The sequence below is a fragment of the Adiantum capillus-veneris genome, chromosome 6 (assembly GCF_014529385.1).
Source record: "Adiantum capillus-veneris isolate H3 chromosome 6, ASM1452938v2, whole genome shotgun sequence".
Lineage (NCBI taxonomy): Eukaryota > Viridiplantae > Streptophyta > Polypodiopsida > Polypodiales > Pteridaceae > Adiantum > Adiantum capillus-veneris.
Window position 1 is genome coordinate 79,771,401 of NC_140936.1, and position 72,089 is coordinate 79,843,489.

Consider the following 72,089-nt stretch of genomic DNA (forward strand, 5'->3'; position numbering starts at 1 on the left):
TAAGGTTCCAAATTCAAAGGTTGTGTCCAAAGGTCAACCCTAGGGAAAATTGGATGCTTTGTGTGTGCCCTAAAAGTCTTTGCACATCCCTACATGGGAGGGGGCGAGCCCTAAAGGTAGGGGATGAGAGAGAAAGCCACACACACACACACACACACACACACACACACACACACACACACACACACACACACACACACACACAGGCTCCCTTTACACAAAGGGAATGAGGGACACATGTCAGCTCCGTAGGCCAGATGCCCACAAGGTGTGCCCAATTTCTATTGGATGACCCTTGAAGTGGACCAATGAAAATTAAGCTAGAGTAAATCTAGTTTAATTAATTTAAAAACATTTAATAAAAGAAACCAATGACAATTAAGTCTCCTAGAAGACTATTGGGCAGTCTCCCAAGGGGTCCAATGAGCATTCAGGAGCCCCATGGCTTGACTGATTCCTATTGGCCAGGAGGCAAAGGGGTCCAATGAGAGTTTAGTTTAATTATTTAATTACCTAAAGCTCTCACAAAAGGGGAAAGGGGGACACATGTCAGAAGGCTATCACTTATGCTGCTTAATTGTAATTGGCTTGACTTGGGGAGGGCCAATGAGGCTTGAGGAAGAACATTTAGCAAGAGGGCTCGCCCAAGAGAGAGACAGGGGGCTGATTTTTTCAAGGCATTATCACACACACACACACACACACTCACACAAGCTCATGTGTGAAGAAAGAAAAGACTATCTCTTCCCAAGCTTTAATGGAGAACTCATCACCTACTCCAAGCTTGTGAGATAGAAGCCTACATCAACACTCTCTTGGCATGTGGATGCAAATCCAACCAAGAGCCAAGCTTCAATGCATGCTCATCTCCTCTACCAAGCTAATTACTAAGCTAAGCTATGCTACATATGAGTGATTATGTGAGGAGATGTACATCTTTCTCGTAAGATACTCCTTCTTCCTCTCAATCTACTCTCATACCCTGCTAGCTCTCACCATCTTCGAAGGTGTGTGAGGTCTTGGGTCTGAGAACGGGGATAATTCAAGTTGTGTTTGTTAAGTGTTTTGCTTAGTGCATGAAGTTTCCATCTTCATTGCACTAGCTAGTCTTGAAGGAACACAAAGAATTGTATTGTACAATGTCTCTCTTGATGGGAGAAACCATAATACAAAGCCTTTTGGAGGGGGGACCGGCTCCATGAAAATCTGGTCCTCAACTGTTGTCAATAGCTTAATTTCTCTCTCTTTTGAAAGTATTGTCGATGCTATCTAACTAGGTGTTATGCTTTTTGTTGCTCTCTCCACCCAAGCACTCTTGTAATTCTCATTAGGAATCTATTCTAATGAAATGCCCACTATGTTCATGCTAATTTCCGCTACACATAAGTTATTAGGCCATTAAATGTTACATTGGTATCAGAGCTCAATGTTTCTCTTTTCTTGCTCAAGAAGGGAGGTCCTCAAGCTAGCTACAAATGGTTGGTATTATTAATTGCCTGTGAGTAAGTAGAATAGGGATTTTTCAGCCTTGCAGTGCGCCTGCCTTCGTGCAGTTAACGGGGCATCACCGTCGAGAGCTATGGTCTTAATAGTGGAGTCCTACGGGGCTTGCCTATGGCTTAACCACTATTGAGCTATTAGAAGCTTGACAGGAGCCGGTGCTGTTTTGGTGTCGAAAGACCCTCTCTTCTATTCCTTGCAATTAATGGTATTCGAGCCGCGGGTACAGTAGCTTGAGTGCTTTTTCTAAAGGGGTAAAGAGGAGTAGCAACTAGGGCTTGAAGTGCCAAAGTACACCTAAAAAGTTTACACCTAAAAGTTGTTAGAATGGCTGACAATAGTAAAGAGAGTGAAATTAATGTTGATAACTTTGATTTTGCTCATGAGCAAGCTACTAATGATGCTTCAATGCTTGTTAACTATCTTGTTTCTAGGCTTCAACAAGCCATGGGCAATCCATCTCTCCAAAGTGAAGTGCAACGGCAGCTCCGTGCTCACGGGATTCTCCAAGCTCATCACCATGACGAGAGAACACCTAGGAAGCCTCCTTGTGAGACTACCAAAAGAGGTCTCTCTCCGATTCGGGAAGAAGAAGAGAATCCATATGAAGGGCTCAAGAATTTACTTCTTGATGATGCATCTCCTTCCCAAAGGAGAACTCAAGAGCTTCCACCGAAGGAACGAGAAAGAAGCGAGTCTCCCGCCACCTCGGAGGAGATGGCTCCATGAAGACGGCGGGCTAAACGCTCTCCATCACCACCAAAGCGGAGAAGACCATCACACTCTTCTCCACGCCATAATTCAAAGAGGGATGATAAAAAGAAAGAGAAGAAAAAGGCGAGAAAGAGGACACCCTCTTCTCCATCTTCTTCATCCTCTTCCTCTTATGAAAGCTATGGTGAAGACGACAAAGATCAAGACAAGAAAAAGGCGAGAAAGAGGTCACCCTCTTCTCCACCTTCTTCAAATTCTTCACCTTCTGAAGAAAGTGATGGTGCAACCTTTGAACCATAAAAAAGAAGAGGTCATAGGAAATCCTATGCCGCATGGAAGAGGTCGTCCAAGTTGAAGAAATTCAAAGAGGGAGGGAAGAGCATCTCTTTCCTTACCTATGATGGTACCTTTGGTGCTACGGACAAAGTCTTGGCCTTTATCCAACAATTCGATGCGGCGTTTGGAGATGAGGGCTTCACGGAGTCCTCTAAGCTACTCCATGTAGCTATGCACTTTCAAAAGTCCACCAGACAATGGTGGTCTAGCCTACGAGCCAACGGTGAAGCTCCACGAACATGGAAAGCTTTAAGAGCTTCCATTATGAAGCAGTTTTTGGCCACCGATTCCAAAGACAAAGTACTCACCGAATGGCGAAGCTTAAAGCTCTCTCCCAATGAATCTATCCACAAATATGTAGACAAGTTTTGGGACTTACAACTCAAAGCCACTGTCTTCAAAAAGTTGGATTTTGGAGAGCAAAAGCAATAATTTTGTGCGGGCTTAACCGAAGAAATGGCGGAGTATGTCAACTCCCAAAGACCACGTACCATATCGGCGGTAATACACCACACTATGGTCGCCTCTTGAATCAATTTCCAAACGGGGGCAAAAAGAAATAATAAGCCCCCGGAAAATAAGGGTTCCAATGAGCCTAAGAAGTCTCATAAGGGCAACTCCAACAAAGCTAAAGAGAAGGGAGTTTACAAAGGTAAGAATAAACTCTCTCCTGAAGAGCTTGAGCGTTATCGTAAGGATAACCGGTGTTTCAAGTGCGGCGAACAAGGGCATGCGTACCGCGCTTGTCCCCAAAAGAAAAACCGCCAAGATCCTCCTAGAGCTTCCTTGGTTGAAATCCAAGAGGAGGAGACTCACCAAAGTCACCACAAAGGATCTCCTCTATGCCATGCTTGGGGAAAGGTAAGAGAACATGATGCTTTTATTCTCTTTGACCCTAGTTCTACTCACAATTTTATATCTATAGAGTTGGCCACCAAGCTAGAAATACAATCCTACGAGATGGGAGATGTCCTACCCGCAGACAGTGCCTTCAAGGGGCAAGAAGCTTCAGCCACTCCCTTAATCGGGAAATTGAGGCTTCATGTCCAAGGCTATGTGGACAAAGAGGAATTATTTATCTCTCCTCTCAAGCATGAGGATGTAATCCTAGGGGCACCATGGTTTGACCGCCTGGCTGCCGATGTTAAATTTCCTGAAAGGAGAATCTCCTTTAAGTTCAGGGAAAAAGACATGTATATAGATGCTAAGGAAATGGGTAACACCATCCCCATTGTACATACACCAGCTTTCAACAAGTCAATAAAGAGCTCTATTTCCGTGTACATGATTTTTGTTAAAGACTCTCAAAATGAACCTAATGCTTTAGCAAAAGAAAATAAAAGCAACCAAAAGGAATTAGAGTTATCCAATTTTCTCAAGGGGTTTCAAGATGTTTTTATTGATGACATCCCTTGTGAGCTACCTCCTAAACGAGGTAATGATGACCATGCAATTGAACTTCTTCTAGGAAGTTAACCGCCTAATAAACCTCCTTAAAGAGTTTCTCAAGCTCAACAAGAGGAGATTATGCGGCAAGTGCATGAGTTAGTTGAGAAGGGTATTGTTAGGCCAAGCTCATCTCCATTTTGCTCACCTGTGCTATTAGTGCAAAAGAAATACGGCACATATCGTATGTGTGTCGACTATAGAGCACTAAATAGGATCACTATCAAGAATAGGTTTCCCGTTCCACGGGTAGAAGACCTATTTGATAAGCTACAAGGATTGACCTAAAAAGTGGCTATCATCAAATAAGGATAGTTGATCAAGACATTGTAAAGACCGCATTTCGTACTACATTTGGTCTTTACGAATACATTGTCATGCCTTTTGGCTTGACCAATGCACCAGCCACATTCAACCGCTTGATGGAGAAGCTGTTCAGGCCTCATCAAACCTTCACTGGAGTGTTCTTTGATGATATTATCATCTACTCTAATTCATTGGAGGAACACAAGCAACACCTCCAGGTAATATTTCAAGTTTTAAAAGAGAATAAACTTTATGTTAATCAAAAGAAAAGTGAATTTTTCTTGCAAGAGATTCAGTATTTAGGTCACATTATCTCTCAAGATGGCATCCAAATGGATCCATCCAAGTTAGAGGTAATAAAAGGATGGCCTAAACCAAGGAATCTGCATGAACTAAGAAGCTTCATAGGTATGTGTGCATACTATAGATGCTTCATAGAAAAGTTCTCACAAATTGCGGGACCATTACATGACCTAACAAATAAAAGCGTTAGGTATACATGGTCTGCTAAGGAGAACAATGCTTTCGAAAAGCTTAAAGAAAAGCTTATCTCTCAACCCGTGCTTACACTACCGGATCTCTCAAAACCATTTGAGGTCCAATGCGATGCTTGTGGTGATTGCCTTGGAGCTGTTTTGCTCCAAGAAGGGCACGCCATAGGCTATGAGAGTCGAAGGCTCGACCCTGTTGAGCAAGCTCTAGGCATATACGAAAAGGAACTCCTTGCAGTTCTACATGCCTTAGACTCATGGAAGCACTATTTATTGGGGACTCCTTTCATTCTGCGAATGGATCACCAAAGTCTTAAGTACTTCATGACGCAGACCAAGATCTCCGACAAACAAATGAGGTGGGCAAATTTCCTTTCGCAATTTCATTTTCATATTGCTCACATTGCTGGCAAGCATAATCAAGTAGCTGATGCACTCTCAAGACGGCCGAGAGTGAATGCGGTTTCCATAGCAACTCACAATGATCTATCTTCAATGATAGATGAGTATGCTATTGATCCCGATTTTAGAGATGTGATTTCAGCCCTTGCATTAGGGAAGAAAGAAGAACCATTTACTTTACAAGATGGTTATCTTCTCTATGGCAATAGACTATGCGTTACTAACTCACTACGTGAGAAAGTAATGTATGAATCTCATGCTCCACCTTATGCGGGGCATAGAGGGATTCAGTCTACCTTAAAGGGAATTGAAACATATTTCTATTGGCCTACCATGAAAGTGAGCATACATGAGTATGTTTCCAAATGTGTGGTATGCCAAAAGAAAAAATTTGATAGAGGGAAGCAACTTGGATTGCTTCAACCCTTGCCAATCCCTAATTCACCATGGGAGAGCATATCCATGGATTTTATCTTTGGATTGCCTAAGTCTATCCATGGGAATACGGGAATATGGACGATAGTAGACAGGTTTAGTAAACAAGCTGATTTTATACCTGTCAAAAAGACTATCAAAGCCCATCAAATGGCAACCCTCTTTATTTCACAAATTTTCAAGTACCATGGCTTGCCCATGTCCATAGTGGCGGATAGAGATCCTAGAATGACCAGTAATTTCTGGAAGGGTCTCTTTGAGAATTTAGGAACAAGGCTAAACTTCTCTTCGGCCTATCATCCACAAACTGATGGCCAAAGTGAAATAGCTAACCTAACCATTCTCGATCTACTAAAAGCCTATGTAACGGAAGTAGATCACAGATCCCAATGGGAGAAGTACTTACCCTTAGTAGAGTATGCTTACAATAACACTGTACATACTTCCACAGGAAAAGCACCTTTCGAGGTAATTGAGGGAAGATCAAAAAGTCCCTTGCTACTTAAAGTACATGGAAAGATCTTCACTGCAGATGAGTATAGCCGAGACCTACAAGAATCTTTCCAAAAGATTAAGGATGCCATCAAGGCAAAAGGCTGCTGCTGACAAGCACAGAAGAGCCCAAGCCTTTAAAGAAAATGATTGGGTCTTGTTAAAGTTTCCCAAGGCTCGATTAAGGCACCCAACGAGCAAGAATCCTACGGGTCACCAAAAGTACTATGCTAAACTAGCAAAAAGGTACTATGGTCCAGTTCAGATTCTTAGGCCAATCAATGAGATGGCCTATCAACTCAAGTTGCCCAATCATTGGCTCATACACAATCCTTTTCATGTGAGCCTATTAAAGCCTTACAAAGGAGAGCCACCTCAAGAACCAACTATTGAAGACCCACCGGAGATCGAGGACCAAGAAGAGGTGCTGCAGCCTGAGTCCATTCTCCGACATGAAGACAAGGTACTAAGAGGCGGTAAGACTATCCGACGATATCTTATTAAGTTTAAGAATTATCCTTTTGAAGATGCTAGATGGATGCAAGGCATACAATTAAAGGATAACCTAAACCTTGTCAATGCTTACAATGCTTTATCTTCTCTACACCATAGTCTAGGACGACTATGATTTCAAGAGAGAGGTAATGTCATAATAATCAATATCTAATTCTCCTAAATGATTTTCTCATATTAAACTAATCATTTAATGTGGGGAAGGCCAGGGGAGAAAAAGCTAGAATATTGGTTAAGCTAGCAGACCGGCCACAGTAGGGATCCAAAGGAGGGAAAATAGGGATCCAAAGGGGGGGCCATGTGCAAAAGAGCCATGTGCAACAATGGGCTAAAAAGACCCGAAGGTTCAGCCCATTAAGACTTCCAAAATGCTAAGGTTCCAAAATTCAAAGGTTGTGTCCAAAGGTCAACCCTAGGGAAAATTGGATGCTTTGTGTGTGCCCTAAAGGTCTTTGCACATCCCTACATGGGAGGGGGCGAGCCCTAAAGGTAGGGGATGAGAGAGAAAGCCACACACACACACAGGCTCCCTTTACACAAAGGGAATGAGGGACACATGTCAGCTCCCTAGGCCAGATGCCCACAAGGTGTGCCCAATTTCTATTGGATGACCCTTGAAGTGGACCAATGAAAATTAAGCTAGAGTAAATCTAGTTTAATTAATTTAAAAACATTTAATAAAAGAAACCAATGAGAATTAAGTCTCCTAGAAGACTATTGGGCAGTCTCCCAAGGGGTCCAATGAGCATTCAGGAGCCCCATGGCTTGCCTGATTCCTATTGGCCAGGAGGCAAAGGGGTCCAATGAGAGTTTAGTTTAATTATTTAATTACCTAAAGCTCTCACAAAAGGGGAAAGGGGGACACATGTCAGAAGGCTATCACTTATGCTGCTTAATTGTAATTGGATTGACTTGGGGAGGGCCAATGAGGCTTCAGGCAGAGCATTTAGCAAGAGGGCTCGCCCAAGAGAGAGACAGGGGGATGATTTTTGCAAGGCATTATCACACACACACTCACACAAGCTCATGTGTGAAGAAAGAGAAGACTATCTCTTCCCAAGCTTTAATGGAGAACTCATCACCTACTCCAAGCTTGTGAGATAGAAGCCTACATCAACACTCTCTTGGCATGTGGATGCAAATCCAACCAAGAGCCAAGCTTCAATGCATGCTCATCTCCTCTACCAAGCTAATTACTAAGCTAAGCTATGCTACATATGAGTGATTATGTGAGGATATGTACATCTTTCTCGTAAGATACTCCTTCTTCCTCTCAATCTACTCTCATACCCTGCTAGCTCTCACCATCTTCGAAGGTGTGTGAGGTCTTGGGTCTGAGAACGGGGATAATTCAAGTTGTGTTTGTTAAGTGTTTTGCTTAGTGCATGAAGTTTCCATCTTCATTGCACTAGCTAGTCTTGAAGGAACACAAAGAATTGTATTGTACAATGTCTCTCTTGATGGGAGAAACCATAATACAAAGCCTTTTGGAGGGGGAACCGGCTCCATGAAAATCCGGTCCTCAACTGTTGTCAATAGCTTAATTGCTCTCTCTTTTGAAAGTATTGTCGATGCTATCTAACTAGGTGTTATGCTTTTTGTTGCTCTCTCCACCCAAGCACTCTTGTAATTCTCATTAGGAATCTATTCTAATGAAATGCCCACTATGTTCATGCTAATTTCCGCTACACATAAGTTATTAGGCCATTAAATGTTACAGGCCAATGCAAGCTTTTTTTTCGATTCCCATCGGGAAAAAGGAACTATTGCAAGCCCAAAACCCAAAATAGAAAGATTTGTTGGAGAGAATGCATCATCTAAGGGGCATACTCCAACTGGAAGTCCCTCCTCGGGACGAGCCCCTAAACCTTTGACTACCTTGGATCACTCCTTTTTAAACCATACATCAATGGAAACTAGACAAAGCCTCAAGCATGAGATTCTAAATCCAAGCCCACCAACAAGGCAGCTTGCAATATCCACTCTAGCTAGTGGAATACATCAATGCAAGGACATAAGCACGGACATTCCGTCACATTCAGGCATATATGTGCACATGCACACGTACACACATATCTTACCTACAATTTCCTCATATTGGAGCCATCCTTGTTTAAATATAGCTCCTTGGCCACAGTCCATGTCTGCACATGATGGTTTCGTTTGGAAGCCCAGTTGTAAAGATGAGAGACTATCAAATTTTTTATAAGTGTCTCATTGCTTAAAAGTACAATCTGATCAAAAAATTATGGTAAAATTGTTGAGAAGAACAGAGAGATGATACGCAAAGAGTGCAACCCCAAAGTGTGTAGAATACGTACACAAGATAGTATATATATAGAGGGAACCCAAGGCTATATTTAGGGTAGCTTCACATATAACCTTAACAACCCCGCTCAAACAAGGGTCCCTAACTGTGGATGAAAAAAGCCTTGGGGACTGAAGTGAAAAACCCACATCCCTATATATATCCATTGTTATATTGATATACTCTTAAATTTAGAAAAATAGGTTATAAAGAGTTACATCACTCTTGTTACATACAACAATAGCCTCAAAGGAGTAATGAAAGAATGCTTTGGATCATCTTCAACTTTGATAAACATATACAATCTCTGCGATACTTCACTTTGTCTTTGAGTTATGTACAATCTGTCAATATCACAACATCAAAGAGCACAAGATGGAAATCATATCAATGCTAGAGAAATACATTGACAAAATGTCTTTGGAGATGGTTTTTGACACTTCAATCAAGATTAAACCCATGTATATATTATAAAATCTGCTTAACATGAAATACCGTAAAATATAGCACACATATATAAACCCGATAAATCAAATTTTATTATATTGGGAATATCTTGTATGGAGTCTATTTAAAGTAAGCTTTCTTGATCATAAATTAATCACCATGGAATGACATCATAGAGAAAATCTATGCAGAAACAAACATCTCAATCATAAAAAAATCTCAAGCATGACATCATGAAACAATCATCTCGATCATTACAAATCAACATGAGACAATATCATGGCATAATAAATCAAAGCCATAAAATAATAATCATTTCAATCATAATACATTATCATGGAATCACTCTTTCAATCATAATATCTTATCATGGAATCACTCTTTCAATCATAAAAACAATCATCATGGATTAACACCATTGTATCATGGAATAGGACCATGGTAGAATCATTGAAATTATAAGAAATTATTATTAAATAATTATATGGAATAAAACTATCTAGACCATAAGGAATGGTTATAAATAACTTCATGGCATCATAAAATAAATCCATAGAATAATAAACATAATAAAATATCATGAAACAATATTATGAAATCACAAAACGGTCATCTTAATCAATACAAATGAACGTAAAACAACAACCTGGTAAAATGAATTGACTTCATGGAATAATAATTCTTTCAATTATAATAAATCATCATGGAGAAAAAATCGACGTATTAAAATGAGTCTATCAAACAAAAACTATCTCAATTATACTAAGTCATCCATGAAACAATGCTATGGAACAAAAAACCATCTCAATAAGAAACGATCAGTATTGTCATGAAAACACATCATCGTATCATGGAACAACTCCAAGGAATAATAAACTTCTTACTAAACAAACAATCAATACGAACAAATTCTAATTATTATGAAAACATAGCATGTCTCATGGAACAACTCTATGAAATAATAACTATCTCAATAAAGCACAATAAAACACATCATGACATAATTTAACAACTTTTATAAATGAATAGCTATCTTAGTATTAAATGATTAGTATGAAAGACTTCTGATTACCATGAAAACACATCATGACATTATGGACTAGCTTTATGAAAGAATAATCATCTCAATGAGAAATGATGTGTACGAACGGTTTGTAATCACCACCACAAAAATGCATCATAACCTCATGAAACAATTTCATGGAATAATAGTCATCTTAATGATAAACGATCAGTACAAATGACTTTCAATCATAAAAATATATCATGAAATCATGAAACAACTCTATAAAAAAGTAATCGTCTTAGTAATGAATAATCATTACAAACAACTTCTAATCATCATGGAATCATGCAAAAACTCTATGGAAGAATAATCATCTCAATAAAAAATGATCAATATGAATGATATTTAATCATCAAGAAAATGTAACATGGCGTCATGGAACAACTCTATAAAGAAATAATGAACAACTAGTATGAACAAGTTCTAATCACCATGGAAACGTATCATGGTATCACAAAAGAACTCCATGGAAAAATAACCATATCAATAAGATGATCGATCAATATGAACGATTTCGAATTATCATGGAAACACATCATGAAATCATGAAATAACATGGAATAATAACTTTATCAGTAAAATGAACGATCAGTACGAAGGATTTCTAATCATCATGGAAACACACCATGGTACCATGAAACAACTCCAAAAAGTAATAATCATATCAATCATAGAAAGGTCAATATGAATGACTTGTGATCATCATGGAAACACATCATGGAAAAATCGTACGGACGAATAACCATCTCAATAACAAACAATCAGTAAGAACAGCTTTTATCATGGCATTATGAAACAAGTTTATGAAAGAATAATCATATCAATAAAATAAACGATCAGTACGAATGACTTTTCATCATCATGAAATTGCATCATGGCATTATGGAACAACTCCATGGAATAATAATCATATGAATAACAAATGATCAATAGGAATGACTTGGAATCATCATGAAAATGCATCATGGCATCATGGAATAACATGGAATATAACCATCTTAATAAAATAAACGATAAATATGAACGACTTGTGGCCATCATGGAAACGCATCATGAATTCATGGAACAACTCCATGGAATAATAACTATATCAATAACAGAATGATCAATATGAATAACTTGTGATTATCATGGAAACTCGTCATGACATCATGGAATAACTCCATGTAACAATATCAATAACAAATGATCAGTACGAACGATTTGTGATCATCATGGAAACACATAATGACATCATGTAATAACTCCATAGAATAATAATCATCTCAATAAAAAATGATCGATACAATGACTTGTAATCATCATGAAAACGCATCATGGTATCATGGAATAACTCCATGGAATCACAACCATTTCAAAAAAAAATTGAACACACAATACGAACCACTTCTAATTATCATGAAAATGCATCATCGAAAAACTCCATGGAGTAATAACTATCTCAACAATGAATAATTAGTAGGAATGACTCCTAATCATCACATAAAAATATAAATCTCAATAATAAACGTTTATATTAACTGCGGACGAGAAAAAACCATAATTTATTTATATTTTAGCTAAAAATAAATTGTTAAAATGTATCTCTTTGACAAATCATCAAAATTATAACTCTTTAACATATATATGTAAAGAATTAATATGAGTCAATAAATTATAACAATTTGACATGAGTTATCCATGATATCAAATCATTAAATTTGTAACTCTTTGATTCTTTCAATCAACAGAGAAAATAAGTCATCAAAATATAACTCTTTGATAAATCATCAAAAACATAACCATTGACATTCACAAAGAAGATAAATAATGTGAATTGTCAAAGCATAATATCAACATTGGCTGAAGATATAAAATAAATCATCAAAATCATAAGTATTTGAGATGTAACTACATAAATCATTGATTTGATCTTTATCATAAATCATACACAATCAAAACAAAAAGTAAAATTAAAAGATTTCAATTGATATAACTTTGATGTAACTCGATGCCCATGCATCAAAATATATGTGTTATATAAAAAGAGTAAGTATATAAACCAATCAATTTATCTATTTCTTTCAATATATAAATCTAATTGAAAACGATGTAAATTTAACATGCTTAACTTTTCATCTATTTTTTTTACATAAATTGAATTGCATATAATCCATAAAAACAAATTTAAAAATTATGTAGCAAGAAGAATTAAAAACATTGTATTTTCTATATGCCTAACTTTTACTCTAAATTTTTTTACACAAATCGAATTGCATATGATCCATGAAAAGGAAATCCAAGAATCATGCAACAAAGATCCCAACATGTATCAATATAGAAATAGAATACAACATAATTAACTCTTGATCTAAGTTCTTTTATGTAAATCAAATTGAATATGATGCATGAAAGATTCATTACAAGAAACTTAACACAAATAGATTTGAAATTATAAAAGCTCATACTTTTTGATGATTTCAATTAAAACATATTAAAAATAGTTACCAATTTCTTGTGAGTTAATTTTGATGCAGAATTTGACAAATCTATGATAACCAGCAGCTTTGAAACGTCCCAAAACCTTAAGAATGACTCTTCAAACACTGAAGTTTGAGTTTTGAGCAGAAAGTTATGATTATTTTATGTTTTGCTGAATTGCATATTTTTACTGTGCGCGTGCTGTGAGAAGCTGCACAAGGCAAAAAACCCTCTATTTTTGTGAAGAAAAAGCAACCACGCTCTGATACCGCAGAGAAAGAGATAGAGAGATGATACACGGAGAATGCAACCCCAAAATGTGTAGAATATGCGTGACACAAGATGGTATATATATAGAGGGGATCGAGGGCTATGTTTAGAGTAGCTTCACATATAAGCACAACGAGAGAGAGAGAGAGAGAGAGAGAGAGAGAGAGAGAGAGAGAGAGAGAGAGAGAAATAAAGAGAGAGAGAGAGAGAGATTTCACCTCGTTTGATACCCTCGCCTAACCATTGAGTACAATCGATAGTGTGGGAGACAAGGAGGATTGGAAGCCACATAATATTGACATGGTTTGGTGCTGGGAGCCTTGAGGAGCAAAGATGTAATGCATGTCTCTATAGAGGCAATGTTGCTACAAGAGGTAGATGTGCTATGCACTCATAGGGCTTCTTTGATAGCCTCAATATAGCCTCTATGTTGCTGTATCCTCTTCTTCTTGAAGGTCTCTCCATGGCCAAGATGCACCAGCAAGAAGAGGCTCTAGAAGCGGAGATCTGACAAACAAGAGAGGGAAGTTCTTGGCAAGAAGAGGACTCGACTAAGCAATCTTCTTGACTACAAAAGGGCAAGCAAAGCATAAGGCAAGTAAGGAGAGAATTTTGGCAGTTAAGAAAGAGAAGATTTGAGAAGTAAGAGGTGAAGGGTAAGGAGCTCAGACAAGGAAAGGAAGGTTCTCAAGGCTCTCAAAGAGTTGAAGGCAGTCGAAGTCGACGACCAAATCATGCTTGGTAAGAGAAAGTAATGAAAACATACAAACTTCAAAAACAAAATAGGGAAACCCAACACCTGTCAGCTGCCACATCATAGGCATGGGTCCCATGCCACATCACCGAGGTGCCGTCGTTGTTAAAAAAGGAAGGAAAGTTTAGGGTTACTGCATAAGGGGAATAAACGAGAGATGAGGGGGGGAGAGAAGGGATTGTGGGGGTTAGCGTGAGGAAGAAGGGGAGGCAAATCAGGAGGATGCTCTCTTTATCTCGAACATAAAGAAAATCTCTCTCTCTCTATCTCTCTCTCTCTCTCTCTCTCTCTCTCTCTCTCTCTCTCTCTCTCTCTCTCTCTCTCTCTCAACCAAGGCTCTCAGCAAGGGAGATCTTGGACAACCGAGAAACGCTACCTTTTTCTTGTGCATAAGCAAGAAGAGGCCCTTGAAGTGGAGCTCTGACGATCGAGCGAGGGAAGCTCTCGGCAAGAAGAGGACTCGACTAAGAAATCCTCTCAACTAAAAAAGGGCAAGCAAAGCATAAGGCAAGTAAGGAGAGAGTTTTGGCGGTTAAGCAAGAGAAGAGTTGAGAAGTAAGAGGTGAAGGGTAAGGACCCCGAACAACGAAAGGAAGGTGCTCAAGACTCTCAACGAGTTGAAGGTACTGGAAGTCAACGACAAAAGCATGCTCTTTTTCTCATGTATAAGCAAGGAAGGGACTCGACCAAGGGAAGGTAATTTGACTAGGACCAGAGATAGCAAGCTGAAATTTTAAAACTCTTTCTCTCTCTCTCGCTCGGTAGGAGAAAGCATTGAAAATATACAAAGTTCAACAACATTCAAAGCAGGGAGATCCAACATGGAGGAAATTTTTGATCATCGGTGACATGTTAGATTTAGTTAATACTTTTGTTAAATCATGGAGCCGTTAAGGGCATGAGTAATTATAAATGAAGTGTCGATGTTGCTAACAGCCCGCCTTGGCTAAGGATTATGTTGTACTCAAGATTTGACTCAATGAATTAAAGTTTACGGTGATTGCTATGGCCTTTTGCACCCGTGGTTCTTATTCTTTGATGTAACACCTCTCACAGCCAGAGACCTCGTGCCTTCTTGGCTCATGTTTCAAACACATATCCCCCGACAACGTGGCGACCAACAGGAGCACTTATTATGGGGAAAGGACTAGGGTCCTTTCCCGACCATCAACGGTCCATAAGAGGGGGGTCAAGTAGTGTGAAAGAAATTCACACCTAAGTGAGCGTGCTATGCATGGAAGGGTAAGTTTTCCTTGGCGTGAAGCTCCTAGCAAGGCACGGGAAGGGGTGTCTTTTTTAGGTTGTGCACGAGGGAGTGGTTCTCCTCCATACCGAGAAGAGGTGGTTTCCTTCGTGTTGAAGCTAGATCAGGTAAGCTTTTTGAACTGTTCCCATGTTTTAGAGAATGCAGGCGACCAGCACGTACACACATCTCTCTCTCTCTCTCTCTCTCTCTCTTTGTGTGTGTGTGTGTGTGTATGTGCTGATGGCGGGAAACGATCGGAGTGATGTGTGCCTCTAGATTTTGGTTCTAGCAGGTTTTTTTTATTCAAAGGATGAAAGGAAAGGGTACATGTAGGAGTTCATTTCAAGTGCTTTCAAGCATGTCAGAAGAGTACAAATAAATAATGGCCAATGGTAGTGTATATACACTTCATCCAAAACATTAAACTAACAGGAAGGCGTTTTCTACCTAGTCTTGCTCTTGCAAGAATTGTGTCAAATGCTATTTGAGGTGATCTAGTATTGATTTAGCCGTGAAGAACTTCCATATCGATGTCATCTTCTTGGCTCCATTCTGTTATTTTAAGTTTTTTACAAGTAATACAAGGGTCGGCTTATTGATGTCATCTTCTTTGCTTGCATACTATTTGTTTTTTTAAGTTATATTTTAAGTCTTACATACATTTTTTTTGTTGTAGATCTTACTGTTTAAGATTCAGATTTGTGGTACTCACAATTTGTTGTTGTTGCTCGCTTTTGGTTGTTGTGTGCAGGGTGTGCTATGTGTGGAGCACCTTCATTTTGCCTTCTGTCCCTGATTTAGTAGATTTTGCAGGTAGTGGGGAAGGGTTAATTTCTGATATGGGCTCTTTAGGATGTGGAAAAAATGATGTGCATGCTACCTTTCATGAGCCAATGTTCAGGTTCAAGGGGAAAGTATGTGTGAAAAGGGTTTTATGAGTGTTCATGCTACTATTGAGAAGAAAATGTTGAATTTTGCAGAGAATTCCATGAAACAAAAATAGAACTGGGCACGCAAAAAGTTCGACAACTGCTCAAGACGGTCACTGCGTATAGATTGTGTATACCGCATGCGTTCAAAAACTATTTCTAAGAATCCTTATTTGTGAAATTTTGATATAAAATGCACCTTTCTCCTATTCAATATGTATTTTTTTTCAATTCAATTTTATGATATCCTGATGTAAAATTAAAATTTAATAACCCCTTGTGTTGCACTCACATGATAGTCACATAACTATTAGGTGACCCCTCCAAGAATAATTGACAAACGATTTCTGGCCTAGATTGTGACGTGCCTCTAGAAAAGATTGAGCTTTGATAGTTAAATGAAATTCTAACTAAGTTTTTTCTTGTAGTGTGCAAGCAGGGTGGGGAATTATTTCCTTTTCATACTTTAATGGGGATTCTACGATGTTGGATAGGATGATTAGAAAAGATCAAGATCTGAGAATGGCAGAAACAGGTGTTTGTGAAGTAGATTTTGATAATGCACAGAACCCAATCTTCGAAAATATGTAGAATTTTGTTGTGGATGTTATGCGAAAGGGTGTTGGTGGGGGAGTGTGTAAGGACAGAAAGAAGGCTCCTGTAATTGGCATTAACATGGAGGAAGAAATATTGAATGATGTTGATTTTAGTATTCAACATGGTCATGGCTATCAAATGCGGTGTACTTTCTTTTGTATACTTCATTTTTTTGTTAGGGGTGGTTGGTGGTTCTTGTAGTGGTAATAAAATTGGTCTAGCAGGTTTTGGGACTGATTATGTTGATGGTTCTGGTAGTGGGATTGCCAATGGTCTATGTGCTAGAGACATGGAAGCTTGAGAAATTTTTGCAGGGCCTTGTCTCAAACGTCTTGTTGGGTGGAGGTGTCAAAGATATGCATGTTCAAAAACAGTCTATAGGATGTGAAACAAGAGGATGTGGTGGACATGGCAAGTCTCAGCCTTCTGTTGGTGGCAAAGAGGGTGCAATAAAACATGTTGGAGTGCAATCTTCTCATGGAATGTGGTTTTTTCCATACATAATTGGCGATGACATCCCTTTTGAAGAAGATATTCTTCAGGATCTTCCAATTGAATCCACTCATGCTCTTGAGATTCATCTCTATGAAGTGGCCCAAGTGACAAAATGTCTTTCTTTTTTGGTTGTAGCATTACTAATTATGTTGTGAACATGTATGTGGGCAAGGAGAACATGCCAGTTGGTGACTCTGGAAAGTAGTGGGTCCATGCACATAAGACTTCTTTTTATTATTTTTGGCTCCGCTAGAAGTTTTTCTGAGCTGATGTACCAGCTGTTGATTGAATTTCCCTCTTCTGAGATGTCAATAGTTGGTTTAATTTCTTGGTGCTGAGTTGTCACTAGTTGGTTTAATTTCCCTCTGCTGAGTTGTGAAGATCTGGTTTAATTTCCTCATGCTGAGTTGTCTAGAGCTAGTTAAAATTACCTGTGCTGAGTTGTCAAGAGCTGGTTAAAATTCCCTATCTTGAATTGTTAGCTTCTGATTCAATTTTTCTCTATTTTAGTGTGTCTAACATAATGTATGATGAGCTATCATGTTTATATAGCAAGATGATCCACTATCTTTGTAGTCAGAGACGATGCTATGTATGTTGAGTTATCATCTTATATATGCTAATGTTGCAAGCTGACCAATGTCTTCGTAGTCAAAGACCAGCAATTTTTTGAGTGTTGATGTGGCAATCAATCAACGATGGCTAGTTTAGATTCTTGTGTATAATGATTGTGAATTTAATGGTCCAGATGTATTGTCCCTTGACCCTGGACCTTGACAGTGAGGATTCAGACTACGCATGGCAAGGGAATTGGGAGGGCAGTGCCACATACATGTATAATGGCTCCCTACTATTCATTGAGCAGAGAGACTTCCTCGTCCGGACCCACCAAGAAGACAGGTGGAAACCCCCCTCAAAAATCTGCAAGCTCCATTAACTTTTCATCATAGAAGGTGGAGACTGTCGAGTCCTCACATATCAAGAGAAAGAGAAAATTGCAGTCGTTGGATTGCAAAGTCATTATCTCTTGCCTACGTTGGTTGTGTGCAATGTGAATGGACGAGGAAGGAAAATCTTCATGGCTCATTTTCTCTTTTGTCTAAAGCCGGCCACAACTATGTGATTGCAAGGAGAAAGACTAGGTGAATGCTGATTGGGTGGCAACACTGGCCTTGTCGTATTGCTAAGCATGGAAAACTAGGCAGTGAAGGCAGCATGGGAGCAATTGTGGTGATATAAAGTGATAGCCTTACTCTTATCTTTTGGTTGGATAGAGTGTGCAACTCTCTTTCATCGTCAACACGTGTGGCAGAGACTGGCATCAAAGATCAAGGACTTTCTCTTTTTCTCTTTCCTTCTTTTTCTTTCACCATCAACACGGGGAAGGTTGTAGGGAGAAACTATGCACATATCATGTATTTAAAGTTGTACATTGTTGTACATTACACCCTTGAGGGAAACCTTGGGAACCACCCCCCCAATACGGGAGGAAAATACACCCAAGAGAACACAACCCGTGAGCATCGAATCCTCAACCTTGGGGTTACATCACAAAGATCTCACCAACTGAGCTACACTTCTTGGGTCTTCCCTTCTTTCTCATTTGCAGTCATCTTCTTCATGCTTTCACCTGTAAGCTAGTAGCTCAAATGGGTTGCGATAGCATCAAATCAAATCGAGGCTTCATACAACACGTTTTAAAGTCAATTCTTAAAGAAGTAGTGGGTTGTGCACATACAAACCCACCCAGAGGATGCAAGGGTCAGAGGCATTGTACACTTTCCTTCAATGTCCATTGGCTTTCCCAAAAATCAAGAACCTGAGAGGCACAAGGAAATGGTGAAGCATAAGGTGATGGCGTTGAAGTTCGTGGAGAGAACTTTGAAAACAAATGACTTGTAATCTTGTCAGTGAGTTTCTGGAATACATTAATCAGATCAGAGAGGAGTATGACACATAGCTTGCCTCTTGCCAAGTTGATGAAAAGCTTGCCTACCAACTCCACATGCCCCACCGTTATTACATTGTCATCCACTCGGGAATTACCCTTCTTCCTCCACAAACACTAGCTAGGTTTCATACCACAACCACCCACGAAAGACAAAACTCTAGCCAAATTTAAGATTTACAAGTGAAGAGCTCAATAAAATTAGAAACAATTATCAAAATATCTTTGTAATTAATCAAAATTCCCAAAATACCCCTAAAATTTCAAAAATTCCCAATGTACCTCTCATATTTTGCCAAAATTCCCTTCAATTTTGTCAAAGACTACCCCTAATTAACCTCACAAACATCTCGATTTTATTATTTTTTTTGCAACTTTTCATAGGATATTCGTTCTTTCGAATATAAGACGATAGAACTAGAATTTTAGATGGTACTGAGGGCTCTTCATATGAAATCGTTCATCATTTTTGAACACAAATGTCTCTATTTGTGTTGTCATTGGTGAATAAGTTTAGAGAGAGAGAGAGAGAGAGAGAGAGAGAGAGAGAGAGAGAGAGAGAGAGAGAGATAGAGATAGATAGATAGATAGATAGTTCTAGCATCGTCATCGGAGGTCAAATATGACCTATGGGACCAAATGAACATGTCACGTGGTGTGAGTGGAGGTCATAAGTGCCTCTCGATGCTCAAAAATGGTTGAAATGAGCGTCGCAATAGAGAGTCCACATCGTGGTTGGGAGAGGAAGGTATGCAGGGAGAGCTCATGGCTGAATATATGGGGAAAATAGGACCTAATGTGGTCAAAAGCTGAGCACTCAAGTAATGTGTGGTACTCACTCTCTCGCACTTGACGAGGGCATAAGGTGAAAAGTCGATGACACTCCTCACCAGTGCCCCAACATCTTGTCTCGCAGCGTAGAGAATGGGAGCTAAGACGAATGGAGGCAATGGTGCGGATCGCACTCAACGGGATGGGCTCAAGGATGTAGGAATGGGTTCGGTTGCCTCGTTCAGAGAAGAAAAGAGATTTGTAGTTTGGGGCAACGTGTGTGGTGTAATGGCTGAAGCGAGAACCTCCGGATTTCTCCCAAGCCATGATACATTGGCATTGTAAGAAGGCCTCATTAACTTGGGAGTCGATCGACGCATCCTTGACCAAGTAACATGCATCCCATCTTCGAAACCATTTCTTGATGTCAAGCATTCACCCCGAATTTAGTATTTTGCTCTTGCATGTCTTTTGAAACTTTTGACTTGCTTCATATGCGATTCTAGGAAGTCGATGCAAAGGGCTATGTTGTGTCTTACGCATGTACTCCACAACCCTTTGCATGCCCAAGGCCTCAATGGGAAGCGATCCGGACTCAAGAAGTAAGAGCATGTAGGGTGTTTATGTCTTGACTTGGAGAAAGTTGGAGAAAGTTGGTGAGAAAACGCTTTTGGACATTCTCAAACTCTTTCCAAGTAGACTTCCCTATGCTTCCACCCCACACCTCCACTCCATAAAGAAGCACCGGTGTCACCAATGTGTCAAAGAGGTACTTTTTGAGAGCCCAACACTTGATCTCTCCTGCATTGCACATGTTCTCAAATGCATAATAAGCCCTCTTTCCGGCTTCCAAGTGACGCATTGCACAATCCTTCCAGTTATGATTGGATGGAACCTCAAGGCCAAGGTACTTGAAGTGATCTACCACTTCAAGTTTCTCATTGTTGTATACAATGCATGGATTTTCGTCATTGAGGGTCTTTACAAGCATAACCTTGGTTTTGGATCCATTCACGATCAGCCCGCTATGTAGGCAAAAGCGTTCCAAGACACTCATAAGCTTTTGTGCATCTTCTAAGGTATGTGCGAGGAGCACTATATCATCGGCATAAAGTAAAAGGATGATCACCGCATTTTTGATCTTAACCTCTTCTATGCCTTCTTGCTACATAAAATCAAGAACCATGCATTCCAATTCATCAATGAGTAGCCCAAAGAGGGTTGGGGAAAGTGGGCATCCTTGTTTGACACCAATAGTGCTTGCAAAAAATTTTTAAATTCCATCTCCCATACGTAATCGACATATCACTTTTTGGTAGATACAAAAGACTGCATGCATAAATTCTCTTAGCACTTGAAGGCTTTGCATACGTCTCCAAAGATTTCCTCGCGGTACCATGTCAAAAGCTTTCTTGAAATCCACAAAGCAACAATAGAACTTTTTTTCTTTCAATCGAGACGCTTCCATAAGAACTCGAAGAGTGACAAGGTGATCAATAGTGCTATGTCATAATAATCAATATCTAATTCTCCTAAATGATTTTCTCATATTAAACTGATCATTTAATGTGGGGAAGTGCCAAGGGAGAAAAAGCTAGAATATTGGTTAAGCTAGCAGACCGGCCACAGTAGGGATCCAAAGGAGGGAAAATAGGGATCCAAAGGAGGGAAAATAGGGATCCAAAGGGGGGGCCATCTGCAAAAAGAGCCATGTTAAACAATGGGCCAAAAAGACCCTAAGGTTCAGCCCATTAAGACTTCCAAAATGCTAAGGTTCCAAAATTCAAAGGTTGTGTCCAAAGGTCAACCCTAGGGAAAAATTGGATGCTTAGTGTGTGCCCAAAAAGTCTTTCCACATCCCTACATGGGAGGGGGAGAGCCCCAAAGCTAGGGGATGAGAGAGAAAGCCACACACACACACACAGGCTCCCTTTACACAAAGGGAATGAGGGACACATGTCAGCTCCCTAGGCCAGATGCCCACAAGGTGTGCCCAATTCCTATTGGAAGACCCTTGAAGTGGACCAATGAGAATTAAGCTAGAGTAAATCTAGTTTAATTAATTTAAAAACATTTAATAAAAGAAACCAATGAGAATTAAGTCTCCTAGAAGACTATTGGGCAGTCTCCCAAGGGGTCCAATGAGCATTCAGGAGCCCCATGGCTTGCCTGATTCCTATTGGCCAGGAGGCAAAGGGGTCCAATGAGAGTTTAGTTTAATTATTTAATTACCTAAAGCTCTCACAAAAGGGGAAAGGGGGACACATGTCAGAAGGCTATCACATATGCTACTTAATTCCTATTGGCTTGACCTGGGGAGGTCCAATGAGGCAAAAGCCAGACCTATTTAGCAGCTAGGGCTCGCCCAAGAGAGAGGGGGGGCTGATTTTTGCTTGGCATTGTCACACACACACTCACACTTGACCATGTGTGAAGGAAGAATACTCTATCTCCTCCCAAGCTTTAATGGAGAGCTCATCACCTACTCCAAGCTTGTGAGATAGAAGCCTACATCAACACTCTCTTGGCATGTGGATGCAAATCCAACCAAGAGCCAAGCTTCAATGCATGCTCATCTTCTCTACCAAGCTAATTACTAAGCTAAGCTATGCTAATATGAGTGATTATGTGAGGAGATGTACATCTTTCTCGTAATATACTTCTTTTTCCTCTCAATCTACTCTCATACCCTGCTAGCTCTCACCATCTTCGAAGGTGTGTGAGGTCTTGGGTCTGAGAACGGGGATAATTCAAGTTGTGTTTGATTAAGTGTTTTGCTTGGTGTATGAAGCTTCCATCTTCATTACACTAGCTAGTCTTGAAGGAACACAAAGAATTGTATTGTACAATGTCTCTCTTGATGGGAGAAACCATAATACAAAGCCTTTTGGAGGGGGGACCGGCTCCATGCAAATCCGGTCCTCAACTGTTGTCAATAGCTTAATTGCTCTCTCTCTTTTGAAAGTATTGTCGATGCTATCTAACTAGGTGTTATGCTTTTTGTTGCTCTCTCCACCCAAGCACTCTTGTAATTCTCATTAGGAATCTATTCTAATGAAATGCCCACTATGTTCATGCTAATTTCTGCTACACATTAAGATTCTAGGCCATTAAATGTTACATTGGTATCAGAGCTCAAGGTTTCTCTTTTCTTGCTCAAGAAGGGAGGTCCTCAAGCTAGCTACAAATGGTTGGTATTATTAATTGCCTGTGAGTAAGTAGAATAGGGATTTTTCAGCCTTGCAGTGCGCCTGCCTTTGTGCAGTTAACGGGGCATCACCGTCGAGAGCTATGGTCTTAATAGTGGAGTCCTACGGGGCTTGCCTACGGCTTAACCACTATTGAGCTATTAGAAGCTTGACAGGAGCCGGTGCTGTCTTGGTGTCGAAAGACCCTCTCTTCTATTCCTTGCAATTAATGGTATTCGAGCCGCGGGTACAGTAGCTTGAGTGCTTTTTCTAAAGGGGTAAAGAGGAGTAGCAACTAGGGCTTGAAGTGCCAAAGTACACCTAAAAAGTTTACACCTAAAAGTTGTTAGAATGGCTGACAATAGAAAAGAGAGTGAAATTAATGTTGATAACTTTGATTTTGCTCATGAGCAAGCTACTAATGATGCTTCAATGCTTGTTAATTATCTTGTTTCTAGGCTTCAACAAGCCATGGGCAATCCATCTCTCCAAAGTGAAGTGCAACGGCAGCTCCGTGCTCACGGGATTCTCCAAGCTCATCACCATGACGAGAGAACACCTAGGAAGCCTCCTTGTGAGACTACCAAAAGAGGTCTCTCTCCGATTCGGGAAGAAGAAGAGAATCCATATGAAGGGCTCAAGAACTTACTTCTTGATGATGCATCTCCTTCCCAAAGGAGAACTCAAGAGCCTCCACCGAAGGAACGAGAAAGAAGCGAGTCTCCCGCCACCTCGGCGGAGATGGCTCCACGAAGACGGCGGGCTAAACGCTCTCCATCACCACCAAAGCGGAGAAGACCATCACACTCTTCTCCACGCCATAATTCAAAGAGGGATGATAAAAAGCAAGAGAAGAAAAAGGCGAGAAAGAGGACACCCTCTTCTCCATCTTCTTCATCCTCTTCCTCTTATGAAAGCTATGGTGAAGACAACAAAGATCAAGACAAGAAAAAGGCGAGAAAGAGGTCACCCTCTTCTCCACCTTCTTCAAATTCTTCATCTTCTGAAGAAAGTGATGGTGCAACTTTTGAACCATCAAAAAGAAGAGGCCATAGGAAATCCTATGCCGCATGGAAGAGGTCGTCCAAGCTGAAGAAATTCAAAGAGGGAGGTAAGAGCATCTCTTTCCTTACCTATGATGGCACCTTCGGTGCTACAGACAAAGTTTTGGCCTTTATCCAGCAATTCGATGCGGCGTTTGGAGATGAGGGCTTCACGGAGTCCTCTAAGCTACGCCATGTAGCTATGCACTTTCAAAAGTCCGCCAGACAATGGTGGTCTAGCCTACGAGCCAACGGTGAAGCTCCACGAACATGGAAGGCTTTAAGAGCTTCCATTATGAAGCAGTTTTTGGCCACCGATGCCAAAGACAAAGTACTCACCGAATGGCGAAGCTTAAAGCTCTCTCCAAATGAATCCATCCACAAATATGTAGACAAGTTTTGGGACCTACAACTCAAAGCCACTGTCTTCAAAAAGTTGGATTTTGGAGAGCAAAAGCAACAATTTTGTGCGGGCTTAACCGAAGAAATGGCGGAGTATGTCAACTCCCAAAGGCCACGTACCATATCGGCGGTAATACACCATACTATGGTGGCCTCGCGAATCAATTTCCAAACGGGGGGTAAAAGAAATAATAAGCCCCCGGAAAACAAGGGTTCCAATGAGCCTAAGGGGAAGGACAATGTCCAAAAGTCTCCTAAGGGCAATTCCAACAAAGCTAAAGAGAAGGGAGTTTACAAAGGAAAGAATAAACTCTCTCCTGAAGAGCTTGAGCGTTATCATAAAGATAACCGGTGTTTCAAGTGCGGTGAACAAGGGCATGCGTATCGCGCTTGTCCCCAAAAGAACAACCGCCAAGATCCTCCTAGAGCTTCTTTGGTTGAAATCCAAGAGGAGGAGATTCATCAAGCTCACCACAAAGGATCTCCTCTATGCCATGCTTGGGGAAAGGTAAGAGAACATGATGCTTTTATTCTCTTTGACCCTGGTTCTACTCACAATTTCATATCTATGGAGTTAGCCACCAAGCTAGGCATACAATCCTACGAGATGGGAGATATCCTACCCGCAGACAGTGCCTTCAAGGGGCAAGAAGCTTCAGTCACTCCCTTAATCGGGAAATTGAGGCTTCATGTCCAAGGCTATGTGGACAAAGAGGAATTCTTTATCTCTCCTCTCAAGCATGAGGATGTAATCCTAGGGGCACCATGGTTTGACCGCCTGGCTGCCCATGTTAAATTTCCTGAAAGGAGAATCTCCTTTAAGTTCAGGGAAAAGGACATGTATATAGATGCTAGGGAGATGGGTAACACCATCCCCATTGTACATACACCAGCTTTCAACAAGTCAATAAAGAGCTCTATTTCCGTGTACATGATTTTTGTTAAAGATTCTCAAAATGAACCTAATGCTTTAGCAAAAGAAAATAAAAGCAACCAAAAGGAATTAGAGTTATCCAATTTTCTCAAGGGGTTTCACGATGTCTTTATTGATGACATCCCTTGTGAGTTACCTCCTAAACGAGGTAATGACGACCATGCAATTGAACTTCTTCCAGGAAGTTCACCGCCTAACAAACCTCCTTATAGAGTTTCTCAAGCTCAACAAGAGGAGATTATGCGGAAAGTGCATGAGTTAGTTGAGAAGGGCATGGTTAGGCCTAGCTCATCTCCATTTTGCTCACCTGTGCTATTAGTGCAAAAGAAAGACGGCACATATCGTATGTGTGTCGACTATAGAGCACTAAATAGGATCACTATCAAGAATAGGTTTCCCGTTCCTCGGGTAGAAGACCTATTTGATAAGCTACAAGGATCGACCTACTTCAGTAGGATTGACCTAAAAAGTGGCTATCATCAAATAAGGATAGTTGATCAAGACATTGTAAAGACCACATTTCGTACTACATTTGGTCTTTACGAATACATTGTCATGCCTTTTGGCTTGACTAATGCACCAGCCACATTCAACCGCTTGATGGAGAAGCTATTCAGGCCTCATCGAACCTTCACTGGAGTGTTCTTTGATGATATTATCATCTACTCTAATTCATTGGAGGAACACAAGCAACACCTCCAGGTAATATTTCAAGTTTTAAAAGAGAATAAACTTTATGTTAATCGAAAGAAAAGTGATTTTTTCTTGCAAAAGATTCAATATTTAGGTCACATTATCTCTCAAGATGGAATCCAAATGGATCCATCCAAGTTAGAGGTAATAAAAGGATGGCCTAAACCAAGGAATCTTCATGAACTAAGAAGCTTTATAGGTATGTGTGCATACTATAGACGCTTCATAGAAAAGTTCTCACAAATTGCGGGACCATTACATGACCTAACAAAGAAAAATGTTAGGTATACGTGGTCTGCTAAGGAGAACAATGCTTTCGAAAAGCTTAAAGAAAAGCTTATCTCTCAACCCTTGCTTACACTACCGGATCTCTCAAAACCATTTGAGGTCCAATGTGATGCTTGTGGTGATTGCCTTGGGGCTGTTCTACTCCAAGAAGGGCACGCCATAGGCTATGAGAGTCGAAGGCTCGATCCTGTTGAGCAAGCTCTAGGCATATACGAAAAAGTTGCCCAATCATTGGCTCATACACAATGCTTTTCATGTGAGCCTATTAAAGCCTTACAAAGGAGAGCCACCTCAAGAACCAACTATTGAAGACCCACCGGAGATCGAGGACCACGAGGAGGTGCTGCAGCCCGAGTCCATTCTCCGACATGAAGACAAGGTATTAAGAGGCGGTAAGACTATCCGACGATATCTTATTAAGTTTAAGAATTATCCTTTTGAAGATGCTAGATGGATGCAAGGCATACAATTAAAGGATAACCTAAACCTTGTCAATGCTTACAATGCTTCCCAAGAGTAAGCAAATGTACAAAATGTTAAAAATGAACCAAATTTTTGTCTTATAAGACTCTCTTTTTCTTTATTTGTGCACAAAAATGAAGTAGTATGCATGCTTAGATCAAGTTTGCGGAGACGACGTCTCCCAAACACCAAGTAGAGCTTGTCACTCTACTATGGAAGACTAATAGGACTAATGTGCAGACATGCTTGCGGCAGCCTCAGGCTCTCAAGCGCCAAATGGACTAGTCATCCATTATGGAATGATGTCGTAGGGTAACATAGGGATCCTCTACCCGCTAAGAAAAGGACTCATGCATATGCTTTATCTTCTCTACACCATAGTCGAGGACGACTATGATTTCAAGAGAGAGGTAATGTCATAATAATCAATATCTAATTCTCCTAAATGATTTTCTCATATTAAACTGATCATTTAATGTGGGGAAGTGCCAAGGGAGAAAAAGCTAGAATATTGGTTAAGCTAGCAGACCGGCCACAGTAGGGATCCAAAGGAGGGAAAATAGGGATCCAAAGGGGGGGCCATCTGCAAAAAGAGCCATGTTAAACAATGGGCCAAAAAGACCCTAAGGTTCAGCCCATTAAGACTTCCAAAATGCTAAGGTTCCAAAATTCAAAGGTTGTGTCCAAAGGTCAACCCTAGGGAAAAATTGGATGCTTAGTGTGTGCCCAAAAAGTCTTTCCACATCCCTACATGGGAGGGGGCGAGCCCCAAAGCTAGGGGATGAGAGAGAAAGCCACACACACACACACAGGCTCCCTTTACACAAAGGGAATGAGGGACACATGTCAGCTCCCTAGGCCAGATGCCCACAAGGTGTGCCCAATTCCTATTGGAAGACCCTTGAAGTGGACCAATGAGAATTAAGCTAGAGTAAATCTAGTTTAATTAATTTAAAAACATTTAATAAAAGAAACCAATGAGAATTAAGTCTCCTAGAAGACTATTGGGCAGTCTCCCAAGGGGTCCAATGAGCATTCAGGAGCCCCATGGCTTGCCTGATTCCTATTGGCCAAGAGGCAAAGGGGTCCAATGAGAGTTTAGTTTAATTATTTAATTACCTAAAGCTCTCACAAAAGGGGAAAGAGGGACACATGTCAGAAGGCTATCACATATGCTACTTAATTCCTATTGGCTTGACCTGGGGAGGTCCAATGAGGCAAAAGCCAGACCTATTTAGCAGCTAGGGCTCGCCCAAGAGAGAGGGGGGGCTGATTTTTGCTTGGCATTGTCACACACACACTCACACTTGACCATGTGTGAAGGAAGAATACTCTATCTCCTCCCAAGCTTTAATGGAGATCTCATCACCTACTCCAAGCTTGTGAGATAGAAGCCTACATCAACACTCTCTTGGCATGTGGATGCAAATCCAACCAAGAGCCACGCTTCAATGCATGCTCATCTTCTCTACCAAGCTAATTACTAAGCTAAGCTATGCGAATATGAGTGATTATGTGAGGAGATGTACATCTTTCTCGTAAGATACTTCTTTTTCCTCTCAATCTACTCTCATACCCTGCTAGCTCTCACCATCTTCGAAGGTGTGTGAGGTCTTGGGTCTGAGAACGGGGATAATTCAAGTTGTGTTTGATTAAGTGTTTTGCTTGGTGTATGAAGCTTCCATCTTCATTACACTAGCTAGTTTTGAAGGAACACAAAGAATTGTATTGTACAATGTCTCTCTTGATGGGAGAAACCATAATACAAAGCCTTTTGGAGGGGGGACCGGCTCCATGCAAATCCGGTCCTCAACTGTTGTCAATAGCTTAATTGCTCTCTCTCTTTTGAAAGTATTGTCGATGCTATCTAACTAGGTGTTATGCTTTTTGTTGCTCTCTCCACCCAAGCACTCTTGTAATTCTCATTAGGAATCTATTCTAATGAAATGCCCACTATGTTCATGCTAATTTCCGCTACACATTAAGATTCTAGGCCATTAAATGTTACATGCTATGATGCTTTCGAAAACTTGCGTGGCCAAGCGCACGTTTGCCATTCTTTTCAGCCCATTCACTTATCTTCATCTCTATGATACATCCAAATAACTTTTCCATCAAAGAACCAACCATTATAGTGCGATAGTTGTTCACATTGTTTACATCTCCTTTGTGCAAAGGTCTGATCCAATTTGCACTCCAATCATGAGGCATGCCATACTGAAGTGCAAGGTTAAACATATCGCATATCCAATATCGTGTTTTCTTGCTTGTCCATTTAATCATTTCAGCCTTGCCACCTTGAAGGTCACTTGCCTTGCGAGTAGCAAGTTTCTCAAGAGCGCGGCATACATCTTCAATGGTAAAGAAGGGAGACATAAACGGAAGAGAGCTACAACACTCCATCTTATCAACATTGGGTTGCTCATAGAGGTTCTTGCAATGCATATACATATCCTCAAGAGTCAAGTCACCAAAGCTCTCAACGCGCTTGCCTTTTAGATTTTGCCAAAACTTGCCACACACATGTGCTTTCTCTTGTGCTAAAAGAAGTTGTTTTTCGACTTTCCACCTTCTCCTCTTCTTTTGAACAAGTGCTTTGTATGTGTGTGAACATTCCAAGTAAACTTCCTTGTCTTTGATTATGCACAAAATTCAATACCTTTATAGCGTATATGTTATCACTCATATACAAAAGGAAGGGTTTATGTACAAAAGGTTTCATAGCCTATATCCGATAGCTCATATCTCTAGGTGCCTTTTCAAAATGGCTACACACATATATGTGTTATGTGTGATATCAAAACTTGTACTAGGTGTCGAAGGAGTTTCCATGCCCACCTTTCAAATTTTAGAAAATTGGGTTATTTTTTGGATTTTTACAACTTTTTTCTCTATTTTGGGGCGGAATTTGCCTTTTTTCCCTTGCCCTCAACCGGCATTTTTGAAATTGGAAAGGCACGATATTAAGCTAAGACACATTTTTCACGAACATTGCATCTGAAGCCCACCGGATCAACCTCTCTCTCTCTCTCTCTCTCTCTCTCTCTCTCTCTCTCCCCCCCCCCCCCCCTCTACTATGTGTAGCTATGATGCTCTAGCCTTCAAATCTCCTTGAGTTTAATTACAACCACCACTTAATCCCATCAACTGGTATTAGAGTGCAATGGTTAAGGTGAAACTGAGCCTCTTTGAATCCTTGAATAAGCTCATTAGTTGAGCATTTCTATTTTTTTCACCTTAAGAGTGTGTACATAATTCTACTTAATTAGCTCTCAAATTTGCCTTAATTTTGACTTATTTCTTTTCTATAGTTAGCGAAATTTTGTGTGTGAAGCTAGCCGGCATAGTTGATGCAAGCACCTGTAGTAGTAGCACTCGACACAGTTCAAATTTGAGGGGTCTTGACAACCCTCATAACACAAGCTATTGGTTGTAAAAGGCACCTACATGGATAGTAGCTCCAAAAACTTGGTGTTTCCCTAGAGCCGCAGGTGCAATCAGCAGCATTGGACAAGCCAGTGCAGCTTTGTCTGCAAATTCTCATAGCCCTCGGCTTGCTCCAACACCCTCTCGTGCCCAGTCACCCATTGCATTTTTCAAGCACATAAGGAGGTAGCATCTGCCTTGTAATTTTGTCACCTGCTACAAACTGTGGTGTGTGAACACAGAGTTTTTGGAAATTTGCAAAGTTGTGGTCAACTTGTGTACATAGATCATGAGCACTCTTGACAATATAACACGTGGCTTCAAGCCCAGGGCAAAGGAAGGAATCCCAACATCGTCGAGCACTCGGAAATACAATAGTAAGACATAGCTGGTTTCAAAAGAGGAAAAAACACACACGCACATGCACATGCCATTACCCTTCTCAACAGAACTTTGATCAGCCTCCATGGATGCAAAATTGGCATGAAGGTGCCCCCACACACACCTTGAAATCATAAGAAAAGGTGAGAGTTGACACCTCCATGTAATGAACGGTAGTTACTCTCTCAGTGCCATTCACCATTCACAGTTTTTGATTCTTTTATTATTTTTTTCCTCCTTGGTTCTACACCAATTGTTTGTTATTAAGCCTTTGGGCCCTTGCCACAAACGGGCGGCCAAATTTTTCAAAAACCATTGAAAGCTCCCAAGTGCTTTGGGTTTCTTCTTTCCGAATGATGCCAAGGAAACCTTCTTTTTTAACTTCAAAATGGAAAACTTCTCGATGACGAAACCTTTAGTTCTCCTTTGAGTTTTGGCAAGGCTTTGGCAAAGTAATCTTTTGACCAGATTTTCAATCTTTAAACGGGTAAAATGTTCCTTAACCATTGTGAAGAGTTGCTTCACAAAACACAATTTGTGAAGAGTGACTTCACAATTGGATCTTATCAAGCTCGCACTTGCACTATTTTTATAAAGACACTGCCATAGAGAGTCTCTCTATCGGTAAGACCAAGTCCGTAGCATTTTTTTTTTCAAGCGCTTGCACCATGGAAGAAAAAGGAATCATACAATTTCATGGGGGGGTTTCCATACCTGGCAAACTAAGCTAAGGGATACTTAATGAAGAAAACATTGTGGGGCGTAGTAAAAACATCTCTCAATGATCACAAAGGCACACAAACCAAGGCTTCTACTGCACTCAATCAAGAAAATGATGCACAAACACTTGGCATCATAATTATTGCACTACATAATAATTATGTACATTTTATAGATGAGTGCACACATGCATACGAGGCCTAGCAAGCTCTTTAGGAGAATTTTGGAGCTAAAGCAAAATGAAGTGAAGTTAGCTTGAGAAGGAAACTTTACAAACTTGCTATGATTGAGGGGGAAGACTTAGCCAATTTGGTCAATAGTCTTAAAAGCATGATTACGCAATTGACCTACATCCAATGCAAAGTAGAAGAAGACGACAAAGTTGCAGTCCTCGTTAGTGCACTTCCTTCCAAATACGAGTCAAGGCTATTCTTGAAGAAAAGGAGCCAACTCTAGCACTTCAAGATGTGGTAAGCTCGCTTCAGGAAGAGGAAAAGAAGCAAAAAAATTCATTTACACCGACAAATGGAGCTTTTGTGGCAAAGACAGGCGAGTCGTCCATAGATTTTACATCATCTTCCAACGTTCAAAAATGCTACGAATGTGGTAAAATGGGACATTTAAGGACTGCTATATCAATAAATTTTGTAGCAATTGCGGAAAGAAGGGCATCCTCCTTCTAGGTGCTATTTAAAAGATCAAGGTAGTAGTAGCAACAGTAACAACAAAGGCAAGAAGCCAGTGAGAGGAGCAACTCATATAGTCGAAGAAGAAGAAGCTGAGGACGAAGGGGAAGTTTTTTCCGTTACGAATGTACTTTGAAGATTGGTTTCTTACTTTCTCTAGTACAAGGGGAGGTATTATTATCATCCTATGTGGATAGTTCATGTCATCCTTAGTGGATAGTGTCATCCTGTGCGGATAATCGGTCTTCATTATGTATAACATGCCCAAGGGGAGGATTGAAAGGTGTGCATGGGAACTCCTTCAACACCTATTACAAGTATTGATATGATACATAGCACATTTATGTGTGTAGCTATTTTGAAAAGGCACCTAGAGATATGAGCTGTCTATATAGGCTATGAAACCTTTTGTAAATAAACCCTTCCTTTTGTATATGCGGGATAACATATATGTTATAAAGGGATTGTATTTTGTACATTATTATAATTAATGTTTCTCTCTGTGTGTGTGTGTGTAGCTATGGCTACTCTAGCCTTCAAACCTCCTTGAGTTTAATTACAACCACCACCTGATCCCATCAAAATTTCCTTTTCCCAAAATCAAGGAAAGGAATTTTGTATGTGTGGAAAAATGATTTTTTCACAAACACAAGGAATAGGTGCTTTAGTGTCCTCTCTCTGCCTTTCTCTCTCTCCCTCCTTTAGTGTTCGGAAAAAGTACATCACCTAAGCCTTGATCAGTTGAAGTGAATATTCAAAACAGTCGATTGAAGGAAGGGGGAGAAGGAGAAATTTTGCTTAAGATTGAAGAAAATGAAGTTATATTGTAAAAAATTCTTATATTTTGAAAACAAATCTCTTTGAAACTACCCCAAAGCAAACATTTGATTGATTATTTTGGAGAAAATTACCAAAATACCCCTCTAATTTATGGAAATTCCAAAAATACCCCATAAATTTAAAAAAATTACCAAAATATCCTTGTATTATTTTTCTAATCCTTATTCCTTTTTGATTGACAATTAAGATTAGGTTTTGAGTGCTAGCATGTAATTAGGTACAATTTACCTTGCAAAAAAGGACAAATATTATGTTTAAAAATAATAAATCAATTCATCTCCAGAGCCTATTTAACAGACTCAAATTCTAGTTTTAGCATCTTGGATTGATATTCAATCAAGTCTTCTTATCAAAAGTTACAAAAAAAAATTGTCTTTCAAGAAATTTAATCCCACGACCAGGGGTATTTTGGAAGTTTTGGAAAACTCAAAGGCCATTTTGGGAATTTGTGACAAAATATTGGGGATGTTTTGGGAATTCTAGAAATTTGAGGGGTGTTTTAGGAATTTCCACAAATTAGAGGGGTATTTTGGTTTTTTTTTTTTCTCAAACTTTGTGGGTCCTTGAAGAGAGAGGCCCCATCACCAGCTTAACCTCGCACTGCTCCTCTAGCTCGCCATCGTGGCAGATTCGGGTACCTTGCCTACAACCATACATTAAGTTTACCCAAGAGAAGGTGCTTTGGGGCCCATGCGTGTGCATATATGCTCAGTAGATAGTTGCAGATTGCAACTGGCGGAGCCCATCGAGTCTCGACGTTTGTCTGAGAGAGAGAGAGAGAGAGAGAGAGAGAGAGAGAGAGAGCAACCCGTTTGGACTCTGCTTTTGCACACATGTGTGCGTGTGTGTGTGTGTGTGTGCGTAAGATAGAGAGGGTCTTAGGCCATACTGGGTTCGAGCCTCAAGGAGACGTGGGCACCTTCAAAGGTGAAACTCTCTCTCTCTCTCTCTCTCTCTCTCTCTCTCGTACTGTGTGAGTCAGAGTGACTGCTCTTGAGTGTCACCCATCCAACGTGTCACGTCACGCACACTGATTTGAAACCTGCGGGATCAAGCTTGTGCGTAGACGCGTCTCGAGGGAAGGGCCAGAATCCCTTCCCCCACTATAATAATATAGATAGATATAGTTAAAAAGGGTGTGTGGACGTCCTCATGAGGCTACGTGTTGTCCACATGCAAAGCACATATCATTTCCTAGCAGGTACCATTTCCTTTACCATAATTGAAGGTTGTAGATGCACTCTATAGATTGGAACATAATGATTGTATTGATTAGAAATTGTTTGAAAAACAATGCAATTGGATTTTGACTCCGTAATCATAAAAGTGCATGTATATAAAGGGAAAAACATCTTGACTCTTGAGTCTGATCGATGACCATGACCATGTATGTCCCTTTGCCTCGGGGACAAGGAAAGGGTGCACGTCCATAAAGGGACTTGGATCTTGCCTCTTGACTTCTAATTCATGACCATGAACATGTATGTCCCTTTGTACCATGAAAATGGATGCCATTGTACAATCATATTTATCATGAAGGCAACCTTCTACTTGCAGCGTAAAAGTCTTTGTGTTTTTTTGTTTTTGTTTTTGTTTTTTTTTTTTTTGTTTGTTGTTTTTGGGGGGGGGGGGGAGGGGGGAGGGAGGGAGGGAGAGAGAGAGAGAGAGAGAGAGAGAGAAAGAAAATTACAATATGGTGAAATAATTATCATGTATTTCAATTTATATAGTACAATTTGTAAACACTCGTGACTTAGCACTACATGGAGGGCTAAGTCAAAAATGTTTGCAAATCACTCATGACCCATGACCATGTCTACGTCTAAGGATACAAACTCCTAAAAAATGCATTATGTAATGGGCAGTAAGAGCCAATACATAAGGCACTACTCACAATTTATATAGGATGAAATAGATCGTATTTACATATGTGTGGTTGTGCAATTATACATTATACAATGCTTGATTGTACGGTATGGGCGTGCATACAACGTACATAAACTTTCGTGTGTGTGTGTGTGTGTGTGTTAGAGAGAGAGAGAGAGAGAGAGAGAGAAGAAGGAGAGGAGGAGAAATTTTGATGTGGTAGGAGAAGAAGAAGAAGAGGAGAAATTTTTATGTGGTAGGAACAATTCCAAGAGACCTCAAGGCTCTATCCAATGAGTGTGAGAGAGATGTAGCCAAATTACTCCCTCTACCATTAGATTGTAGAGGTAGATATATGCAAAGGGTATGTGTGACATCCTCATGAGGCTCGATGTTGTCCATAGTGTCTACCATTTCTTTTATGATAATTGAAGGCTGTAGATGCAATTGAGTAGAAATTGTTTGAAAAACAATGCAATTGGATTTTGATTTTGTAATCATAAACGTGCATGCCATCTTGACACTTGAGTATGACTGATGACAATGACCATGACCATGACCATGGATGTCCCTTTGCCTCAAGGTCAAGGGAAGGGTGCATGTCCATAAAGGGACTTGGATCTTGACTCTTGACGCCTAGGTCATAACCATGAACATGGACGTCCCTTTGCATCACTAGTCAAGGAAAGTGTGCCTCATCTTTCAATTATCATTCAAGAATGATAATTGAGAAAGTTTGCATCTAAATTGAGAGGTTTAATGTGAAAACAATAAAAATTTACTTTACCTTTTTAAAATTATCTTTTGCAAAAATAAGAAATAATATTTATGTTTGGTGGCAAAAACAAGCTGACCAAAACATTTCTTTACCTTGACATTGTCGTTAACATTTACATTGTCACCCCCGGGAGTCTTAGAACGGCTTGTCAGTTGCTACCTATCGACCTACGAGTCTAGATTTGATGGAAAACATGGCGGTGTCCCATGGACAGACACTTCCATAAACCACACACCAAGGAGGTGTACACCATCCTCATAGTCTCGCTGGATTGTTTCTCCCCCATGAACAAGCACTGGGGAGCAAGCAATGGCTGGAGGCAAGATGGGTGACTATTGCTAAGAACATATGGTGCCCACAATGGCCACTTAGGATGAAGGTCTTTGTTGGGAAGGTACTCAAGGGGACCTTGCCGATTAGGGTGAAGGTCCTATCTAGCGAGGTTGGTCTAGATAGATGCCCGCAATGTAGATCAGCAAGTGAGAACCTCCCCCACCTTTTCAAGGATTACCTGAGGATCTGTGGCCTAGCAAGAAAGACATGCAAGTGGGTTCAAAAGACATGAAAGATTGGGTTCTGCAAGAACGATCTCTTCTTAGGTGGGAAGGTGTTCATGAGCCAACCACTTCTAATCAGTACACAAATCGTCAGATTTTGTTACTTTAAACACGTCTAGAAGGCCATGAGCTGTCGACTATTTGAGAATTTCATTGAAACAATCAAGTTCACGAAGATCATTCAAGAAAGCAAGGAAGTGATTATAGCCATTGGAAAACGAAGGAACTCAAAAGAGTGGAACAAGGTTGTGATTGCAGTAATATCAGAACCGCATAGGTAAGTGTCTGCTCTTTAAACAACTAAGTGTTTTACATTTTTTGTGGGGTGGCCCCCCTTTTAGCTGATGAACTGATGTTGCTAGAAGACGTCATGGCTCGACACAAGCATGATAGGTAATTGTAATTCTTTGGGTTGTTAATATAATGCACTCACGATTGTGAGTTTTACCCAAAAAATATATATATTGGGAGGCACAACATGTGAGATTGTTCGGAAGTGTAATAGAGCTTTGGACGCACTAGAATGGGAAGTGGTGACAAGGTTGTCCCCATGGATTTCAAACGTGGGCAGCATCCAACTTAACCCTTTCCGAAGAGAGGTAGCTAGGAAGATCTAACCATAAAGCGCTCAATCATCTTGGCCATCTTTGGGATAACATGAACATGAGCTGGAAAGGTGCCAACCTCCTGGCTACCCAATTTCTCCTGAAGGGGACTGGAAGATTTTTGGTCATTAGGGTCTTGGATGGACTAGAGAATTATTGTATGATGATGTGCGTGTCTACGTTCGAATGGAAGGCCTCACAATTGAATTTTGACTTTGTAATCATAAGAGTGCATGTATATAAATGGCATAACATCTTGACGCTTGAGTCTGATTGATGACCATGACCATGGATGTCGCTTGTCAAGGAAAGGGTGCCTCATCTTTCAAAAATCACTCAGGAATACTGATTTAGAACAAGTGGGAAAGTTTGCATCTAAATTGAGGGATTTAATGTAAACTAGTATGTGACCCGCGCGTTGCTGCAGCCAAAGAAACATCGTTTCTATCCTTGTAGGGATATCTTCTCTTCCAAGTGAAACACTATCAATACTCTATTCCTACATGTATATTCTATTACATTTCTAAAAGTAATGCATTACACAACCTCTTGAAGATTCTAACAAACATAAATATATGTAAGATTCTCCAAAGAATTCTTTGATACCAAGCTTGGGAGCTTCTCATAGACATTTTTTTTCATAAGGTGCTAGACCTTGTTCAAAAAACTTAGGAGTGCTCTACTTCTATTGTGGTAGAGAGAGAGAGAGAGAGAGAGAGAGAGAGAGAGAGAGAGTCTCCTCCTTTGAGAGAGAGAGAGATAGTGTTTGTCTCCTCCTTCTGGTGTATCTTGGTCTAGCAATGCTACCAATGTTGATTATACAGATTAGGTAGTTAGCATGGTGTGAAGAGATGAAAATTGTCTGAAATCAATATAAAAATAAAGCTTTTTTTGAAAATGGAGTGGGTTCTAGAATTGGATTCAACAATAGGAACACAAGTGAATTCAATGTCTCTACTCGACTCTCTTACTTACTTCTATCCTTGCGTCCTTTTTATAAGCAAGACATGGTAGAAGTGTACATCGTAACTTCTTATATGGCAAGAAGACCATCTTTCCCTAGGTCTACCTAGAGTTGACAAAACTGCTAGAAGTACAAACTGGGTAAGCCAGCAAATTTTTAAAGATGAAGGCCCATAATTGCTACAATGTGTAATTAAAAAAAAATTCATGTCTAAGAGTAGGGTTGTGAAAATATAAGGGCTCATAGTTTCCAATGTACCAAAAAAGCTTCAAGTTTCAAAGAGATGAGATGAAGTTCTTTTAATATTAAGAATGTGATTACATCTATGCTTCTCTTCGATCTCTATCTATGTTCACAAGCATGGTAATGGTTTACGTCATCACCTAATCACAACAATACATAAGCAGCTTAGTATGATAAGGTGCGCACTATTTGTGATAGAAATGAAAGCAAAGTAAGGTTGCTCAATTGTTTATTTTTGTAGGAGTTTTGGCCATTATGCTAAACTCAAGGACGTGGTGTAAAATTGAAGCTGTGACTAAAATCATGCATGCCATTGATCTCTATCTATCTTTATCCTTTGATTAAAAAACCATATTCCTCTTTGATAGAGAAGATTGTATTCAACCAGCTTGAGCCTATTTCCTTGCGCACCATCTATATTATACCAACCATTTGGCTTAATTGTTGCTTTGTTAAATGTGTGATTGGACATTGAGGCAATGTAGGATAGCCTCTTTTTGTGTACACATTAGGTTCCTTGAAAATTTGAGAATATGAGTATCATACCCTACTTGAGTACACACACACACACACACACACACACACACACACAAATACATACTACATATATGTATAAAGATATGCACATACATATATATACACGTGTGTGTGTATACACACACACACAACCACACAAACATGCATATATGTATATTTGTGTGTGTGTGTGTGTGTGTGTGTGTGTGTGTGTGTGTGTGTGTACATATATATATTCTTATATCGAAGTTTGTCACATAGGTCTTGAAGCCTCTTGTTGTTGTTATAGTACAATAAATATGACATTTAATACTTTTATCCTCCCTTCGTGCCCCCCCCCCCTCTCTCTCTCTCTCTCTCTCTCTCTCTCTCTCTCTCACACACACACACACACACACACACACACACACACACACACACATGTATTAGATGGATTGCAATTTGCATGGAGCTCATGTGTGCATATCCGTATGACTTGTCAGAGTGGTATAGTAGTTGCAAAATTGGCAATGCGGTTAAGGTGATGACCTCAAGTCAATGCATGAAAAGGATGAGCAAACTCCTTTTTCTCAATCTCTATAAAGAAAAGTATAGATGGCTATGATTGGTCTCTCTCTCTCTCTCTCTCTCTCTCTCTCTCTCTCTCTCTCTCTCTCTAAGGTCTTGAACTTGAGACCATCGAATAGATCTTTGAGATCTCATTGGATCGCTCCTACAACATTTTAAATTCTTCTTTTTTCAAGACGTGCATGCGCGTGTGTGTGTGTTGGGGGGGGAGAGAGAGAGAGTGTGTGTGTGTGTGTGTGTGTGTGTGTGAGAGAGAGAGAGAGAGAGAGAGAGAGAGAGAGTTAGAAAATGAAACAAAAATAAATTTATTCTCATCCAAGCCATTTATATCTTCTGGGATTGTTTCTATGGGATTAAAATTTTTATTCTTCTTCTTCTTCTTCTTCTTCTCTCTCTCTCTCCCCCCCCCTTCATAGATATTTAAGTGTTAAAGGCTTGTAGTGTAACTTTAACGTCGTTTTAGATTGTTCTTACGCCAAACATTTTATTCTCTCTGTCTCCTCTTCTTCCTTCTGCTTGATGCATCATTCGTTCGACGCTAAAACATTTTTCTCTATGTGTGTGTGTGTATGTGGGGTTGATTTTTGATAGGCACCTTTGCCTATCAAAATTTAGAGAATTTATTGGATTTTAAGCATTTTCCACGGTTTAACTCTTAAAAACAAAAATGACAAAATATTCAAGAACTAGTAAAAAGTACGTTAACTGGGCAATCTCTCTCCCTATTCAGAGTGCCAATGTGAGGGTTGATTTTTGTTGGGCATTTTATTTATTTTTTATGGGTGAAAAATGTTAGCTACCCTTTTGAAAATACACTATTATCATATTATCTTGGAAATTTGACTTGGTGTATCATAAATATAAATTTTGTATATCAGGTGCGTTCAAGGACTATTTTTTAACTCCTTATTTGTGAATTTTTAACAAATAATTCAGTCTGTAAAGAAAAATTCCAATTACATATTATGGTACCTTTTTGTATGTGAAAATGTGAGAAAAATTTTTAATAACCCCTTCTGTTGTACTCACGTGATAGTCACATAAATATTAAGTGACCCCCCCCCGCCTCCCCCCTTCCCCTCGAGAAATTTGAAGGGCTTGAAAGGTGTCCTTGGTAAGACGGAGCCCTATGAGCTTGAAAGAAAAATCTCTCTCTCTCTTTCTCTCTCTCTCTCTCTCATGTGCACGTGCACGTACACACACACACACACACATGCAATGCTACTCTCTCTCTCTCTCTCTCTCTCTCTCTCTCTCTCTCATGATCAATAACATGGATAAGTACTCCTTTATTTGCATGTATTTTCTCAAAGTGAAACTACCACAAGTCGACACCATAGGAGCTTTTTTTTTTTCAATCTCTTTAAATTAATAAAAACTTTCTACAAAAATATATCTTGAAAAAGGCCTCTTGAAAAGAAAAAACCAAATATATCTTCAAAAAATAAATTCTCATTAAATAATAAAATCTCCACTAAATTTATCTCCTTTTTGTTATGTGCATTTAAACCAAAAAGTTTATTCTATGTAGAGGAGAAAGTCTTTGACTTTCTATGACTAAAGCACTTTCTACTACTAAAGAAAAATAAATTCTTTTGAATTTACATAATGACAAAAGTTGAAAAGCTACTTGTTGTTTCTTACAATCTTACTCTTCCTTTTGCATTTTAGAGAGGTTTTCTCTTACCTGAAGCAATGAGTGACACATGGAGGGTCCCTCCTTCCTTGAAAAATTTAAGCTGCATTATAAAGAGTATAGAAGTAATAAAAAATTACCCTAACTTTTTAAAACTATCTTTTGCAAAAATAGCTAGAATATTTATGTTTGGTCACAAATTCGCCCAAACATTTCTTTTTTACATTGTCAATATAATAATTATGAAATTTACCTCTTTATTAAAATTTTGAACCTGCAAGCTTCATAAGAATTACGAATAAAGCAGTAAAAATTTTCAGCATAGTCAACTTACCTCTAGATTACCTCTACACTATAGACATGTTTTCTTAGAAAATTGTGTCATCTTAGAAGGCGCCCCCCTTCCTTCCTCCCCCCCCCCCCCCCCCCCCCAAACCAAAAAAAAAAAAAACAACAACAAAAACAAAATAGAATTGTACCTAAGAAAATGGTTATGTACATTTGTTACCTTCTGCCAATGCTAATTAGCTACAAGAATTTAATGTTCATAAAAAGAGTGTCTCATCTTGGACACCCCTCATCCCAATAAATTTCACCAAAGAAAATCATTCTCTGCATTTCACATTACTTTCTGCATACACCCACTTTCCAATCTAACCAAACCCCACATGGAATCACACATGAGAAGAGGTGGGTAAAGATGGGCCAAATATGACAATGGCCAGAAAGAATAGATTCGAGTTTCAATCTAAACCAAATCACACATGAGGAGAGGCGGTAAAGATGGGCCAAATCTGACAACATACTTTGTGGATGTGGTTATTTGGGGGAGGAGTGCCATTAACACATAAGTGTTACTCCCTCTTTATGTGGATGCCTCTTTATATATAATGTACTAGAGTGTACCTACAAACAAGTAGGTGTATCCTATGCGCTCCACAAGAGGGTATATATCTACATATACAAGAGGGGATTTTTTTTTACCAAAACCCACACTCTATGGGTAAATATAAAAATCATATCAAATTACTCCGTTCTCAACACGGGCCACGGATACCAAGGGACACCCAGACTGAAACAAATACATCAGTTGACGAAGGGTGCCACCTTGAAATAGAGAAATCCAAAGTACACAACAGGTTTTGGGTTGCCACCAAGAAGAGAGCACTGCCACTACAAACCCCTTGGCCACCAAACCTTCCAAAAGACATGTAGAACCGTCAAAGCAGCAAAACAAAACCCCTTGAAACTAAAATGCCAAACCATTCACAAGAAAGCCATTTCTTTTTTTCTTATTTTTCTTTTAACCCTATTGGTCATAGGACCCAAAAAATTTAGCACATGACCAATGAGATCTAACTTCTGAACCTATACTTAATTAGCAAAAGTTTCAAGCTGGGAGGATTTAGTGGCCACCATAGTCTCTATTGTCGAACCAATAAACGAATCTAGTTTGTCCTGAACCACAACTTCGTGGGCATTCAGAAGTGTCCTGCAACACCGCTGAAGGGTTCTCAACCTCTTTGCTTATCTCACCCAGCTTCATCCCACTGTCCCCCACCTCCTCTGCAGACTTTTTAGAGGTTTCTAGAGACCGTATATCCTTGGAAACACATCTACATGTCGTCTTGGCCATTGGAGTGTGGACCACACCATCCTCAGGATAGCTCTTAGCATAGTGTCCAATCCTCTACGATTGTAGCATGCATTAAGGAACAAGGAAAAAGCCAACTCTTGTCAAAAGGCAACATAATCCCTCATATTGAGATCCAGGTATCTGGGAATAGGTATGCACATGTCCCATAGAATGCATATTCAAGCTTGTCATAACCCTATGTATCTTTGGAATAAAAGGTACCTGGCCCAAAAGGTTAGCAATGGTATCAGCATGGCCTCAGATCCGAAGAGGAAGTCTCTTCTACGTGACCCACATCGGGCAAAAATTTATAAACTTTTCATTTAGATAGAATTCAGGTGACCACGAAATGGTGTAAGTTAAGTAAGATGCCCCCCAAATACCACCTTTGATAACCAGATCCTAGACCGTGCTCTCAAAGAAGCACTCTATCACAAAAAACCCTTTGCCAAAAACAGTAAAGTGGCAAATTGCATATTTGTTGCTTGTCGCTACAACCATTCTTTCCCATGAGCTATGGAAGACATACACCGGACCATAAAGTACATGACCACCAAGCAAGAGAAACACACATCTCTAATCCTTGCAGTGCTAACTCATTATTGAAGTCTTTCCGCATCACGTACCCATCCTTAGCCTTACTCTGACTGCACAAGCTTACCTTGTGAAGGATCTTTACCTTCAAGGTACACACTCTGATGGGAGATGGATTTAACACTTTCTTCGGACAAGAGACATTGTCAATTGATTCATACACTCAAAAATGAACACAAAGTCCATGTCGATGGGCTTGCCTCTGCTATCTTGATTGGGCTCGAGATTTTTTCCATAGACATAACTGTTGGTATACATGTAATGCCCACCTCTCTCAATTTTTCCACCACAATATATGATGCACAATTTGTAAGGCCCCCATATGAGGAAAATCCCATGGTGCACATATATTTAGTGGATTTCAGCTTTGGACGCTGATGATATCTCTATTAATGATCGTGGATGGTACAAAGCAAATTCAAGGAAAATTTTTTATTTTCCATTTCTTTTTCTCAAGTATCTTTGTCAAATGGTGGTCGAAAGCCAATTAGAAAACGGTCTTTCTGTGGTGGCTGGTGATCGGTTGTCCGTGGCCTTCGACCAATGGTTGGTAGCCGGTGGTCTTTGGCCGGTGATTGAATTTGATTGGCCGGTGATTGAGTTCTAGGCGGACTTGTCTACCCAAAAGAGGCTACACATGGGCGCATGGGAGAGTCCTCCTTGGACTTGGTTACACAAGGGTGGCCACACACATGGACGCATGGCTGCGTTCTACTTGGACTTGGGTATCTAACGACGGCTACACATGTGCATTAGAGGCTCGCTTACATCTATATAAGTAGGCCTTCTCATGAGTAATTTGGTGAATGGTGTGCACACTTGATGGACACACACACATCCTTGTTGAAGGATTGTTAGTCCCTTGCATTCCTACTTGCTTTAGTTGTTTAAATTGCCATCTAAGATCTACCTTGAGAGTGCATGGGTGGATGATGCCATCACTTTTTAATAGTGTTCTAATCTAAAGTTTTTTATTTACCACTAATCTACTTGGAATTTTATATATCTCTACTCTCCCGGCTACCAGATCCTTAATGTATTTTGCATTTCTTACATGGTATTAGAGTAGTAGGTGCTCGTAGCTAAGAAAGTACAAGAATTACGTGTATTACTTTGCAAAATCAATCATGTTAGTTTATTCAAGTGCTATTCCTCTTTGCATTTGTCCACTAGCCTTCACTGAAGGAAAGCTTGATGGCACCACCTACACATTGTAAAAATTATATTTTTTTGCAATTTGGATTCGTACAAATTGTTGAAAACAGTGTTGGGCCCAAATGGTGCAGACCCAGAGCCCACTGCAACAATGATTTGGCAAATCCAAGCGTTGTAATTCCCCCATATGCTACTCTTCTACGTGCCTGAAAAAGAAGAAATGCAGATTCATTATGCACCATTGTCATGTGTGTAAGTAATTTTGTCCTCACTTTGCTTCAACATACCACTAAAGCACATGAAGCTTGGAACATATTGGCTCGCCAATATGAGGCGTACAATCACACTAGAATTCAAAATCTAGAAAATTAGCTTGCTATTGAGAAACTTGCTGACGAAGAGAAGGTGGAGGCTTTATCAAGCAGATTAAGGATATCCAAGATAAATTAGTTGCCATTGGCGTGGCTATTTCTTCAAAAGATTTATCTTGGTGTTGCATTTGCATACTTTTGGTGAGATATGATGGTCTCGCTACAGCACTCAACACTCAGGTTCATCCAACCCCTCTTATGTTTGAAGAACTAAGTACAATGTTGATTGAAGAGGAGCTTTGAATTAGGACCAGGGATGGTGGAGGTGATACTACCTTCACAACCAATGAAAAATTCAATGGGACTATGTCAAATGCCTCTAAGAAGAAGCCAAAGAGGAGAAAATTTTTAGTAGCTATTTTTACTGTGACAAGAAGGGTCATGTTATTAAAAACTGCAAAAAGAAGAAAGCAGACGAGAAGAATAGCACCATGAAAGCTTCTTGAAGGGAAGAGAATCTGCCAGCAATGTTGAGGTAGACCTTGAACTATGGAGTGTCATAGAAGAGGTATGCTCATCAACACAAACTCCACTTGTTGATGGTTCACTCCACTTGTTGATGGTTCTTGGATTCTAGATAGTGGTGCATCCCGACATATGACTAGTAAGAAAGACTGGTATAGTTCTTGAAAGCCTCTACAGGAATCCATATGTGTAATTGTTGGAATAATTCCAAATGTCCTATCAAAGGGTTTGGCACAATTTCTTCTTTAGCAGTTATAGGTGAAACTAAAGAGCTCTCTGATGTGTTGTACATGCCTCAAATCAAGAAGAATTTCCTCTCCATTTTGGCAATCATTGATGGTGATCTTGAGGTCCGTTTCAAGAAAATTGCCACAAAAATCTTGGATTCTAAAGGCAACACAGTGGGAAAGGGTGTAAGGTGCAACAAACTCTACAAACATTTTGCACTTACGATCACTACAAAAAATGGTACAACTCAATAATGGCATGAGAGATTTGGTTACTTAAGCATTTTTCTGCTAAAACAGATGCAAAAATTTGGGATGGTGGCACACATGCCTCAAATCTCATATATGAATGAAGTTTGTGAATCTTGCATGATGGGTAAGAAACAAAGAAAGACATTTCCATAAGAGAGTAGTAATTGAGATAAGTCTCCTCTAGAGTTGGTACATGTGGATCTCTCTAGTAAAGACTTTTGCTATGCACGTATTCCTTATTCACAAAGAACAAAGTTAAAAGTTGAAAGCAAGAAGTGCATATTTATTGCATACAGTGAAGAGTCCAAGGCATATAGAGTCTATGATCCAGAGGAAAAGAAAATACTCACTAGTTGGGATGTGGTATTTGAAGAAGGGCCACATGTGGTGGAGAAAGCAGGTTCATCCACATTTTCATCAAATGAAGAAATAACTAATCATGCGCCAAACCAAAGTCAGGTAAAAAATCAGGAGGAGGAGTTGTCCAATAATGACAACTCAACTAAATCTAACCAGCCTATTGCAAAATCAAAGGAAAAGCCACTACCAAAGTGGGCTCAACAGCTTTTTGACGCTCAAAACCCTCAAGTTCACAATCCACAGGAAGAGGAGGGGGGTTTACCACTGTCAAAAGAGAATAGAGGAGCAAAGAAGAGCCTCCAAACACATCATCAACATGGCTCTTATGACCAAAATTGTGGGCTCTGTGATGGAGCCAGCAGCCTTCGGCAATGAGGCCGTGGATGATCCAAAGTGGAAGGAAGAAATGCAATTAGAGTAGGACATCATCACAAAGAATGACACTTGGGATGTACTAGATCAGCCTCCAAAGAATAAATTTATCAGCACCAAATGGGTGTACAAGCTCAAACATAAAGCTGATGGCTCTTGGAAAAAATACAAATCCAAGAGGAGGTGTTTATAGAACAACCACTAGGGTTTGAGTCACCTCATTCAAAACTGAAGCTTTGCAGATTGAAGAAGGCTTTATACGGCCTAAAACAGTCACCAAGAGCATGGTATGTCAGAATTGGTAAGTTTTTCTGCTACTAGATCCTTGTTGTATTTTGCATTTCTTACAATAACTTCCAAGCATTGGCATGACCTAGGCCCTAAGCCAAGATCTCAAAGTGCTTTATGCTTTATGGATGACTACAAATGCCACAATGGATGGATCACAATCTGATCCCCAATATGATGGATCATCAACTATTCAGGGAAAAAACCTAGGAACGGCACTGACGTCTACAGCGAAACTCTACTCAATGCTTAAGCACACACCCTCCAAAGTATATCAATGTACAATTATCACGATCCAAGAGGATGGATATCAATTGGCAAGGCTAGGTCAACCCAACTTTGCAATATAACCAATAGAATTCCATCACCAAAAATAACGCCCATGCCCACCAACTCCCACACCCACTCCTACCCTCCCTCAGTGCTCTCTCTCACCATGCTGAGAGAGGAGAAACCCTACTCAGTAGCCACACTTGCCTATTGCACCCTCAACAAGCCTTGATAGCATCAGAAAAACCTCCCACTCTTAACAGCTCCCCCCTCTTTCAACCCTACTATGGACATCCTCTGTTACAACATCGCTCAGCTACACCATCACAAAAGAGGGGCTCTTTAATCCATTTTAGAACACGTCATAATTTTGTAAAGAAATAGTTTATTTCTCTTTTTTTCCATACTCACAATTGTGACTGGAGAGAAATTAAGAGCATGTATATAGATGCTCGTGAGTCTGGTTGTACTATACCACTTGTAAATCCTCCTGCTTTTGATAAGTCAATGAAGAGTTTAGTTTTTGCGTACATGATTTTTGTCAAAGAGTACCTAAAAAGTCCTAATGTTTTGTCAAATGTAAATGGTAGGAATCAAGAAGAGTTAAACTTGTCTAATTTTCTAAAAAAATTCCAAGATGCGTTCATCGATGATATCCCTATGGACTTACCTCCAAAATGAGGGGATGATGACCATCGAATTGAGATCCTACCAGGAAGCTCGCCGCCTTACAAGCCTCCTTATTGTGTTTCCCAAGCTCAACAAGAGGAGATCATGAGGCAAGTACAAGAATTGGTAGACAAAGAGATGGTGAGGCCTATCTCATCTCCCTTTTGTTCTCCAGTCATTTTAGTGAAAAAGAAAGACGGTACATACCGTATGTGTGTGAAATATTGAGCACTAAACCATATCACCTATCAAAAATAGATTCTTGTGCCTCGGGTAGAAGATCTGTTTGATAAGCTACAAGGCTCTATCTACTTCAGTAGGATTGACCTTAAAAGTGGCTGTCATCAAATAAGGATAGTGGATGAAGATATCCTAAAGACCACGTTTCGTACAATGTTTGGCCTTTATGAATATCTAGTCATGTCTTTTGGCTTGACCAATGCACCAGCCACGTTCAATCATCTAATGGAGAAAATATTTAGACCCCATCATCATCTACTTCAAGTCGTTGGAGGAACACAAGAAACATTTCCAAGTGATTTTTCAAGCATTGAGGGAGAACAAGCTTTTCCTCACAATCAAAAGAAAAGTGATTTTTTCCTTCAAGAGATTCAATACTTAGGTCATATTATCTCTCAAGATGGTATTTGTATGGATCCATCAAAGTTGGAGGTAATAAAAGCATGGCCTAATCCAAGGAATCTACTTGAGGTAAGAAGCTTTATTGGTATGTGTGCATACTATAGATACTTCATAACAAAGTTCTCTCAAATAGCAAGACCATTACATGACTTAACAAAAAAGAACGTTTAGTATTCATGGACCGCTACAGACAAAAATGTTTTTGACAAGCTCAAAGAGAAGTTTACCTCCCAAACAGTTCTTATGATTTTGGATCTCTCAAAGTCATTTGAGGTTCAATATGATGCTTGTGGTGATTGCATTGGAGTGGTTTTGCTTCAAGAAGGGCATGCCATAGCATATGAGAGCCGAAGGCTCAATACGGATGAACGGGTCTTAGGCATTTATGAAAAAGAGATTTTAGTTGTCCTACATGCCCTACACTTGGAAGCACTATTTATTGGGGACTCCATTCATTTTACGAACAGACCATCAAAATCTCAAGTACTTCATGATGTAAACCAAGCTTTCCAACAAAAAAATGAGGTGGGAAAATTTTCTTTCGCAATTTAATTTTCATATTGCTCACGTTGCTGGTAAGCAAAATTAAGTGGCCAATGTACTTTCACTATGACCAAAACTTAATACGGTATCTATAGCGACTCACAATGATCTATCTTCTATGATAGATAAGTATGCTACTGACCTAGAATTTAAAGATGTAATCTCAGTCCTTGCTTAGGAAGAAAGAGGAACCATTCACCTTGTAGGTGGTTATCTTCCCCACGGCAATAGGCTATGTGTTACCCACTCCCTTCGTGAGAAAGTCATGTATGAATCCCATGATCCTCCTTATGCGGGGCATAAAGTCAGTCAACCTACTCTTTAAGGAGCAGAGACGTATTTCTTTTGGCCTGATGAAAGTGGACATACAAGATTATGTTTCAAAATGTGTGGTATGCCAAAAGACCAAGTATGATAGAGGGAAGCAACCTAAACTTCTCCAGCCATGGCCGATTCCTAATTCACCATGGGAGAGCATATGTATGCATTTTATCTTTGGATTACCCAAATCTATCCATGAAAATACAGGAAAATGGACAATAGTTGACAGGTGTAGCAAGCAAGCACACTTTATTCCTGTTAAAAAGGCTATTAAGGCACACCAAATGGAAACTCTCTTCATATCACAGATTTTCAAACACCATAGATTGCCAACATCCATCGTGTCAGATAGAGATCCTAGAATGACAAGTAATTTCTGGAAAGGTCTCTTTGAAAATCTAGGTACAAGATTGAATTTCTCTTCGACCTATCACCCACAAACGGATGGCCAAAGTGAGATAGCCAATCTTACAATACTCGATCTACTAAAGACTTATGTTATTGAAGTAGATTAATGCTCACAATGGGAAAAGTACTTACCTCTCATAGAGTATGTATACAAAATATTGTACATACTTCTACAGTAAAAGCACCTTTTGACATCGTTGAGGGAAGACCTAAAAGTCCCTTGCTACTTAAAGTACATGGGAAGATCTTCGCTTGCCAATGAGTATAGCCATGACCTACAAGAATATTTTCAAAAGATTAAGGAGGCTATATACATCTCTCAACAAAGGCAAAAAGCTGCTGCTGACAAGCACAAAAGGGCCTTCACGCTCAAAGAAAATTATTGGGTCTTACTTAAGTTTTCCAAGGCTTGTTTGAGGCAAACGGCAGGCAAAAATCTTTCAGGCCATCATAAGTATTATGCTAAACTAGCAAAAAGATGATATGGTCCTTTTCAAATTTTGAAGCCAATCAATGAGATGGATTATCACCGCTTTTCATGTGAGCCTACTAATAAAGCCCTACAAAGGAGAGTCACCAAATGAACCAATTACTGAAGACCCTCCCAAAATCGAAGACCAAGAAGAGGTGCTACAACCCAAAGCTATCCTTCGGCATAAAGACAAGGTACTACGACATAATGAGATTATCCGCCAGTATCTTATTAAGTTCAAAAATTATCCTTTTGAAGATGTTAGATGGATGCAAGGAATACACCTTAAGGATAGTATGAACCTTGTCAATGCTTACAATGCTACATTAGAGTAAGTAAATGTATAAATTTCTTTCAAATGACTAATTTTTTTGTCTTATAAGACTAATTATCTTTTCATTGTACAAAAATTTAAGTAGTATGCATGCCTAGAATCATGTTTGTGAGTGATGACGACATCTCTCAAACATCAAGTAGAATTTGTCACTCTACTTGGGAGAATGAAATGGACTAAATAGCGGAAATTCTTGCAGCAACTATGTCTCCCAAGAACCAAATGGATTAGTCATCCATCTTGGAAAGATGTCATAGGGTAAAAAGGGATCCTCTACCCGCTAGAAACATTCACTAATGACTAAGGTTTTATCTCTTCTACCTCATAGTCAAGGACGACTATGATTTCAAGAGAGAGGTAATGTCATAAAAACTAATATCTAACCAACCAAAATAATTTTTTTATATTAAATTGATCATTTAATGTGAAAGAATAAAAGGAAACAAGGGTTAGGATATAGACATGTGCTTACGGGTAAATCTCAACACGGGACCAATGGTAAAGGGGTCCAAATGGGAGATGATATGTCAAAGAGCAAGGCTAAGCCAATGGAGATTCAAGACCTTATGGTTAGCTTCATTGAAGACCTCCAAAGGTTAGTGTTAAAAGTCCTTTGATCTTAGGTAAGCTAGGGCTGAGCTTGATCTGGGAACCCTGCCCAAGCTTGAGGTGCTTGTCGTGCTTGCTGACTAAGATGCTTGAGGTGCTTGTTGTGCTTGCCAACTAGGGAGCTTGAGGTGCTTTGTCATGCTTGTTGACTAAGTTACTTGAGGGTAAGGTGTTCAAAAATTCAAATCCAATCCCTACTCAAGAGGGGGGCATCCCTAAAGCTCGAGGGATAAGAGAGAAAACACACACACACACACACACACACACACACACACACACACACACACACAAGGTAAGCCCAAGCCTTAAGAGGCAGCAAAAGGACACATGTGAAGCCCCTACGAATGTTGCCCACAAGGTGTGCATGAATGTAGCCTCCCAAGGGGTCCAATGATAATTTAGTTGATTTAATTAATTAATTTTTTATTTATCAAGTCCTTAGGGGGACACTTGTTCGAAGACTACCCTTGTTGCTTATATGCTTCTTGCATGTGATTGGCTAGGCCTGGAGGGGTCCAATGAGCTTCAAGCATGATCCACAAGGGGGGTTTGACCAAAGCAAGAAGGGGGGTTTCTTGGGGGTATGAAGAATCTATAATACAAATGCCTATTGGAGAAGGGACCGCCGGCTCCACATAAATCCAGTCCTCAACTGTTGTCATGTTCTCTGAACTCTCTCTCTTGCAAAAGTATTGTTGATGCCAAGTTAATTAGGTAATATGTTTATGTTGCTACCATTAGTTAAGTTCAACCTCTATTCTCACAAAGTAATCTCACAAAAATGCTTTCTATAATTTTTCTAATTCCTCTACTCTTAAAGTTTCATAGGCCATTTCCATTTCATGGTGTAAGCTCTTCATCACCATCTCCATAAACTCTTCTCTTTCGTTTACATGAAGAAGAATGAGAAGAAGAAGTGTACTCTCTCCCTACTTTCTTACTATCTCCTGTTTTGTTTAAGAGTGTATGCGTTCTCCGAAAGCTCTCGTGGTGAATACCTCTACGTAGCTCTCATCACCGCTCTCTCTTGTGGCAAAGAAAGAAGCCTTTCGACAGCCCCTAATCAATTCTAAAGAACAGTGAGAAGCTCTAAACTCCATCATCTCTCTCTCTCTCTCTCTCTCTCTCTCTCTCTCTCTCTCTCTCTATGTGTGTGTGTGTCGTTTTTCTGAGTAGTCACCCTCTCGGTGATTGTTTTTTCATATACGAGTGTATGTATGGATCTTCCAAGTACGTATGAAGTTGCCCCATGATTATTTCATCATGTTTAACACATTTATTTATGCACATGTTGTGTTTATGAGCATGTGCATGCATAAAAAGTGTTTTTGTTTCACGTCATAGAAGAAGTATGCACATTGTTTTGGTTATAACTCACAAACCGTTATGAATCAGCCCGAACCCTTTAAAACAGAGATAAAACATATCATTTAGACAATTTTCTCTCTTTGGTGTCATGTGAAAATTACGCATGAAACTATGAGATATGGTCAGAAAACAACTTGCTGTCCACTGCACTGTCAAAATTTTGGACCCCAGGCTACTTGGAGAACCACTATATCGATTCACCAGATGGGAAAACCCACTTAGAAAATTAAAAATATTGATTAAACTTGATGATAAATGTATTCAAGTCCCCATTATCACCTTGGATATGCGAGTTATTAACAATTCCATAACCGGTTTTATCTACGCGTGTAGGGGTGCTACCAAGGGGGAGTACCATATGATGCCGTGAGTTAACCGAGCTGCTTGTGTATGATTTATGGTTTATTTTTTTTAGTTGTTTTCAATTACTAGATGTCCATAAACTCATGTGAGGGTATATGGTTAGTCAACCCGAACCATATAGGCAGATATGAATAAGGTGGATTTCTTCTGGGCCGTTTGTTGTCTGAGTATCATATGGGTAAAGTGACATGATAGGGTGTTATTCTATATTATGGATCTGATCTTGATGCATTGTTTTGAGGTCAAACACTTTTGTTTGCATGTTATGTATGCTCCCGAAAATGGCAAAAAGTTGTTTTTTGCATATGTGTGAAGTTATGGTTTATGGTTGACCTAAGGGTCAGAGCTGTTTTGCATCATGTTCATGGTGATGGAGTGATATCATACAATATATGTAACCTCATGGATTGATGTGGATACCTCATGTGCATGGGTATGATTGCTTTCCACCTTTCTAGGTCAGAACTAGCCCTATGTGCTAGAGGGGTGAAGTGCAAATATGATGCATCAACTTTGCATGGTTAGGTGTTGGAAAAATTGGATGTTTATATCATGTTTAGATTTTTGGTTGGACTTATTTTATACATGTAAATATCATGTCTTAAGAGCCATGTGTGTGGAATTCGATTGACTGCGGTGGATACGTCAAACTCCAAGTGTGGGAGTTGGTTAAATATGAATATGATTTGTGGCTAAGGGCTGAGATTCCCTCATGGATTATGATTGTGATTTTATGGAGGAAATTTGTGTGTCTCTTGTTTTTTTTTTGGATATGCTTATGCTGTTGAAATATTGTCAAAATTTTTGCAGCCATGTTATCTTCTAAAGTGGTTATGTAGGATTCGTTGTGTCTCACCCGAGTTGGGTGGAGTACTCACCTGTGTGATGTGATTGGATTATGGTTTATGGTTTCGGGATTAGATCATGAAGTGATATGGATGGTTTATGGTAGACATGTAAGGGTAGAGACCCTATACAGACTAACTGCTATTGTGATTGGACTCACGTGTTATGTTTCTCATGGCAACGTCGCTACAAGACTAGGATCACCTAAATCACTTAGCATTAGATAAAAGGGTCGTTGAGCTGGGGCTTTGGTGGATTGGGGGTGTTGCCTACATCTTCTTCTTTTTGTTAGGCTCATCTACACGGTTAGTGCATTAGGGGTTAAGAAACCTAAATAGATTTTGCCTTGGCTTTGCCTAAACAACTGATGCTTGGCATCAAAGAGGTGTGGTGCCTAAATTAGTATGGTTCGTGTTGATACCCTACCACCTACTAGTATTTGGGATCCTTTCAGAGCTGGGGTTCATGGAGGGAGGCGAAGTGGCCTCATCTTATATTTGGCTCAGGTAGGTTGGAGGTATCCTGGCTCGCTCTTAGAGAAGTGAAATTCTCTATGTCCATAGCAGAGAGGAAGTGGATGGGTGGACCGGTTGATCCCTACACAGGGTCCGGTGTTCTGTTCGTTATTTTGTCTTTTTTCTTTTGTTATGGTATACCCAGATTTTTTCATTGCACTAATATATGGTTGTCTGTTTCATTTAGATGGGTCATTTAAAGATTCTCTATTGTCGTTCTCTCATGTCTCTGTGCACTCTATTTCACCCTCTACTATATTCTCTCTCTCTCTCTCTCTCTCTCTCTCTCTCTCTCTCTCTCTCTCTCTCTCTTCCTGCAATGTGGTGTTCACATATAATAACCCTTCACAATGTTATTGAGTATGCTTTCCCTCATAACACCCACTCAGGGGTAGCACTAGTTGCTAGGTACCTCTGGATGCAGTCTAGATCATGGCCTAAACTCCATGCTTGGTAGGGCACTGAGAACTCCTCCCCTATGCAAACACTTCCGCAACTCTGATGAGTGTTGAAAATTGTATAAAGGTGTAAATTGTATATTTTGTGCATAGACCCCTGGGAAGGGGTATCTCTCATTTTCACAAGAGAGTACTAATGGATCTCAGTATCCTCTAAAGTTGGTACGTGCGGATCTATGTGGTAGAATGTCTACGTCTGCTTTGGGTGGATCTTTTTACTTTTTGTTGTTAGTTGATGACTTTAGTAGAAAGATGTGTGTCTATTTCATTTGTGAGAAGTCTGAAGCTTTTGGAAAGTTTAAAATGTGTCCAAAGCTTGTAGAAAATAAGTCAAGAAAGAAGGTAAAGAATCTTCGCACCGATCAAGGAGGAGAATTCACCTTAGATGAATTCAACAACTACTGCAATGAGCCTCGCATAAAATGTAACCTTGCTACAACTTACATCCCATAGTAAAATGGAATTGTGGAGCATCGAAATTGGAAAGTTGAAAAAATGGTAAGGTGTATGCTCAAAGCCAAGGATATGTCAGATTCCTTTTGGGCAAAAATACTTCAGTGCGACAGCCAAAGTTGCATGGTGATTGCCAAGAACCCTATATTACAACATGCACACACAAAGCATATTGAGGTTCAATATCATTATGTTCGAGAGATAATTGAGGATGATATTGTGGAACTAGAGTATTTCCTATTGAAGATAATTGTGCAGATATCTTCATCAAAGCTCTAGGGAAAGACCAAATACTTTGAAATCTTCATACTCTTGGAGTTGGCACACGGCCAACATAGAGCATCTTTGGGTGTTCATATAGGGGGGTGTTGGTATACATGCAATTATCACCTCTCTTTATTTTTCCACCACAATATATGTTGCAGAATTTGTAAGACCTCATATGAGGAGAAGCCTATGGTGCACATATATTTCGTGGATTCCAGCTTTTCATGCTGATGAGATATTTATTTGTGATCGTGGATGGTACGAAGAAAATTAAAGGCCAAATTTTATTCACTTCTTGCTTTATGCATACAAAAATTAGAAATAAGGCTTCAAGATATTGAGATTGCAATATCATGATTAAAAGATGCAAGGTTCAGAATAAAGACAGGATGGACAAGAGACACAGGTTCATACCTAAAGCTATTGAGGAAGGTGCGTCAGTGTTGGTCTAAGACACTAGACTTAACAACCAGCATTCAACAATAAGAAAGATTTCAAAGAGATGTTTTGGTCCTTATGTTGTTAAGCATGTGCATGGAAGGAAACTTACACTTTGCATGAGTTGGATGGGACATTGCAGGATAAAGAATCAAGTTGTTCAAAAGAAGAGGTGACAGAGATCTCCTTAGGCTTCGACTCACAAAAATTCAAAATTAAGATCATGATGAGAATGCTATTGATGAAGATCCAAGAAGAGAGGATGATATGTAAGACATTATTGAAGATGAAAATGAGATTCATATGTATGTTGACTTGAAAAAAGATTGAACCTGCAAAGAGATATATGTGGCACATGTGGGAGGATGTGCAGGTTTAGAGGACGTGGATGTCGTGTCGTGGAGCATGAACTAATATATTTATCTCACTCTAAATGCCTTTTGATATGTGGGAGAAAGTGCTATATTGTACATAGTGTGATATATGTAAAAACGAATACTATTGTCGTGTACATACCTTACTAAGGTATCGTAACACCCAGCGTGTGGCATCATGGCATGCTTTCTCCTTTTAAAATATGCTTAAATTGATTTAGGAATGAACAAATTTCAAACTTTTTGAGGTGGCATGCTTTTCTTAGCTCGAAATCTCAATGCTGGCTATCTCGACCAAAAATAACAAGTTCTATATGTAGCCACAAAAGAAGTGTCCAAAGTGCTTGACAAGTGGAAAATGGAGTTCAAAAATTATCTTGAGTCCAAGGGAAATTTCCCACAAATATAGGGATTTTTTCTAGCTCGTTTGGACACAGACAAAATATACATTTTTGGACTAAAAATGATCATAAAATGGTAAAAAATGATCCAAAAATAGTAGAAAATAGCTCAAAAATTCTCATAATGATAGTTTTATCATTTATCAAGCTAGGGGAGTTCTTAAATGCTAGAAAAGAGCTCATTTAGCCATATAAGGAAGGAGATATGTCAGTTTGTAGGGAAGGTGTAGTAGAATCTCATGCTATTTCTACCCCATGTTAGAGGCTCTCAGACCACCACTTAGGTTTTACTCTCTTCAAATAATTATTTGAGCTTGTCTAATGAAGTTTTTAAGCTTCCATGACATGGTGTAGAGGAAGAGCATAAGTGGAAATTTAGGGTTTTTAACAGGGCTAGTGAACATTGCATCTCGACAATGGGAGCAAGGGATGCAGCGTGAGGCTCCACCAAATCATCACACATAAAAGAGTTTTGAGTTGATCTTGGATCCTTTTTAGAGTGAGTCTTCTATGGCTATAGTTTTTTATGTTTCAAGTGTGTATTTTGCTTCTAAATTCGATGATTCCCTTAATTTTGCTACAAACTCTCACAATCAAAGGCCGATGCTTTCCTCTAGCTGCACTACGTACTTCTTCACAAGGCTCTCAATCATTGATCCCCTTGCCCTTATGCCCATGTGAGATCTAGAGGAGGCCCTATTCGCATTTCTCTAGGGTGGCCCGGCTTTAACAAGTAAAGAAAGGAATTTATAGTTTGTGCATGCAACATATTATGTGCAACAAATGTGAGTAGGTGGGGTACGATCTTCTTTATGTGCTTCCACCAAGGGGAAATTTAAGAGATATCCGCTTTGCATCTGTTAGCGAGTACGCCGCGATGGACGATGGAGCACAGCGAGAACACGGACCAACAAACCGTCAATCCGAGGACGTAGCTGACCCGACTAGGGCATGGAGGCAATCTCTGGGTTGTCAACCCCCAGGTAGACACGAACAACACTCTACAGTCACTAATCCTACCACAACACTACCATAAAGCAAAGAAACAGACAATGCATCCTACGAAACACTACAAGCTCGAAACAGTCTCAAATCATATCGGAATGACTCGAAATCGGAGGGCAAGACTCATAAGGACATATCCTATATAGCCAAACACCTAAACCCTGAAAACCATAACTGTAAGACCTCTAATCGCTGTCGCGATAGACTCAAAACATCAATTTCCAAAGTGTCCGGAACTGATCTACAAAGACATCAACACGAAGAGCTTCTCGCCTTGATTCTAACGACTACTCGATCATTCAGAACGGATGTCGTTTGAGGTACTTACGACCAAATATAGCTCGTAGCAGGCGGGCTCGCGATGTGGTCCTCGGCTTGCATTGCTTGCGTCGACGCGGAGAGCTCCTTGATGCTAACACGCTCCTACTCTCATATTTGCAATGTGATTAGTGTGTGCGACGGTGTGTGTGCGTGAAGCTCACTACTCTGTGCTGCAAAACCCACGACTGTATATTATTTGAGATAACGTAATGTGTCCCTTTACAAAGCCTTAGGTTTTAGCTTATATACCAAGCCTTCAAACCTAATGTCCGGCCAAATGACCTGAATTGTCCCTAGGCTTCTACAGAGCTTAATTACAAGAAACTGAGTTGGCTTTACTCATTATACAAGCATCTGTGGCCAAAATACAAGTGCCGACTTAAAATATGAGGTTCCCGTAAACATTACAAAAGTGGCCGTAATGGCTCAAAATAATAATAACGGGATATTTGATGATGTCCATGAACATGTATCTTCATGTTGCAGCATCCATCTTCATCTTCATTACTTCATCACCATCTTCATGTGGAATCTTTACAGAATCTTTAATGGAATCTTTATGGAAACGTTGTTGAAAGGGCATCCTTTCAACACTCTCCCCCTCCGAATTCTTGTCATCCCCGACAAGACCCTATGTCTTTGCTGGCCTTGACGAGTTCTTGATGTCTTGGTGTTGGTTGAAGTTGTTGTGGCAGCCTCTTCTGTAGTTGGTTGCTTTGCGTGATGTTAAAGCTGCCTTGAAGTTTTACCTGTATTGTATCTGAAGCCTGGAACTCTCCCCCTCCGATTGGTTGTTGTATCTTGAATTGCATGAGGTTGTATCAACTTGTTGGTGCAGTAGGTCGTTGTCATTGTAGCTCTAGTTTGCTTTTCCTGTGGTTGTTATCTGGAAGTCGTCCCTGTAAGTTGACTTGAAGCTTTGTCAAGCTGTTTTCTTTTGCCTCTCCCTTTTGACTTGTTAGTAGATTTGAAATTAGTAGTGTGGGGATATCATGGTTCTTCTTGTTTTTGTTGTTATAAAAACTAAAAGAGTAAAAGTAAAATGTAGCGTATGTACAAAATGAAGGTCTTGGATACCTGGATAAGACTAAAGGGAAAAACCCAGTGGGAAATATTGTCTTTAGTCATAATTAAATGTGAGGCTATATGTACTTAGGTTCTGATGTTATAGAGTTATGCTAAGTTAAAGTACATATGGCCATATGGCTACTAGTATGGACTTGATATACATGGATAAGTGTTAGTAGCTTGAAGTCAGAGTCATTGTTGTTGAGCAAAGGCTTACAAAACCTGTTTCTGCTTGGTCATCGTCATTTGTTTGTGTAAGTGCATGGGTGGAATAAAAAAGAGTGCCTAATGCATATGTCCAATGATGGGACATCTATATGCGTGCACAGAGTCATGCATGTTAAACAAGATGCGGTGCGAGAGAAGAGTATTGATGGGTTCTTCATGGAGTTAGTGTAGCAAGAAAAACATATAGCATGAGTGCTTCAAAAGATTTCACTACTCACAAGAAGGGTTTTCGTTGTCGAGGTTTGTCCACTCTTCCTCACTGTGTCAAGTGCGTGAGTGTTTTTTTTTTTTTTTGTGGACTACTCTGCCTTCTCCACCATATATATTATATGGACTTTGACTCTTATGCTCACCTCTTCCAGCATGAGCGACATGACTTTATGTATGCTCAACTCTCCAACTTGAGCTTATACCTATTAGCTAGACTCATAGACCACAGAAAAATATTAACTTGAAGCTTGGGTCTGACACTTCGCTTATTTAGTGGCTTAGCTGCCCGACTCTAGACTCTTATGCCATGTAAGTTTAATGGCGACTTGGACTTACCTGATCGCGGCCTGAAATCCAATTCCATATGCTTTTGATGTTTAGGCCTTTCTTGTTAGTTTCTGTTTGAGATGCCATGTTGTCCAATACATTGGCATATATCTGCTCTTCATTCCTTGGTAGCAAATTGTGGTCGCTTGATGAGACAGGTAATGATGTTGAAGCAATGGTTGATGAAGTCTTCTTCTTCCAGATAGTGTTCTTCAAAACTGTGACCTCCGCATTTACCGTTGCTTTCTTTTTGTTGTTAAGAGGCTGTAAAGGAGTTGTGTATCTTTCTTGTTGTTGAGCCTCAATCGTGGATTTTGGAACCCACATTGTTCTTGGGCCTAGTGTGATCTCCTTTGCCACTTTCCTTGTTTCTTCTTTGACTTGATGGTACCTTGTCTTTAATTTCCAAATATGGCTATTACTTTTTTAAAAGCCTTGCTCTTGTAGTAATTAACGAGGGATCCATCTATAGGTTGTAGTACTATTGGGTGTAGCGGGTGGCTGCTCTTCATTTCTTGATGTTTCTTGCGTTTTCTTGGTGATTCCTTGATAAGCTGCTACCTTAGGTAACCAGATTCGAAAGTTACCCTCATAGAATCCTTGTGCTTCGAGTAACTCGACTGGAATGAATCTTTGGACTTGCTTGGAGGTGATCTTCACTTGACTTTGTTGGGTAGTCTGGTAGAATTCTGATTTCATTACCCAAACTTGTCGTATGGTTTGTCCAGTGGAAGACCTTCTCTTTTGCTTTTTGTACCTGTCCTTTCTCTTGGTTGAGTTATGTGATTGACGTTGACGGCTTTGTTGATTCCTGACCGAGTGGTTGTCATGGGATGGATATCGCCAGGTTGTTATCTTGGGCTTGTTGACCCAAATATCGGAATTTCCTTTCTTGTAGCCTTGTGCAATAATTGACTCGCTTGATGTGATCCATCCTGTTACCTTTGCTTGTTGAGGTTGTTCCTGTGATTGTATCCAAATTGTATCATTAACTTTAATCTGTGCTTTGGATCCTAGCACTTGGTTGACCTGTTTTGACTTCCTTTGGAGACTTTCGGGCGATGGAAACTTCGGTTGATAGACTTTTTGCTTGGGTTTCCATTGTTTTGTTGATGGTTTGGCTTTTGATGTAGAGGCTTTGTCTTGCACTTGCATTCGCTGGGCTAGAGATTGTGGGCTTACTTTAGCTTTGCCTTTTTCAATAGCCAAGAATCTTTGAACTGTTGTAGGCTTGACCTCAATTGCCACTTGATAGCTTGTCGTGATGACCATTGTTGAAGATTCAGGCTCGTTTTCAAAGACTTGTGCCCATGGCTTGGACAAAATCAAGTGTGTTCTCATTTGTCGAGAATCTACCACCAAGAATTTTTTTTTGGCATTCTGTGAGTGTAGTTGGAGAGTAGCTTCTGCAATCCCCATACTTATAACATCTACTTCAGGTGAGAGATTTACCTTTATCTCAATATCATAAAGCTTTGTCTTACCTAGAAGTAACCACATGCCATATGACATGACATTAGTTGTGGAATTTGTATCAATTTCTTCCATAAAATTCATCTTGACTCCGTCTTGTGCACTTAGCAAAAAGTTGATCTTCTTTGGTACTAGATTGCCTGTGTTCTCTTGAGTGACTTGAGAAATCTTTTGCCTGGACTCCTTGTCGTCTTCTTCTTCATTGTTCACACTTCTGAGTTCATCTGTGTGTTCTAGCTCCTGCTTGACCACCATTTCCTCTAATATGTCTTTTAGAGAGACAAAATCAACATTTGGTTCCTGTAGAGTCATAGGCTCTTCTTCCTCGACTTCAACTGTTGAAATGTCACCAATAGTATCTGAACTTCCTGTCAATTGCTGCACCTCTTCTTTGATTGATTCCAAGTCTTCAGATTGCTCGTTTGTAGGCGCTAGACCTGAAGCATCTTCTTTGGATCTTAGCACTTCTTCTTGCAGCTTTGCTTCGTTGACTTGCGGCTCCTCCTTTGTACTATGCATTCGAGTTGGACAGTTTGTAATCAAGTGTGTTATCGCACACTGATCTCAAAGAGCACCTATTTCTATATGACCAGTATTCGGGCTAGGTATCTGGTTTTGTGTTATCCCCATAGCTGATAACCCTGTTTCGAACTCATACTCAGATTCTTCATCTGTCTCACCCATAAACCTTAGCATGTAGTAGGGGACTATGTCATACCCATTCTCATCACAAAATTTTGTTGGTGTGGTCTCATTAACACAGACATCCAAAGTAGCCAATATCTGAGTCCACTCTAGCGGTTCTAATGCCTCTTCCGAAAAAGGTTCTCTTATGTAAGCATCATCTTCTAAGACCCTCTCTAAGGAATTCTCATTTCTCCCAAAGTCACTACACTCCGATGCTCCGCACATCCAGATTTCTTTCTTTTTGCCCATCCACAGATGGTCTGTTGATCCACTTTGTGTTGCAGAATCAAAATCTTCCACGGGCGTTCTAGTTACATCTTGGTAACTATGATTTCGCATATTTACACGTGTTGTGGTTTCAACATGTCTCAAGTATAGATAATCATAACCCCAATCTTGTACCATCTTGAGTTGCCTCATGAATGGTCTTCCAAGGATGATTTCATAGTTATTTTTCTTGCCAAAGTCAACTATGGCAAAAGTATGCGCATACTCTATACCACAAGAAGACACCACTATCGCTTCTAGCAATCCCATGGGTCTTTCCACATGCCCATCCGCTAACTTTAATTTTATTCTGGTTGTTCTAAAGGCGGGCCTACCCCATTTCTCCCATAATCGTTTTGTTGCTATGGAAATTCCTCCTCCGCTGTCAAGTATAGCTTTTGTTTCAATCCCATTGTACTCGACAGGCAAAGTGGCATTACCATCTTCTCCTTCACAGTACTCTCCTACTTTGTTCAGAGGTACGGGTCTTACATTGGATCTAGGCCTCTCAATCTCATCTAGCTCTTTTTCCAGGAACCTTAACGGGCTTTTGATCCCAATTTTTTCCAAGAATTTTCCTATATCCGTCCACATACTTGGCCTAATTTTCAAAAGTTCTGCCAATGTAATTGTGCACTTCACTGGCGTGGATAGCAAGTCAGTCAAAATTTTTGTGTTCAATTCTTTTGTCCCTCCTAGCCTCTGTGATGGAACTCTCACAATCTCAGACTTTGCCTCAAAATCCCCCATGTATTGTGGCAAAGTTCTTAACGATGCAGGTCTACTGTCTTCGGAGGCTACCGATCCTACGTCACCATGATATGACCTCGCATCAACACTCATTTGTGGTCTATCTAATGTGATTTCAGGAAATGGTGCTAGTCCAACATCCTCTTCTCTTTTTTGGGCATCTTGGACAGCTTTCCATAACTCCTCTGGCCATTGCTCCTCAACTATAGGAACATAGGGTGGGAAATCCCTCATTGATTCATCTGTTGTATTTTGGACTACCCTCGAGTCTTGCGACCTTGGCAGTGGTTTTTCCCTATGATCTACCTCTTCTCTAGGAAATTCGTCTACTTTAATGCTCTCTTCTTTGTGCACTGGGGTGACTATCCTATCCTTCAATTCCGGTGGAGGTGGTTCTAGCAATGCTTGAGCAGTTATAATGAGCTGCTTACACATTTCTAGCCTCTGCTTCTCTAGTTCAGGATAAGGATGGGTCATCCATCTTTGTTCTAAGGTCTGTCTATTTGCCAATCTAGCCTCATAAGCCTGTAAAATCGCGTCTAAAGGCTCATTCACTTTGTCCACTAGGACAGATCCTCCTGAACTAGCACTCTTGGGTGCTTCAGCTGGTTTAAGGGTTTCAACTTCCCTTTGCTGTGTCTGTTGCTCTTGAGTTGTTTCCAACTCAGCTGTAACAGCCTTTTCTTCCCCTTTTTTCCTTTCTAGTCTCGCTTTCATTCTAGTCCTTCTTGCTCGTCTAGAGTTTCTACGGCTTTTGGAACTCTTGCTAGTCTCTCCATCTGTTGGCTTCTGCTCTTGCACTTTTGCTTGTGCTCTTGTGACAACGTTTACTGGAGCAACTTGCTTACTTTCATCTTCTTGTTGTTTAACCACCAGTTCTTTTGCAATTGTTTCTTGCTCTGTTGTTGTTGTCGTCTCTCCTTTTGTTGCGGCTCGTTCTTTCTCTGATTCGCTGGTAGAAGGAAAGGTAACATGTGGTTGCATTTTACCTTTCTTTCTTGGATTCTTAGGACAATCTAAAATCATATGTGTGATTGCACACTCACTACAATATACATTTATCATGATATCATGGTGTGGACAATCCTTAATCAAGTGATCACTACTACCACTACTTTCACATGGACGTATTGGTTGTTGTGGCCATACTTGATATTGACCTTGAAGTGGCCTCTGATCTACCACATTTCTTTCTATTTGAAGCTCATGACTCACATATGCATTTCTAGCAGCTATGGGTCTTTCACTTAAGAACACTTGTTCCGCTACAGGATGATATCTAGGCGGTTGAGACATAACATGCTCAAACCCTGGTGGAGTCTTAGGTCTATAGTCAGGACAATGTTGCATCGGATGGTCCCCTCCACATGTCATGCACCTTCGTTGGTGAGGAATTCTATAGGCTGGTACTTTGTCAGAGTGGTTGATGCGTTGCATCACATTCTCTATGATTTGCTCCTCAACCTTTACTTGGTTTTGTCCTAGATTCCCACTTTGATCCTCAAGATCAACGGTTTTCTTTTTCTCACTCGCATCATTCATCCTCTTCTGACCATTGTCATAGAATTCGCAATTGTGAACTAGGTCAACTGCCGCTTTGGTCACCTCTTCCAAGGTTTGGTATCTTTTCACGTATAGGTCCTTTTGGAGATTCTCATTCCTAAGTCCTCTGATGAAGCATAGGATCTGACGTTCTAGCGTGGGTAACTCTTGGGTAGGACATCTAGCAACATATTGCTTGAAACGCAGTATTGCATGTCGCAATGTTTTGTTTCGCCTTGTTTAAATTCCTAAATCTTAGGAAGGGTGTTATGTTTTATGCCTCTCTTGGTGAATTCTTGAACAAATTCATCCAACATTTTCTCAATGGTTGTGAACTCTCTCCGGTTCAATAGTTCAAACCATGCTTGTGCATTGTCCTCCAATGTAAGTCCAAAACCCTCATACTGCGTGTGGAAGTCCTCTACTCATTCTGCTCGTAGGACTTGCTTGAAAGCCGAGACATGGGCGTATGGGTCTCCTATGCCATTGTACTTTCTATTTACCCATTTTCTTAGCTGAGATGGTCTTATACTTTGGGGTGCAAAGTATGGAACCATACTCCTCTCTGGTATCATTTCATCTCTCATTATCGCTCTAGGAGGAAATCCAGGTGGTGGTCCCCTCTTTGGAATTCTCTTAGAGGTTCCTGTGTTTGGTGGATGTATCTGAGGTCCTTCATTGACCAAATATCCACTCATCTCTAATTTGGTTCGCGGATTTGTGCTTTCTACAGCTCTATATTCCCGTCCATACTTGTCAACAAATAAAGATGTCCATTGTCGGTCGACCTCGTATGTATAGACATATAAGAGCTTGTATTCTGTCAGCTCATCTGGGTAAGGCTCTAAGCAACTGTAAAGGTTGAATTGATTTGCATTAATATACCTATATAGTCCTTCACTTTCATGGTTATACATCCAAACTCTCTCCACAAAATTGGTCTTTATGTATCGTAGGTTTGGAAGATCTATTCTGGGCGGGTGCTCATCTATCCCTGCAATCCATGTGCTTGTATAAGATGAGTCTGAGTTTGAGTCTGATGTAGACATGACTTCTAGTCTTAATAGATCTAGCTTGTTGTAGTAATACCTCTCTCAGTGTGTTCAAGTGTTTTGGTCAGGGAAAATCCAAAACTATGTCCAAAACCGTGAGCATTTTCTCACAATTCTCTCAAATTGTCGGTTTTAGACACCCTTGACTTCCGGATGCATTTTGAGGCCTTAAACATCGTTGGCAACCATTTTGGTCATTTTACTCTAAGATCTGTAGTGCTGCTCTCAAGCTACGTTTTGATAAAAAAAGTTTTGGAATCGGAGTCCGTATGTGAAACTTATGACCAAAACAGTGAGATGTAATTTGGAAAGTTGCTCTATCTGATGTTTTTGCAAGTGGTCAGTTTGAGCCCAAAATTGGTGTGTGCACTCCTTAGGCAATGATAAACCCAGTGGTATACTTGGTTTCAAAAAAATTCTCAAAATTTTTTCCTCACTTGTCTATCGCGATAGACTCACCAAGTACCCCTTGCAGATGTCCAAATGCACTCAAACTTTGTGTACAGGGTATAATGGGTCTTCTGAACCCAAATATGAAGTCAGATTTGAATTTTGGTTTTTCTACAATAAATTTCTGAGTCTATCGCGTCACCAAAGTGTTACTGGGATACAGTTTTTCAACTATTTTTATAGATTTGAGTTTCCCCTTCTCTTGAGATACTACTCACCAAGTTTCAACCAATTTGGAATACTTTTCCTTTGTAACTTGCATCAAACAACAGTCTCTTTTCCGATCTTGTAAAGTAATCCACTTAGATGCACTTCCAATGCTCCAAATTTACTCAAAATTTAACCATAGGCTCACAACAACATGTAGAACAAGGCTCTAAGGTCAATTTTCAAAAATTTCAATTTTTGTGAAAAAACCCTAGTCTATCGCGAAAGACTCAACAGACTCTTCAGTTTTGAAAATTTTCCAGATTTCTCTTTACCACTGTGTTCCCTATGCTCTGTACACCTTGCTCACCAATTTCCACTTGTTTTGGACTTTTTCTTAGGTTTCTAACTCCAACTCTAGAATTGTGAGTCTATCTGATCACTAGAAAATAGACTTAGGAGGACTTCCCAATGTCCAAAATCCACCAAATTTTGTGTGTAACCTCCTGAGAGGCTAAACAAGCTATGCTCCAGAGGGTTTTGAAAATTTCAATTTCTTTGGCCCTGCTTTGAGTCTATCACGATAGACTCATCAAGTACCCCTTTTATAGGTCAAACTTGACTTTGACTATACCACTGTGTTCCAACACCTCTCCTTAGTCCTCCTACCAATTTTCAAGCGGTTTGGACTTCTACTTTGTCAGTTAGACCAGATCTGGTGTTTTCTACAAGCTGAATCCTCTCAAATGGTCTTAGACCCACTTTCTGATATCCAAATGACTTCAAAAGTTTTATGTGTCCTTGATAGCACCTTTCCAAGCTATGCCATAGAGGTTTTTGAAAAATTTGGTTTCTATCACTGGGCTTTTAGTCTATCGCGATAGACTCACCAAGTATGCCAAAATGACATTTTTTTCAAATTTTCTCTTCACAGATGTGTTCCCTACCCTCTGTAGATCATGTATACCAAGTTTCACAAGGTTTGGAAATTTGGTCAAGTCCCTTTACCTAATTTGTCTCTGAAGTCTGACTCAAAACACCATACAAGTGCTTTGGTGGTCTTCTTGATGTCCAATTTCAAATTTGAAATGATGGTTAAGGTCTAGGTGAGGAGTGGATTCAAGCTATCTAGTCACAATTTCCAAAAACTGTCCCACTCAAAATGTCATGAGTCTATCGCAATAAACACAGCAGATTGTGCAGGAAAAGTCAACTCAAAATTGTGACTTCACTTTTAGATTCCCCTTACTCTCTCGTGTCTATCCCTCAAATTTCATGCAATTTGGACACTTGGTTTGTGTTTTGGACCATTTTTAGTGTTTTTGTCAGAACCTGAATCTCTATCTGGGCTTTAGATTCACTTCGAGTGATCCAAACACCTTGAAATTTTGTGTGTATGCTATGTAGGCTGTGCTTAAGCTATCCCTAGGAGGGATTTGCAAAATAAGGTCCACAGCTAAATATCCCCAACCTATCGCGATAGGCTCATAAAGTTTCCCAGTTTTGGTCTTTTTACAAAGTTCTCTTCACAACTAGTTTCCTTATCCTCTGTATAGTGAATACACAAAGTTGTGCAATGTTTCGACTATTGGTCAAGGTCTTTTTACCACTGTGTCTCTGAACTTAGACTCTAAACACCACACTTGAGGTTTGGTGGTCAAGCAGGTGTCCAAGTACACTCAATTTTTGGGAGCAACCTTGTATTGACGTGTTTTACCTGTGGTATGAGGGATTTTGCCTGATTGTGAGTCTATCTCCAATTCACCAGTCTATCGCGATAGACTAGGCAGAGAGCCACTGGAAAGTGATTTTTTTCTCTGTTTTTGGACAGTTTGGTTCCCAATGCCCTTAGAAACCTATCCCCAAAGTTTCATTCAATTTGGACTTCTTTTCCTTTGGATACAAGTATTTCACAGTTCACTTCCTTACACTCGGAAAAGCAAATTCCCACTTAGATGCACAAGCACTAATGCAAATGCTTTGAAATTTCACATACAAGCTCTAGAGCATATGCAAAACAAGGTCTTGAGGTCAAACTTTTTGTTTTTTAAAAATTGCAGATTTGGTTTCAGATTTTTTCTTTTTGGGTTTTTTAGGGTTTTTTTTAAATATAATTGATTGGACCAAATCTGTGTTTTCCCCCTACCTTAAGGTCTCCAATGCAAAAACAAGCACTCAAATCGGCTTTCAAACGACCATTTTAGAGCACTTTTACCATAATCAGCACAATTTTGACTTTTGTGTTTTCAAGCACATTTTCATGTCAAAATTGCTCTAGATCAACATCAGATGTCCTCCACTACCTAAAGTCCTACTTTGGATGGTTGAATGGTTGTTTTTGCTTTCTGGCAAGCAAACAGCCTCCTGCCTACCTTTTGCTTTTTTTTTTCTTTCAAGTTCTTCACAACCATAAGTCACAACCAAACACACAAACCATAAAACCTAATCTAAACACACAACAAAATAATATAACCATACCTCAACCTCATGGTGGACCACCTCGGCGAGACGCAGGCTCCCTGGCTATCCCTCAGTCAAGAGATCCGCTCTCTCACTTCCCACTAAGAAGGCAAATGGTGACAACACTCTAGAAAACTCTAGAGAAACGCTATACTGTCAAACACGAGTGATGCGGTCTACGCTAGTTTAGGCGCTTCGTCCCCGACAACGGCGCCAATGTTAGCGGGTACGCCGCGATGGACGATGGAGCACAGCGAGAACATAGACCAACAAACTGTCAATCCGAGGACGTAGCTGACCCGACTAGGGCATCGAGGCAATCTCTGGGTTGTCAACCCTGATCTAGACATGAACAACACTCTACAGTCACTAATCCTACCACAACACTACCATAAAGCAAAGAAACAGACAATGCATCCTACGAAACACTACAAGCTCGAAACAGTCTCAAATCATATTGGAATGACTCGAAATCGGAGGGCAAGACTCATAAGGACATATCCTATATGGTCAAACACCTAAACCCTGAAAACCATAACTGCAAGACCTCTAATCGCTGTCGCGATAGACTCAAAACAGTAATTTCCAAAGTGTCCGAAACTGATCTACAAAGACATCAACACAAAGAGCTTCTCGCCCTGATTCTAACGACTACTCGATCATTCAGAACGGATGTTGTTTGAGGTACAAAAGTGGTCGTAATGGCTCAAAATAATAATAATGGGATATTTGATGACGTCCATGAACTTGTATCTTCATGCTGCAGCATCCATCTTCATCTTCATTACTTCATCACCATCTTCATGTGGAATCTTTGAGGAATCTTTATGGAAACGTTGTTGAAAGGGCGTCCTTTCAACATCATCCCTTTGCATGGAAAAAGAAAGGCAAAACACGAAAAGCAAGGCTCACGTTTGCAAGGGCAGGTGGCCATTCAACCAAGAAAGATTGCTTTGTGAAAGAGCAGAGTGTTGGTGGCCATAAACCTTTATTGTGTTCGCTTTTGTGGCCGTAGCTCATAGTGTGGGCGTTGTGGATCACCATGCTACGTGTGCAATTCCCTAGCCCATCTCTTTGTGTCTCAACTTGCAATATTGAGAGGGTCGTAGGTGGAACCTTCAAGGGCCTTAGAACCTTTGATAAGCTTGAAATCTCCTAGGAAATATGTGGATTTTATGTAGAGAAGACCAAGTAGTAGGGGGTGCCAATTTGTGAAAAACATTTTTTAGGTAGAATCTATCATGATGCTCATCATGTGTACCCCCCCCCCCCCCAAAAAAAAAAAACAAAACCCAGCTCTGTCTCTCTAACATGTGTCTGAAATGCATGGGAAAGGTCTCCATCCTATCTCGCATTGGCAACAAGCCCACGTTGTAGCCCATGCATAGGTAGTGCATGAAGCAGGGAAACAATTAATTTTTAGACATCACTCTTTCATAAACAGAACTCTTGCAACTTCCACGAGGGAGCTGCATGGTGAGAGTGTCCATCAAGATTGTTAAGGGAGGGAGGAGTCCATGAGAGGGGCGGGGGAGAGGGCGGGGTGCAGGGGCAAGGCACGCTTGTTGTAGGCAACCAAGGTGCAAAGGAGGTAGAGATACTAAGGACTCTTAGGAAGTAAAGAATTTTATTTAAGAAGAGCCACTACATAGGGGGTACCTGCTCGAATAAATTCAAAAAAGAAGCCAAATCAAATCAAGATACCCTGATCAAGAAATCTAGAAATCGTGAGCATAGCGAAGGTGTGTAAGGCGGCTCAAGCTATTACGTGGGCAAAGTTAGTTGGAAGGTGTAGGAACTAGTCCTCTACTAGCCATTCCCTATTTTCATGGCGATGGGCGAGTGTCGGGAGCCATTGACACCAGGAGTGCTAACATCAGGGAATGGTCAACAAGGGACCATTTTCGACTGTCAAATGTCCATGGGAGGGGGGCGATAGTTGAACGGACAGGCAGAGGAAACAATATTCACGATGCTGAGTGAACGCAAATGATTGGCTACTAATGAGTTGCATTACATTAGCTGAGGCGTCAAACATCACATGTGGTGAGTTGAATGCCATTGATTGGCTGCTAATGAATTGCTAGACATTAGTTGAGGTGTCAAACATCGTGCGGTTGCTGCTAAAATTTTGCAACAAAATGGCTTGTAGATTGACGGCTCAGGTGCGCAGCCCCTCAAGCTTGTACTTTGACGGAGTGCGTGCACAGGGCATAGACGTTGTAGGACCTCGAATGGGTAGGGAAAGGACTCATGGCGATTGATGGGAGCTGAGAGCCATGTGGGAGCACTGATTACGAGGGAAAGGACCCAACCGTCAACAATCCCAGGGAGAGGAGCAAGCACTGTGAAATAAATTTAGACCTAATGAGCATGCTGCGCATGGTGGGGGTAGATTTTTGTGGCATGAATATCCTATGCAAGGTGCGGGAAGGGGCTTTTTTTTTAGGTTGCTCAATAGGGAGTGGTTCTCCTCCATGTCGGGTAGAGGTGGTTTCCTTCGTGTTGGAGATAGATCAGGAAATGTTTTGAACTGTGCACACGATTTAGAGAATGCAGACGTCTGGTGCACCTCTCTCTCTCTCTCTCTCTCTCTCTCTCTCTCTCGTTTCTTAATAATAGGCACTAGCGCCCACCAATCTCAAGCTTTGTGTGTGTGTGTGTGTGTGTGTGTGTGTGTGTGTGTACGAGAGACAGAAAGATTGGCCACTTTCTGCTGCGAGCGCTAGCATTCACTCCCTGGATTGTCGGCCTTTGCATAAAGTCTTCAACTCAGAAAAGTTTTTTTAAGGATTTGTGCTCAAAAATTTCTTCATATATTCATCTGCTTCATCATCATCCTCCTCTTCTTCCTCTTCTACATCAGAAAAGAGGTCATCTTCAGAGGTCATAGCAGCTAGTATACGTAGTTGAGGAGTGTACTCTTGGCAATGTAACCAGTGTAAAGAATGAGGATGCAAGAGAGATACACAAGACAAGCACAAAGCACACAGAGATGGAAAGCTTCTTCTTCTTCACAGAAAAGAGAGTACAAAATGACTAAGTGCTAAAGCTGAAAAGTAGCACATATGTACATGCGGTCACTAAGTGTGAACTCGCTAGAAGCGTACTAGGCTGGCACTATAAGTGTAGTCCAGCTGTAGAATCACTGGCAGAGATCCTCCGTGTCGGTCACCTAACGCGCCAGTGAGTAAATGCCGTACGCGGCCAAGACCCGTAGTGGATGCCAGCTCAAGGTGTAGAGCTCGACATCTCAACACTCCCCCTCGAGCTCCGCAGAGTCCAAGCATAGTCCGGAAACGTTGAAGCTTCTCAGCTCCGAGGGCCTTGGTAGAGATATCCGCTATCCGCTCCTCTGTGCTGATGTAGAACAAGTCGATGTCGCCCGCCAACACTCGCTCTCGAACGTAGTGGTAATGGACCTCTATGTGTTTGGTCTTGGCATGGAACACTGGGTTCCTAGCCAACAGCATGCTGCTGAGGTTGTCACAATGGATGAAAATCTACTGGTCCTCCTGCACTCCCAAGTCCTCAAGTAATGTGCGTAGCCAAGGTACCTCGCACGCCGTAACTGCTGCACCTCTGTACTCAGCCTCTATGCTCGATAAAGCAACCGTAGGCTGCTTTTTGTTGCTCCAAGTAACAGCAGCACTCCCAAAAGAGAACATGAAGCCAGTCATAGATCTCCTATCAACAATGCTACCTGCCCAATCTGCATCTGTATACCCATACAATGCTAATGGTGCATCTGCTGCATAGAACAATGCGTAGTCAAGAGTACCTTGCACATACCTAAGTGTGCGTCATACTCCATCCAAATGTGGCTTCCTCGAAAGCTGCATGAACTGACTCTCCAATCTTACTATGTAGCTCAAGTCTGGCCTCGTGATAGTCAAGTAGATTAGACTAC